This window comes from Equus asinus, chromosome 2 (assembly GCF_041296235.1).
Source record: "Equus asinus isolate D_3611 breed Donkey chromosome 2, EquAss-T2T_v2, whole genome shotgun sequence".
NCBI lineage: Eukaryota > Metazoa > Chordata > Mammalia > Perissodactyla > Equidae > Equus > Equus asinus.
The window spans coordinates 9758345-9828889 of NC_091791.1; the positions used below are offsets into that span (position 1 = coordinate 9758345).

General features: G+C 47.7%; 3 protein-coding genes across 7 annotated transcripts; all 3 read right to left on the reverse strand.

Annotated features, from left to right (window-relative positions):
* Nucleotides 1-16024: 16024 nt before the first annotated feature.
* On the reverse strand, nucleotides 16025-37948 carry BUB3 (BUB3 mitotic checkpoint protein). Of its 4 annotated transcripts, none has more exons than XM_070481462.1 (8): nucleotides 37721-37860; nucleotides 37104-37298; nucleotides 36466-36535; nucleotides 34330-34481; nucleotides 31650-31808; nucleotides 29704-29881; nucleotides 29223-29439; nucleotides 16025-16308 (listed from the first exon to the last, which is right to left on the reverse strand). In XM_070481462.1, exons 2-8 carry the CDS (start codon nucleotides 37296-37298, stop codon nucleotides 16257-16259), a joined length of 1023 nt encoding a protein of 340 aa, XP_070337563.1. In that variant the 5' UTR covers nucleotides 37721-37860; the 3' UTR covers nucleotides 16025-16256. The 4 variants fall into 4 exon arrangements, with proteins under 4 accessions (XP_070337563.1, XP_014722720.1, XP_014722719.1 ...); XM_014867234.3 differs by lacking the exon at nucleotides 16025-16308 and adding an exon at nucleotides 23593-25920; XM_014867233.3 differs by lacking the exon at nucleotides 16025-16308 and adding an exon at nucleotides 26664-27009 and having other exon boundaries at nucleotides 37721-37948.
* A 3521-nt stretch (nucleotides 37949-41469) lies between these two features.
* Nucleotides 41470-49942, reverse strand: HMX2 (H6 family homeobox 2). Of its 2 annotated transcripts, XM_070481473.1 has the most exons (3): nucleotides 49790-49942; nucleotides 43506-43774; nucleotides 41470-42604 (listed from the first exon to the last, which is right to left on the reverse strand). In XM_070481473.1, exons 2-3 carry the CDS (start codon nucleotides 43771-43773, stop codon nucleotides 42051-42053), a joined length of 822 nt encoding a protein of 273 aa, XP_070337574.1. In that variant the 5' UTR covers nucleotide 43774; nucleotides 49790-49942; the 3' UTR covers nucleotides 41470-42050. The 2 variants fall into 2 exon arrangements, with proteins under 2 accessions (XP_070337574.1, XP_014722710.1); XM_014867224.3 differs by lacking the exon at nucleotides 49790-49942 and having other exon boundaries at nucleotides 41476-42604; nucleotides 43506-44120.
* A 2752-nt stretch (nucleotides 49943-52694) lies between these two features.
* Nucleotides 52695-56156, reverse strand: HMX3 (H6 family homeobox 3). The gene is made up of 2 exons (XM_014867225.3): nucleotides 55484-56156; nucleotides 52695-54858 (listed from the first exon to the last, which is right to left on the reverse strand). The coding sequence occupies exons 1-2, from the start codon at nucleotides 55881-55883 to the stop codon at nucleotides 54182-54184; spliced, it is 1077 nt and encodes a 358-aa protein (XP_014722711.1). The 5' UTR covers nucleotides 55884-56156; the 3' UTR covers nucleotides 52695-54181.
* Nucleotides 56157-70545: the final 14389 nt, after the last annotated feature.

Below are 70545 nucleotides of genomic sequence, written 5' to 3' on the forward strand. Positions count from 1 at the left end.
TTCAGGAGGAGACTCGCAAAAAATACAGCCTCCTGTTTGATTTCAGGGAGTTTCATGGTCCCCTGAAGGACAAGCACAGTGTCCTTGGAAATGCCTGGAAATCAAGTTAAGAACTGTTAAAAGATGGAATGTAAAGGCACAATGCCATTAAAATATTTTTTGTTATTTTGTGAGATTTCAAACCACAGTAATATGAATACATTGAAATAGAAAGGCTTTGTTGAAATATTAAGACTTTTTAACAAATAAGCCAGAGGATCTGTGCATTATTTTATTCTGCTCTAACATGAATATTTCATAAATTACATGCAATTATTAACAACATCAACACTAGCAAATTAATTACTGTCAATTCATATTAATAAAATTGCATTTTGTAATAAATAAAGTTAGTTTACCGCGCCCCATCAGTCTCAGAGGTATTCACATTTGTCAATTGTCCTCTACTTCAGGCTAAAACAAAAGTAATCAAATAACTAATTATTGTACTAAATGCAGCACCGCTTACACGTCAATGAAAACTCACATTATTTATAACCCTTAGGACTGAATATTCAAATCTGTGTGGATTCCTATGCTAAGAGGAACTTTCCAGCCCTCCCCTGAGCCTCCACCCTCGGCCCCCTGAGGAACAGCACAAGGGCCGCCTGAACCGCAGTGAAGACGTGTCGGCAAGTACAGGGTCAGTGGGGGCTGCAGTGAACAGGACTCAAGCGAGCTTTGCAGAAGGGTCCCCATCATCAGCGGCCAGTTGCTCCGTTCCTTGAATTCAGTGCCACACAGGCTTCCTCTACAATTTTTCATTCTTACAAGTAAAAAATTCCTTCTCCTTCAATAAAGGCTCCATGGTTGTAACTTGAGATTACTACACGGATTCAGTCTCCAGGTGTCCGTTTCAAAGCCTGGGGTAGTCGGCTGTCCAGAGAAAAATCCAAATGACAGCAATAAAAAGGACCTGTGGAGCCCCGCAGAGTCAAAGTACAAGTTCCTGATTTCATCTGAGGCTCATTCTTAACAATTCATTGCATTAGTAGTTCCATTTTACAGGTGGAAAAACTGAGGCTTCATGAAGTCAGGAAGGAAGAAGGGCAGCCAAGCCTAGAACCAGCCGTGCTGATCTTGCCTCCGGAGAGATGTCCTTCGAACATCCCCGAAGCTCCCTCAAGGTAGAACAAACAACTGGAAGCTGTGTCAGGACAGGAGCTGGCTTCCTCCCTAGGGATGCTTAGGCCTGGCGGGGCAGATCAGAGACCTGAGATTTGGCCAATCCCACATGGGCCAGAGGGCTCCTATACTCTCAGTACTTAACCGTCAGTTAAAAAATACGTCAATACAAATGGCCAACAGGGAAATGAAAAGATGTTCAATATCACTATTCATGAAGGAAATGCAAATCAAAACCACAATGAGCTATCATCTCACACCTGTTAGAATGGCTGTCATCAAATAGACAAGAGATAACAAATGTTGGCGAGGATGTCGAGAAAAGAGAACCCTCAGGCACTGTTGGTGGGAATGCAAACTGGTGCAGCCACTATGGAAAACAGTATGGAGATTCCTCAAAAACTTAAAAATAGAACTACCATATGATCCAGCTATCCCACTTCTGGGTATACATCCAAAGAAAATGCAATCGGGATCTCAAAGAGATACGTGTGGTCCCAGGTTCACTGCAGCACTATTCACAGTAGTTAAGATATGGAGGCAACCTAGGTGTCCATCTGTGGATGAATGGATAAACATGTGGTACAAATATACAATGGAATATTATTCAGCTATGAGAAAGGATATCCTGCCATTTGCAACAACATGGATGGACCTTGAGGGCATTATGCTAAGTGAAATAAGTCAGATGGAGAAAGACAAATACTGCATGATCTCACTCATATGTGAAAGCTAAAAAAGCCAGACTCATAGAAACAGAGAGTGGAATGCTGGTTAGTATGGCCTGCGGGGTGGGGGAAACAGGGAGATGGTGGTCAAAGGGCACGACCTTCCAGTTACAAGATGAGTAAGTTCTGGAGACCTAATGTACAGCATGGCGACTATAGTTAACAAAACTGTATTGTATACTTGAAAGTTGCTAAGAGAGTAGATCTTAAGTGTTCTCGCCACAAAAAAGAAATGGTGATTACGTGACAGGATGGAGGCGTTAGCTAACACTAGAGTGGTAATCATTCACAACATAAAAGTGTATCAAATCAACACGTTGTACACCTTAAACACACACAATGTTATATGTCAACTATATCTCAAGGAAGCTGGAAAAAATAAAAAGTTAAATTAAAAAATGTGTCAAGACCCATTTTCCCCCAAGGGGGAAATTCTTTTCTAAGATATGTATGATGTTTATAAATGTTAGAAATACGTCCAAATATTCACAGATAGGCTTCATCCACAGAGTTTCTGCCTTAAGGCGGTACCATCAGAATGTGCCTTAGAGCCTGTATTCGTTTTCTGCGGCTGCTGTAACTAATTACCACAAACTTGGTGGCTTCAAACAGCAGAAATTTATTCTCTCACAGCTGTGGAGCCCGGAAATCCCAAATCAAGGTGTTGGCAGGGCCGTATTCCCTGCAAAGGGGGAGGATCCTTCTGTGCCTCTTTTAGCTCCTGGTGGCCCCAGGCATCCTTGGCTGCGGCAGCATCACTCCAATCTCTGCCTGTGCCTTCCCAGGGCCAACTTCCCTCTGAGTGTCTCTGTGTCCAAAGTTCCCTCTTCTTATAAGGACACCAGTTACATTGGATTAGGGCCCACCCTCAGCCAGTATGACCTCATCTTAACTTGATTACCTCTGCAAAGACCCTACTTCCGAGCAAGGTCACTTTCACAGGTTCTGGGTGGACATGAATTTCCAACCCAGTGTGGAGTGCACTTCTTATTACGACACAGGCGTATTTGGCCCCATAGGACACAGGCGCTGGCCTGTGCCAGCAGCATGGCCCTCGCAGGTTCCCAGGCCTGGCACCAGAGCATACAAGGAGCATGAGACAAACACATTCCCAGACTCCATCCTGGCAGTTCTGATTCAGGGGGTCAGGGAGGGGCCCAGGGATCTATGTTTAAGAGCTGCCCACGTGATTCTCATGCGTAGCAACCAGGTCAGAATCTCTCGTGTAGAAAAGCCAACAAAGGTGATGATAACGACAGTAGCTAACAACTCGGGGAGCTTTCCCTGGGTGCCATGCTGAGCTGAGTGCTCCTGTGCCCACTCCATCCTCACACCAGCACTCCGGGAGAGGACTCGTCCACCAAGTGCACACAATTGACAGGGTGCAGGGAGGTCTGGGACTCGCCCAAGGCCACATGCTGCCAAGTGGGAAGCCTGGGCTGGAAGCTTGTGCTTGGCCACGTCACCATGCCCACAATCACAGGACACGCAGCAAGGACCAAGAACCGTCATAGGGAGTCATGGTGCCAAGGGAGTTCAGAAGAGAGGACCCCATCCGCAGCACCGCTCCCACTCCAGATGGGCCTGTGGGGGTGGGGCTCCTAAAGTGATTCCACCCACTCCAGTCCCTGCTCACGTAGCACCTCCAGGGGAGCCACCATACTAGTACCGAATAATCTGGGAAGATGAGAAGAGGAGTGCCCAAGAGAGAGCCCGGCGCGGTGTCTGTGGCCACAGCAGAGCATGGGCCCACCAGCCTAGTGGGGAGGGAGAGGGCCCTCCCACCAGCGCAGTCACCAAAGGCATGTCTGAGACGAGCCACAACAGACAAATGGGACCGGCACGTAGTGGGTGCTCCATAAATGCTTGATGAATAGATGAGTGAGAGTGTGAATGAATTAATGGCAGAGGAAGTAAGAAAGGAAAGGATGCTAGGCAGAGAAAGCTATATAAACACAGGCACAAGGACTGGAGAGCTGGGGAGGAGCCAGGGGCACAGTGGCTAGAAGGTAGCATTCACACATCTAAGCCAACAGGAGGAGGTAAGACAGTAATGACAGCAGCAGCTCACACAACTGAACAGTTAGTCCCAAGCTCTGTGCGAAGCACTTTACATGTGTGATCTCATTTTAGCCTGTGAGGTATATTATTATGATGCCCCTCTTACAGATGAGGAAACTGAAGCTCAGAGAAGTTAAGCGACTTGCCCAAGATCACAGAGCTTGTAAATGTTAGATCCAGGACTCAGACCCTTATCCGTCTGACTCCGGGGCCCACCCTCTAGCCCATGCTGGGATGCAGAGTTCACACTGTTCTGTGGTTGACAGGGAGCTCCTGCTGGGTGCTGAGCCGAGGAGGGGCGGGCCTGGAGCTGCATGCCTAAGGGGGATCCATCAGGAAGCCGTGCATGAGACCCCTCAGCCATCCCAAGGGGAAAAGTGAAGTAACCAACACAAATATCCGGAAACAAAATTACCCCGAACAGCAGTTTCTTAAAATAAAAACTCCAGATGGGAGGTTTTTATTGCAAGCTGATTACACACGTGAGAAAGACTCATCATCTTGGTAAACATTCCCCAATCCCGAAACCTGAGAAATCAGCCCACATCACACAGGCTCTTTCCATTTATCTTAAAAGGACAGTCATTGTTTTCAGCACACTGCCATTGATTTCAGACATACAAACAAAACAAAAAAGAGTCTTCAGTCACCCTCGAGAAAAGGAAAACATTGGGACATCGGTCAGAAGGCCCCGGGACTCAACCCCACCAAAGAGAAATGATGCTGGGCTGAAGGATGCTGGCTTCACTGGCACGTGAAAAGCCTGTCCTGCCTGGACACGCACTGGGCACCGTCCCTCTGCTCTCCCAGACAGGAGTTTAGTAGACACAAGACAGGCCATTGACAAGCCAGGGGACTGGGGACACTGGACCCATGGGAACCAACATCATTACCAAGGTGTGTGGTAGAGTAGATGAGAGCCACAAAACACACACATAGACACACAAGTCTCAAATCTAGCCTGCTTTGAAACGACCCTCCACACATGATCTCTCCACTAATTGATGTGAAGACCTTTCAAGTTTCGAAACACTTTGGAGACCATCTGCTGAACCCGTGCATTTTCCAGAGGAGGGAGCTAAGGCTCAAAGAGGGTGTCTTGCCCAAACCACACAGCTAAGCAGGGGCAGACAGAGTCCGCCCTAAAACGCAAGCCCCTGATTCCCAGTCGAAGGCTCCCTTTTTCTTTTCCACCCCATTCTGCTGCTGCTTCCTGAGAAATGTTTCCTCTTCAGAAACAAAACCCAAAAAAGCAGAAGCAGACACACACATGCACACACACACGCTATTCTTAAAGTTGGTAAAAGTCACTGAATCCCAGAAACCAAAGTCCAACATGACATTGTCCTTAATGAAGGATGGTCTCCTCATATTTTTCTCTCTTCAAATTTGCTTTTTAACAACAGGAAGAGTTAAGTAGAGTGACTGTATTAATTCTGAATTTCTTGCTTTTTAATAGTTGGTGTCATCATCTTTATGTCATTCAAATTTCGTTGCTTTGCATCTAATGGAAGCATTGCACAAAAAAAGGTAATTTGACATCCGAAGGAGGAGTGAGGGAAGAGCAGAGAAAAGAGGGGACATATTACTTAACTTTGTGATGATAATTACCTGAACACAAAGACACTTATAAGAACATTCTACGCTGGATATCAGCCAGAAAAATTAAACCTATGTTGCCGCTTCAATACATCTGAATACTAGGAATTGGCAGAAAAACATCCATTCTATGAATAATAGCCTCTGCTGTCCCAGAGGACAGCAGCACATGAATTTAAAAAAAAAAGAAAAAAAAGAAAAAAAAAGAAAAATAGTCTCGAGCTTTTTCCAAAATGGTGCTAATGCGCCACTGAAACTTAATTTTATAATTTACTGGCAGTCAAGATGGCAGGAAATAAAATAATTTGCCATATTCTGCACAACAAACCCTGCTTTTCCTGGGAAGGGGTAATTATCCCCATGGAAAAAAAAAAAAGAAAAAATACGCCATCTCATATTAGGCTAAAGTCTCATCAAGAAGAGAAAAAGTGCCTCATTACACGTAATTACCAGGGAATTAGAAACATCATTTAACTAAATGAGCGAATAATGCTCAGGATATTGAAGAAACTTGCCTGCACTTCTGCAAAGCACTCTAAGTCCCATTACAAAAATTGCCCCTCTTTAATGGAATAATTTTAGGCCTTGTCTGCCTTGCTTTAAAAATAAAGAGCCTCCGAGAGGCAGAAAGAGGCTGAAACTGCCATAAACAACTGTTGAAAGGGACTGCAGAGAAGGCGCTGTCTCTCCTGGAGACCAAGACTCAGAATGACTCATAATCTACTGTAATCAGGAAAATTAAACCTGAGGACTCGGAAAAAGGATTACCCCCTTTTTAATTGTACTTCCTCAAGACTGCAATGGACTTGTGAGTATGAATCAGGGATAACAGATGAAAGATTTTCAGGTTCTAGGCCAGCTTCCCTGCTCCAATACAAAAGCAGTTACAGCCATTCCATGTTCTCTTAAAGAAATAAAATTACAACATACCTGCAGATTGAGGTTTATTGTGGCTTAATGCAGTGATTTTTCTAGCCCCTCAAAAGCCTCCGGGCTTGGGTTGGGATCCCCTCCTCCCTTTTCCCTTCACTTTTGATATTTGTCAAGATTCAGCATCAAAGCAGTGACTTTAATATAAACAGCCCATCGTCTTGCAACAATAACCTTCATCCACACACGGAACCCGAAGAAGAAAGTATATTTTCCTGGTTGCTTCATCTGAGTTTCTTGACTTTAAAGCAAGTAACATCAGAAAGGAATTGGTATTGGTCAGATTCTTAGCAAATGGCCAAAGAAGGAACTAAGGGCCCACTTTAAAGAAGAAACCAGAGTCAGGAAGGGGCCTGCAGTACCATCCTGAGGGCCCTGCCCTGAGACGCAACCTCAAGTGAGGACCAGGCCGGTCCCCCAGGACTGGCACAGCCAGAGCAACGAAAAGTGCCCTTCATTCCCTTTGCGTGGACTTTCAGCCATTGTCAGCTGCAACCCCCCATTTGAGCAGCGAGCAAGCTAAAACCAGTCCAAGGCCACAGAGCTCCCCTCGGGTCCCTGGTTGCCGACTCCAGATTCTTACATAGAAATCACAGTCGGCCCTCAGGAGGGCAGGAATGACGTTCCTTCTGACCGTACCAGGTCTGTGTTCTCTGTCCCCTTGGAGGTTCCATGGTCCGAATGCCTTCCTTCCTGGTGCAGCACTTATGAATAGTGGTACAAAAATGACAAAGTGCCAGCACTCTGGGTGTGCTCATCACAAGCACCTGCCCTTGGGAAGCTCGGAGATGGTGGGCAAGGAAGACAGGGGTGCCAGGGTGAGAAAGACCCGAGCCTGATCTCTTCTTCTGCCTCCCTGGGCCCCTTGGACATGTCCCTCTGAACCACTTTCTAGGGCCCTGTACCCAAGAAATCAAAAGATAATGAAAGGCAATTGGTTGGTTTCCTCAGGGATGAGAAGAGCTCCATAAAGATAAAACTCTGGAAAAAGACCACTTTGGGGGTGATAAAGGGCAAAGTGCCTTGGCTTTTTAAGTCCCCTCATTTAACTCCAAGATGGAACTGGGAAGTTTCCAGATGAGAGAAAATGAAAGAGAAGTTGGCCTCCTATCCCATACTCATGGAACAAAGTAAAAGGACAGAGTAGAGCCAGCCATGGCCTATTCCATTTAAGGAAGATGAGTCAGGTTAACTGATATACCCACTAAGATCCCACAACTAATAAGGTGGACCCAACCAGTACATAGATCCACATGCTTCCAAAACCCATTCCGGGGGCCATAAAACACTATCCTCTCCAATAAGAACTAGCAAGGAGTGTTAATACCACTCACCATGGTATAGCACTTCAAAATGTTTTTCAAAGTGCTTTCACATCTGTTATCTCCAATGAGGTAAATCAGGAAGGCAAATCTCCATTTCACACCAGAAGAAGAATTGATTTAGACAAAGTCATTCTGCCACCAGCAGCCAAGACAAGCGACACTTTCAGCTGAGCTGGTGATCAGATTAATAGTGGTGCTAAAACTAAGTCTGAGAGAGGATCCATCTGGCCTAAGATTTGCAAACACAACCCCTTGGTTCATTTCATCAAACAGAATTAATTTTCTCAATGTAGGCAATACCAGGAGACTGTAAATATTTGAACCACTACTTTTATTTTTCTAATTGTTTCCAATCAGATCGTCTATCTTGTGCCATTAGCAAAGCAAAAATGTTTAAGTCACATGAGCTAGCTAGTCAAGATGACACAATAAGCTCACATTTTGATCACCCCTCTGCTGCAAACACCACAGCAATGATAGCTAAATTATAAGAGAAAACGAAAAAAGACAGATTCGGACTCTAAAACAAGAAATCAACATTTCCATGGACTTGGGTAGCTGATCTCAGGAGCTTAAAAGCAGGAAGAAACAGCAGTCAGCTTAATTTCTGCTGGGTAATAGGGGACTACCAGACAGAAGGAGGGGGTACAAAGAGAAAAATCAACAGCAACGACAAAGGACCAAAATTAAAAACCTCCACTCAAGACTCAACGCGGATAATCCTGTCACAAAGTATATCAAACCACCACATTGCACGCTTTAAATACCTTATAATTTTTTCAATTATACCTCTATAAAGCTGAGGGGAGGGTGCAGAATAAGCCTAAAAAGTAAAATTACAAGTCAGCCACCAAAATCAAAATTAAAACATGTATTAATTCCAGATGAAGTTAATTTTACAGCTCTATCAATCAAAGAGTTTACTTATGTTTAAAATATTCAGAGGTAAATAAGAGCATAAATTCATTTAAAGCAATTCAAGAAATCATGTATCAAAAATAGACAAATATAAAACAAGAAGAGGTATATATAAAAAATAGAAATCCCAGAAATAAAAAGAACTTACTAGGTGGAATAAATTCTGGACTGGACACAAAGAGAATTAGTAAATTGGAAGAGAGTTTGAGGAACTCACCCAGAACACAGCATGGAGAGAAAACAAAATTAAAATATGAAAGAGCAATTAAGAGACACGGAGGAAGAATGATCAGATTCAAAATTTATCAAGCAGGAGTGCCAGAACAAGGGATGAAGGGAATATTGGGCAAACAACATTCTGAAATATAGATGCTGAAAATCCTCAAGAATTGAAGATTGGTACTACATTTTGGGTACCAAGCAGGGATATATAAAAATAAATCCACATCTCTACACATCACAGTGAGACTATAGAACATAAAGGATAAAGAAACAATAGTTTCCAGAAGGTGATGGTTAATTTTACGTGTCAACTTGGCTGGGCCACAGTGTGCAGATATTTGGTCAAACTTTACTCTGGATGTTTCTGTGAAGGTGTTTCTGGATGAGATTTACATTTAAATCGGTGGACTTTGAGTAAAGCAGATTGCCCTGCCTGGTGTGTGTGGGCCTCATCCAGCCCAGGTCTGAAGAGAACAACAGTTGACTTCCCCCAAGTAAGAGTGGATTCTGCCACAGACTGCCTTCAGATTGCATGTGCGACAGCAGCTCTTTCTGGTTTGCCAGCAGCCTGCCTTTGGATTCAAACTGCAACTCTTCCCTGACTCTCCAGCCTGCCACCATCCTCTATCAGATTTTGGACTCACCAAGGTTTCACAAATGCATAAGCCAATTCCTTAAAGTAAAACACACACGCGCACACACACACACACATACACACCTTATCCGTTCTGTTTCTCTGCAGAATCCTGACTAATACACAGAAGAAAAAAAACAGATATTTTATAAAGGAACAATAGTAAGACTCACAGTAAGACTCTCAACTGGAAGTACAGATGCCACAAAAAGAAAGTATACTGAGGGACAATTAACTGCCAACTTAGAATTTTATATCCAGCTACACTATCCTTCAAGAGTAAGGACAAAATACATTATCAGGAATACAAAGACATACTCAGATTCTCACTGGACGGAAAAAGTACTAAAGGATATATTTCAGGAGGAAGAAAATTTAACCAAAAGAGAAAAAGAAAACTGGGCAAAGATAAAAAAATGTTAATATGTGTAATTAATCAATGAAATATAAAAAGAAAATAATTTGATATTTTAAAATTGAGTAAAAACTAAAACTATAAACGTCAATTATAAGCTAGCAGAAGGGATAGTGTTCAGTGAGTAGCTAACATGTGAGAGACCACATGTTGTTGGGAAGAGGCTAAAAATACTGAAGAACTGTAGAGTTTGACAGAAAATTTTATAGTTAATTATGAGTGTTAAAACTTTAAGGGTAGCTATCAGTCTATAGTTTTCCAGCTAGAAGTGAGATGGGGGATGGATTGATGAAAAACTTTATTAATCAAAGAGCAGGGGAAGAGGAAAGAGAAAACAAAAGCATTGTAAATAAAAATACTCAAATAAATAAGGTAGCAGGAACTGTAGAAATAAACTCATATATATCAGTGATCATAAAAAAATCTAAATGGTTTAAATTCATCAATTAAAAGACCGAAATTATTAGATTGCACTTGCACTTTTAATCCAGCTATATGACACTTAAAACAGACATACATAAAACCCCCAAGAAAGGCTGAACATAATGGAATATAAGTATATAGCACATGCAAATGCTAACCAAAAATAGACCTCACAGGGTAATATTATATCAGATAATATAACACGTAAAGCTAAAGGTATACATAGGGATGAAGAGGCATACTTTGTAATAATCAAAGGGGAAAAAATCCACCTAGAAGATATAATAATCACAAACTTGTGTACACCTGAAAACAGCTTCAAAATAATGTAATTCACAAAATATATAAAAATATATTGAGCCAAAAGCAAAAAAATTATACAAAGCCAAAACAGAATTACAAGCAGAAACTGACAAATCAACATAGTGGGAGAGCTTAATACATCAGAAAACTGATAATGCAGTTCAAAATTTAATAAGAACGTAACAGATTTGAACAACAAAATTAACAACCTAATAAACATAAAAATTGAACCCTGTACCTGACAAATAGAGAAAATTCTTTGCAGATGCATATGAGTCATTTATATAAACTATTTGTGTTACAATGGAAAACTTAACAAATCACAAAAACTGGTATCATTCAGACCACTCTCTGACTACACCATCATTAAGTTATAAATCAACAATTAAAAAGTAGCCCGCAAGTCTGGAATTTTAAATACGCATCTCAATAATTCATGAGTAAAAGAGGAAATCTCAGTGGAAATTATAAAGTATGTGGAACCAAACAACTATGAAATAACTCAGATCAAATCTGGTGAGACACAGAGAAGAATGTACTTAAAAGTACATGTAAGGCTTTATATGTATTTATTTTAAAATGAGAAAGACTGAGAATTAGAGAGTTTTGCATTCCACCCAAGAAGCAAGAAAGAAAACCAAAGAGCCATACTGATCAATAAAAGCCACAAATAACCAACATTAGGAATAATAAAGCAAATAGTAAAGATTTTTTTTAAATCATAAGAGAATACTATGAATGATAAATTTGAAAACTTACACGAAATGAATAATGTTTTAAAACACATATGTAGAAATTACCAAAACTGACCCAAAAGAAATAGAAAACCTGAATAAATCAAACTGAATTGCTAATCAAGTCTCCCCATTGGACACTTAAAACCTACAAGGTCCAGATGAGTTTCTACGCAGCTTTTACCAAACCTTCAAGAACATATATAAACCTTGTTTTAAATTGTTTCAAAGACCAGAACAATAGAGAAAGCTGCCCAATTTGTTTCACAAGGCAAACATAACTGGATACTACAACTGGACAGGGTTCGTACAAGAAAGAAATGACAGAACACACAGTAGCAGCACTGAGTTGGGGAGCCACAGCACGGACCAGGAAGGGCATTGACACCCACTTTTCTCCCACGAGCAGCTGGTGCACCCCAATTCCAGGCGAGAGATGTTATGTTCCTACCAGGTTCAGGAAAACTTCAAGTAGAAATCCAGCAAAAATTAGAAAGGTCCTTTTCTTCCTCCTGTATTCCAGAAGCCATATTTTGCTTGCTCTGGGGCACGACTGGGTGAATTCAGGAAAATGTGAAATCAGTCAAACCCTAGTCATAAAGACACTCCCTCCGGTCTAGTGCACACCCAGAGGGACTTCTTTTATGCAACAGCTAGTGTTTATTCAGACTGTGTGCTGGGCACTACGCTAAGACTTGTGTGTGTGTGTGTGTGTGTATGTTTGTGGTAAATCATCCATAAAATTTACTTTTTTAACCATTTTTAAGTGCACAATTCAGAGGCATTAAGTACATTCCCACAGTTGTGCATCCATCACCACCATCTCCAGAACTTTTTCATCTTCCCAAAATGAAACTCAGTACCCTTTAAACAACTCCCAAATTCCTCCTCGCCCCAGCCTCTGGCGAATCATCATTCTACTCTCTGTTTCTATGAATTCGACTACTCTGGGTACCTCATGTCAATGGAATCGTACAGTAGTTGTCCTTTTGTGACTGGCTTAGTTCTCTTAGCATCATGTCTTCAAAGTTCATCCCTGTTGTAGCACGTGTCAGAATCTCCTTCCTTCCTGAGACCGAATGGTACCCCACTGTAGGGATACAGCACATTTTGTTCATCTATTCATCTGCAATGGACACTTGGGTTGCTTCCACCTTTCAGCTATTGTGACTAATGCTTCTATGAACACAGGTGTACAAATACCTCTTCGGGCCTCTGCTTTCCATTCTTTTGGGTCTATACCCAGAAGTTGGATTGCTGGATCGTATGGTAATTCGATATATTTAACGTTTTGAGGAACCAACATACTGTTTTCCATAGAGGCTGCCTCATTTTACTAGCATTCCAACTAACAGTGCCTAAGGGTTCCAATTTCTCCACATCCTTGCCACACTTGTTATTTTCTGGTTTTTTGATAATAGCCATCCTAATGAGTATGCAGTGGCATCTCATTGTGGCCAGAGGCACTTTACCACACTAAACAGCACTGCAGGCATCCTCGGGGTGGGAGGCGGGGGGGGGGGGGGGGGGGGGGGGGGGGGGGGGAAGGCGGGGTGAGATGGGGGGGGGCTTCTGTCCCCACATTAGCAGTTCAGAGTTTAGAATTCAACCTATGTTTTAAAGGAGACTGGGGAATAGTGTGGGGGTTAGGGGATATAGTTATAAAATGCACTGCCTGAAATTCAAAGTCCTTTTAGACTAGGAAGAGAATATTAGATTTAATGAGTCCTGTAAGTCTGCAGAATGACACTCCTATAGACCAAAAGAAAAAGGAACAGAAAAAATAATAGGAATTTGTGTTTATTTTTGTCTTTGTTGGTCAAAGACTACCTTCAAAAGGAATATTTATATATATTATATGTAATAGCCAATAATGTATAATATTAATATAGTATATAACTAATTAGCATGAACTGAGCTCTCACTATACGCCAGGCTCTGGGCTAGGCACTTTACATACATTTTCATTTAATCCTCCTAACAAATGCTTTTACAGAAGAGGTGGTTGAAGCCTGGGACCTAGGAAAGTTGCCCAGGATCATACAGCTAGTCACTCGCCAAGCTGTCTGGTTTGGAATTTTCCATTCCATAAGTCATAAGGTTTCAAGATTTTTTCCTACTGTTTCAATTGTCTTTTTTGTAAAACTTAAGTCCAAGCCCTGCTTTGCTCACCAAGCTACTCCCACGCTTCAGAAAATGGGAGCTCCTCTGAAGAGGGAGGATTTCTATCAGCCACGCTGCAGTTCTCACATGAACTCGTTGCTTCCCACTTACTGACAAAACCTTTTTCCAGTGAGAACATGTATAGCACGCACTCGATTGGTTCCGTTTGGATTGTCCCACACATTACATGCTAAAGGTACAGGACTGGACCGCCTTATGGACTCACAAGACAGTTGGGTAGGGTTTGTGCCTCCAAAAATAAAGCTCCCAATATTTAAATGTAATAGCATATATCTGGCAATCAATAGTCAAGTGATTTTTTAACTACGCTGCAGAACAGAAAAACAGCCTACAAATGAGCCTGTAGAACTGCATCCCAGAGACCCCAACAAAGTATGCAAGAAATGCAATAGAACGCACAGCCTAGATGCTGCTGCAAAAAATATCCCTAGACCAAATGTTGGGGTGGAAGCAAGATCTCCACATCTCAGGGACCCCATGGTCCCTGCTCCTCAATGTACATCTCTGCTCCCTTCTCCTCAACTTACTTACCTGCTTGCAAGTAGACCAGAAGTGGCTCCCCAAACCCCTAAATGTGTAGGACCCTCCATGCAGCTGCAGAGCCCACCACCAATTGGCTCAGTCTCTTTAGTGCCCCAGGAGTGAATTCTAGTTGATCCAACTCATCTTTCTTGAGCAGGACAACAAAAGTCCAAGGTAACTATCCTAGGTCCAACCAAAAGATCAGATGCCCTTGGGTCAAGTATCCATCTCAAGTCCCTTTAAATATGGGGTGGGGGTTGTATATAGAGTTCTGTGGCTTTGGGTACCATCCAAGTTAGGGACTTGGTCCAGGACTGAAAGAGCAACTCTGCAGAAGATATGTTGGGGAGGTGATAATTTGGGAGACTTTTTTTCTTTCTAACAATGATTATTATTACAATTATGCAATATATTTAAACTTTATATGCATCCACATGATGTTCATCCACTATACCACCAATATTTCTAGGCTTAAGAGAAAAATACCTTTTATATAAAAAGGAAGAAAGACAAAAATGTATGATAATTCGAAAGAAACTATTATCAGGGAAACTGGAAATGACTTGCAGGAACTCTGGAACTTGTTCTAATGTCTTTGCTCATTCATCTATCTCTGAAGGTTGAGAAAAGAGGGCTTATTTCTAAATGGCACTAATTCATGTCTCCTTCCTCTCAGCCTTAGGCCACTTTGCTGGCTTCTCTGCCTGCCCCAGCCCAGTGAAATACAAACTTCTTGAAGACAAAGATTACAGGTGCTTCATCTTTGACTAATAACAATAGTTATATGTCAATCATATCTCAATAGAGCTGGAAATAAACAACAGCAGGAATTAACATTGTGTACTGGTAATATACACATATTGTGCTAATCACTTTACACCCATTATCTCATCTAAACCTTAGAACTACCCTATAAAATAGGTACTGTTATTAATACCACTTAAAGACCAAGGCTCAGAAGTTAAATAACTACCCCAAATTCCATAGTGAGTTATAACACCTGCATTCAAATCCAAGAGGTCTGCTCCAGAGCCCACCCTCCTGAACCCAATGATATGTCCAAGACAGCTCATTCAGAAATGTTAGGATCAGGATGTGGGTGGATGGATGGATGGATGGGTGGATGGATGGATGGGTGAATGTATGTAAGGATGGACGGATGGATGGATAGATAGATAGACAGACAGACAGACAGACAGATAGATAGATAGATGGATGGATGTATAGATAGATAGGTGTGTGGGTGGATGAGTGTATGGGTGGAGGGAGGGAGAGATGGATAGATGGATGGATGGATGGATGGATGAAAATGTTAGGAAAACAAAAAGTGACCCACAAAGTGTGTACTTTGGTGGCCAGTGAGCTTAGCGGCATTAAGGCATGTATCTGAACGAGGTTAAAGGCATGGATTTGCTGTATTCCTGGTTTAGCTAAAACCTGGACCCCTAATAAAAAGTCCCCATGACTGATCCTAAAAGCATAAGGGTCATATGCGAGGGAGAGAGGGAGGAAGGGATGAGGGACAGAAATAAGCGTGTAGTGAGTGTCAGTTCTGCTTTAGGAGCTTTCACAAATCTGAATTTGTCTGGATCAGCACAAACTCACCTTCACAAATGGGAGTAGGTCAGAAGGGTCATCTTCATATAAAAAAGACACCTCATTATGTGTCCGAGACCACAGAAGCAAGTCAGAAAGGTTTTAGCACCTTCGTCCATCTCTAAACACTGGCCCTTAATGACAACTTTAAAAGCAAAAGGCTTTAAAAGAAAGCCCTTTTGAAAAAAGATTTCACACTTGCTTCTAATTCTCCTGCTCCTTGTGTCAGTCTAGGTTCAGTCAGGGGAGCAGAGATACCACGAGGTCACAGAATAGGGCTTTATTACAGGAATCCAACTGTACACAGTTATGGGAGGAGCTGGGGGAGGGGCGTGAAGGTCTGGAAGGGGTGCTGGAGGATCAGCAGTCAGTCACCAAGCAGTCCATCTGAGAGGGCAGGCATCTCCAGCCACCAACAGGACTGCCAAGGGAAGCTGGGGAGAGGCTTCTGAGTACCTGCCATCCTGGGGTCTGTGGCCATGCATCTCGTGGTGGGCCTTAGGCTCCAGCTGGGCACCAGGGCATCAGGGCCAAGAGTAGGGAGGAAATGCTGGATGCAGATCAGAACAGAGCAAAGACAAGCAGAAACCCATTAGGTACTTCTGCTGCCATCCATCACCACACCTGACAGCCAACAAACCTCGGAGAGTAATGGCCGTCCCAGTCTGTGTATATTCCTCTTTGGGCCAACTCTAACCTGGAACCACACAGGCAAGGGGATGCTGGGAAATGTAGTTCTCAGCTTAACCAAGGCAACCCAGCACAGTCCACTAGACACCCTCAATTAAATATAGAATACTTAAAGTTATTATTCACATCTTTGGGGAGACTACATTTTAATCATAATTACATGATAAATATTTCATGGAATATATCTTTGTCATATAATTAGGAATAAAAAATGTAATCTCAAAAAGATGCTAAATAATTCAAACGGCTGAGGACGTGATTAAAGCCATGACTGAAATATGGTCAGAAGGTAACTCAAGGTCTTCAAACATGAGCTCCCAAGAAATGTGTCACAACCAGGTGTTTAAAAATAAAGTGAATGGAAATGACCCAAAAGAAAAAATTTTGTATGGCTTTAAATGTGGGATGAAAACCTAAAGAATATATCCAGGTCATGTTACAATCTGGCAAGAAATAGTTTATGAAATCAATATCCAGTCTTCTCTGGCCATTGCTAAGTGGTGGCATTCATTTCCCTCAGTCATTCTGAAGATATCATCTTCCATTTTTCAAACCCCTTGAGGTTAGGCACTGCACTATGTTACTTCGAAAGGCCCTCACAGAACCCAGTCCAAGGATGATTGGCACTTTGGAACTATCTCTTGACAAATTTCAACCTAATTCCATATTTGCTGCATCCTACCTCCTATAAAGCACTATGCTTGGTGCTAAAGAGCTGTGAACCAGGGGGTTCCTGACCTCTAGAGGCTAATAAACGAGCACTAGAGACCACTCATGCACAAAATTTATTCTGAAATAGAAATAAATTGGACTTTGATAAGTGCTGTAACTGGAGTACAAAAAAAACATGCTTTGGGAATACGGAGAGAAGTGAGATTGGCATCACGTGGGGAATCAAGGAAGGCGTCGTACAGAAGCTGGGAGCAGGCCTTGAAGGCTAAGACTTAGAAAGAAGGGGGTGTGTATGTGTGAGAGAGAGAGAAAGACAGAGAGAGAGAAGCAGGGAGGGGGGAAGAGTATAGCCGAAGATAAATTGAGGAACTTGTTGGGGGGTAAACTGGGGTGTGACTTATCAATGGATCAACTCAAATATTCTCATACCTGTGGCTTCCATCATTATATTCTCAAACACAGTAAGAAACACTCTTATCAAGTTTTATATCCAGGGTTTAAAGAACTCATGCCCTATGGAGGAAATTGGAAACTCTTAGGTCAAGCAAACTCTTTTTCTTTTCTTTTTTCCTTTTCTATTTTTTTCAGTGAGGAAGATTGGCCCTGAACTAACATCTGTTGCCAATCTTCCTCTTTTTGCTTGAGGAAGATTGTTGCTGAGCTAACATTTGTGCCAATCTTCCTGTATTTTGTATGTGGGACACCGCCACAGCATGGCTTGACGAGCAGTGTGTAGGTCCGCAGGGCCACTGAAGTGGAGCACATGAACTTAACCACTGCACCACCGGGCTGGCCCCTCAAGCAAATTCTTTTTTTATTTTTTAAAGGTTGGCACCTGAGCTAACATCTGTTGCCAATCTTCTTTTTTTCTTCTTCCTCTTCTTCTCTCCAAAGTCCCCCAGTACATAGTTGTATATTCTAGTTGTAGGTCCTTCTGGTTGTGTGTGTGGGACACCATCTCAGCATGGCCTGATGAGCAGTGCCATGTCTGTGCCTAGGATCTGAACCGGCAAAACCCGGGGCCACTAAAGCGGAGTGCGCAAACTTAACCACTCGGCCTCAAGCAAACTCTTGTATCATGAAGTACATCCACTCTTCCAGGCAGTCATTCATGTAGGATGCATATATTTATTAAGCACCTACTCTGGTCCAGGCACTATAGGGAAAATGAAAATCAAGACAGTCCCTGCCCTGAATGAACTCATTACCTAGCACAGAGTCTGGAGCTGGGATGGGTCGATAAACATTAAAGGAAGGAAGGAAGAAAGGGAGGGAGGAAGGGAAGAAGAAAGGCAGGCGGTAAGGCAGGAAGGCAATAATACATGTCATCATCAACCATAAGACAGAGAAACAAAATGGTATAGTGGGTGAAGTGCTCAGGCTCCAGAGTTAAGCTGGGTATGAGTCCTGGTCCTACGGGTACTAGCTGTGTGACCTGGAGGATGTCACTTAACCTCTTGCGGCTTTGGTTTCCTCATCTGTAAAACAGGAAATGGGGTTCATAATATCACCCTCATGGTTTGTTGTGAGAGGGAACACTATATAAGGAAAAAATGATCCAGCGTCCTCTAGGAGGGCTGACAAAGTCATTTAAGAACTCTCAGCAGGACGACGTAGAACACTTCAGTTTTTCTTACTCCAAACCTTCATCTACTGAAATACTTAAGAAACATAACAAGTCCAGACTTGTAGAAGCTGAGAACCTCTGTGTTTCAAAGGCAAAGGGCCAGCAGGTCAGGCCACAGCGGCCTGGAGAGGAGCCTCAGGGAGCCTTTCAGAAAAAGCTGGAGCCTTAGGTCCACGCACCCCGGGGCACCCAGTCAAGTGGGGGACTCGGGCCTCCTGACGAGCCCGAAGCTGTTCCTGCTACTCCACATTCTCCCCAGGAGTCTTATTTCAGGGTGGACATTTTGTTTCAACAACAAGTAAGTTCACAATACCTTCCCAACACTTCCTCTTCAAAATTACAAGTCTTGGGAAGTCTATACACCACCTAAATAGTCGCCTTACTAATGTGCACTTTTTAACATCCAGTGGTGCCCCAAACACTTGCCTTCCGAAACTACAGAGGCATGTTTTTCTAAACGTGAGCTGGGCCCAGAAGCGGGGATGAGAGCATCTCCTAAGTTACCGCCTGGCAGAATCCCTCCACAACACATGTGTTTCAGTGTTTTAATGTACTGCAAGTAAAATGTGCTATTTCACTGTGCCCTCAAAAGGCCCAATCATTTCATAACACGTGCCAGATCAGATCCAATGCTTGGTCTTGTGGGCAGCAATGAGCTGATTTATCCATTGCCACCCACCACCGCCTGGACCAAAAGGCACAATGGAGTCTCAAGCATCTATTTCAAAACTCCACCAGCAAATGGCCACATTTTCCTAAGTCAGCTTTTGCACAAATGCCTTTTATTGTCTGCCTATTGATTAAAGGAAAGAAGAGAGAGAGAGGGGAAGAAGTGAGAGAGGAACAGAGGAAAAAAAGAAAGGAAAGACTGCATGCCCTGAATTACAGATCTGTGATTAGCTGTTAGCAGCGACGAAGGGAAGATCTTGAATGACGTGCCATCAGACCATTCAGCCTGGAGCACGGGCCTCTGATCTCTGACGGTTACGAGGCTATCATGAGAGACTCCTGATATTTTTCCCAGCAAGCAATGGGCAGTGATGGATGATTCCATTAGAAGAACGGCCATGACTCCATGTTTTCGATGAGGTGCTCAACACTCAATAAGAGGCCAGGCATCAAGAAGCTTTTGAGATCTCAGTTCTTGGGATGTCCAAGGAATTGGTATATCCCTCATTCAGCAAGTTCCAATATAGGTCAGAGGAGGCTTGTTTCAAACTGATTTCTTCAGTTTCCAATTCCCAACCTTTATCTGTATTTGTGGAGGGCTAATAAACGCAAAGATGAACCCTCTTCTCCTAAAGGTAATGACAAATCCACCCACAAATATTATAGGCTTAGACTCTGACACAGCTGTCACCCCTTCCAACATGTCCACTTCCCTCTCTTGCCAGGGTCTTCTCCTGAGTTACCAAAAGAGCAGAACTTTTTACAGGCATTTTTGTCCCTTTAATTTCAAATCTAAAATTAGATGCTCAAGGCAACAAGTATTAAAAACAACTTTCCCTAGGGGCCAGCCCAGTGCCATAGCAGTTAAGTTCATGTGCTCCACTTCAGCAGCCTGGGGTTCACCACTTTAGAACCCAGGTGCGCGGACCTACACACTGCTTATTAAGCCATGCTGTGGTAGGCGTCCCACATATAAAATAGAGGAAGATGGGCACAGATGACAGCTCAGGGCCAGTCTTCCTCAAAAAAATAATAACTTTCCCTAATCTTACTTTTCCTTCTCATCTGCTCCACTAAGAAGTTATAATCAGGGAGAAACCAGTTTAGAATAAAAAGACGAAATTGATCAGGAATGTTGGCAAGAGGAACAGGAATAATCCTCTCTTCTGGATTCCATTCATTTTGGATCAATAATGATAAGAAAATGCTTTCTGAAATTTTGAGTGGTGGCCAAATCAAAATTTTGCCTTGATAACCCGATTTAAATTTCAGGTTAGTCCTACTGTTTCCCAATTAATCCTAAGAGGCTAGTTTCTCTGCACGTTTCCACTGTTTGTCCCCAATCACTAGCTTAGAGGTCTTGGGCAAATCAAACTGTTTCACTGTTTTCAGCCAAAAAGCGTTTCTTCAGAAATATTAAGTGTGCCCAACCACAGTAATGCAGACAGCTACTCAAGTATTTCCAGGCAGAAGCTCTGTCCAACGTACAGATCAAATATTACTACAATTATCAACCATGTGTTAATATCCATTAAGAACTTCCCCATCAAGAGTTAAACATATTCCCTCTGCTCTCATTTGCTTTTTCTCCTAAGTCAAGACAATTTATCACAAATTCTCTGTCAGTGGAGTCCAAATAAATAAGATTTCTCTTACTCTTCAAGAGCTATAGACTTGAGTCAAAAACAAAACCTTGGATAATGATGGGCAGCACGAGCACAGGCCATTTTGAAATGGCTGCAAGGCAGAGGTGCAACATTTAACAATACAAGTCCAACATTTAACAATACAAGTTCTATTAACATAAGCACAGTAAGTGGAAAGCCAAGCCACAACCAAGCATCAAGCTCTCAGTGAAGAGTGCCCATTCTAGATTTCTGCTGGTAACTGAGGTCGCTGTTCACCTGATGAACGGCAACAAAGGGTGACGTGTTGAGAGCCTGACTGTTAACATACTTGTCCGCCACTTCCATGACCACCTTTAAGTCGGTCACATGGGGACAGCTGGGCTTCTCCTTAATGTCACCAGCAATCTTGATGAACTAACAGTGAACCCAGCAAGAGGGCTGCTTCTATATCCAAAGCTTGATGAAGGTGGACATTGCCACTGATCCAAGCAAGGATATTTCTTTAAATGGAGAATGCTAATCACTGACTGCGATGTTAAGTTGTGAAATAATGAAAGAATTGAAGGATTTTTGTGAGGCGATTCAATAAGAATGTTAGGTCTTACTGGCTGAGAAGATGTGTAATATAACCGAAGACAAATTGCCTGGGCTCTTTAAGAATACATGGCTGGTGCTAAGAAAATCTTCAAGAGCCAAGTATTTTGAGAATTATAAAGTGATGTTATAACAAGGTCAGGAGTCTAGGTACATAGGTTCTAAATTACTGCAATAGCCTATAACAGAGTCCTATAAAGGGGATGAAAGGTACTTCGTTACAACATTGGAAAAGCAAACTCAGGTGCTTCTGAGACCAGTGGGTATAATTTGTATGGCTTCTTCAGGTTTGCGTTAACTACACAAAGTTGGCTAGGATGGTCAGGGCTCAAAGAATATTTCTTCGGAATTTGGTTAACGAAATAAACCATTGGAAATGAACCTTCAATTACCTCAGTCTGACAGTCTACTGCATTAAAGCCCAGTAAAGCAAAGCATCTCTTTTTCCATTTCTCTATTCAAGCCAGGTGATTTGGAAAGTCGTACCACCAGCAGTGTATTCAAGCAAAACAAAATAAAACCAAAAGCTTTTCATTTAAAATAGTTCTAAAAGCTGGTTGCCAAATCATGAGTTACATTAAACGGGCAGGGTAACTCATGTCCTGTTGCCCCAATTCCCATTCTCTATAAGTCACCGTAGAGCCTAGTTTTTACCTTCAGATTTCTTTGCATCAGGACACAAAATACTTTCCAACTAAGAAGCCAATACCCCATGACAATCCCAGGACAAGTTCTGTGGGTATCCTTAGAAAATGAAAGCATCGTTGCAACACACCACTGATCAAGGGAAAAGTGCCTTTTGTACTCAACGGTCCAGTTGGTATTTGTGGCCACCAGGCTCGGCAGCTTTCATTTCTCTTAGAGCTAGTTCCAAAGCAACGTAGCCAGGTGCCATTTTTAAAGGAAACTGCTGTAACCAGTCCCAAGAGTTTAAACCAGTGCTTTCCCTAGTGAAAGATGGGCTACCCACAGACATTTCAAAGACTTAGGTGGGGAAGCCAAAGGAGAGAAGAACCATGAAAGGAGAGCTACGGTTTACTTCTTGGATGACAACACGGATGTTTTATTTTTAATACACCTAATCTATTGTGTACTCAGCTCGCTCACGTATTTTCCTAGGGGAAAGAAGTGTTACATGATGCCGTTTTCACCCCTGAGAGAGACAACCAGTCAGAGAACTGCCATGCCTTCTGTAATGGTGGCTGAGCTCATACTTCCAGAGAGAGGGGCGCTCAGCTCAGCCACTCCACTGCACAACCTTGGGGCTGCTTAGTTGTCTCCCTACAACTAGGAAGCGATCCTCTTAGTAGCTTTGTCCCTTTCCTTCTACATCTTATTAACCACACCTGACGTTGAACAGGGGTGGGTTCATGCCAGGATAGAAACAGCACACCATTTATGCAAACTTTAAAAAACATATATATGGATATTACCTGAATATAAAGGCATACATAGGTACAAAGTGTAGTGAGAATGGAAAATGGCAATGGGGTGAGAGAGGGGTACAATTGAGGTTTCAAGTACGTGCAAAGTTTTATTTTAAAACAAAGAGTTTAATATGCCAAAATAACGTTTTAAAATCTAGATGGTGGGTTTCTGGGTGATTCTCTGAGTTTTTCTGAATGTTTGAAATGGTTCAGAAATTTTTTTCTTGTTTTTTGGGGGTTTTTTTTATTTTATTTTTCCCTTTTCTCCCCAAAGCCCCCCAGTACATAGTTGTGTATTTTTAGTTGTGGGTCCGTCTAGTTGTGGCATGTGGGATAATGCCTCAGCATGGCTTGATGAGCAGTGCCATGTCCTTGCCCAGAATTCGAACCAGCGAAACCCCTGGCTGCTGAAGCCGCTGAAGCGGAGGGCGAGAACTTAACCACTCGGCCATGGGGCCAGCCCCAGAAATGTTTTTAAAAAGATAAACATACCGGCAAATTTAAGAACTAGAAATCCCATAGATATCTGAGATCTACATTAATTTATTAAAAAGAAAAAACCTGAAATCAGCTGACTAATAAGTGAGCAACGGATTAAATATTTTTCATGCAAAGAGAACAGGGATTTGCTGTCTACTGACTGTGTCAGGTGCACCCTAATAACCAATGTATATACTCATTTATAATTCCATGAGTTAGGTGTTATCTTCATTTTACAGATGAGGAAACTGCAGCTGAGAAGTTAACTTGGCCAGTGACGCAACGAATTCAGCACCGAAGTCAGGATTCAAAGCCAAGTTCAAAGGCTGGACTTGCCCAAGGCCTCACTCCTCTTGCCACCGTCACAGGATCTCCTGCTTCCAGGCGTCAGATGCTCCAGGGGGTGACCAGCCACCCATTACTTCAAAGAACACTTAGGATGCCCCTCCCAAAGTAAATGTCATGAAGCCACCTGGCCCGTACTGCATGTCACACCATCTCAAACAAAATCTTCAAATTTGTTCACCCAGGCATTTTCACATAAGGTGGTTAACAAAATTCAGAAAGAATGTGCAGAAAATTCTGAAGGATGGATAGACACCAAAATGTTATCTCCTATTATAGGATATAATTATATGACAGTGTAACTCACTTTCTGCATGTTGTCACCTACATTTTTCTACAATGAACATACTCCTCCTCTAATAGTTACTAAGTGCTTACTGAATAAATTAACCAAGCTAACGGTCACATGTCCAGTGCACTGGACACCGAGTGGCTCTATTCCAAAATTATATTGAAAATTATTTTGAAAAAGGGACCATCTCTATCACTCAACAATACCAAAGTGGCCCAATGTTCATGCGCCAGAGTATACATAAAGACGTGGTCCCTGGTCTTGAAAGAATCTAGGAGAGGATCAAGACGTGCACACATGAAAATGCTAAAATGCCAGGCAGTAACTGCCACAAGTACATAAGCAGGAGATGCTTCATCCAACTTTTGAGAAAGGGCACACTCATTTGTGAGCTGGAGCAAGGACAGAGGCCCTCATGGAAAACAGGATCTTGAATAAGACCTTGGACCTTGCAAAAGGATTCAAATTAAAACTGTACGAGCAATTTGGAAAAACAAAAAGCCTGAACAGACTGTGAAAATTGGGAACCAACATGGGCATCTGAGTATAAGTGAAGCAAATAGCCTGGCACTCTGATTAACAGAATCCCAGTAAACTCCAGGGGGGGAGGAGTTGGTGGGGGAGGCGATTACAGAGAGCAGAGGCTCAGGGTCAAAGAAATTTGGGGAAAACTGGGTTAAACGAAGTCACAGGCATTTCTTGTACTGCTTGAGTTCTCCAAGCTCTTAGATGCTAACGTGCATGGAGTCTCCTCCCACCAAGCAGATAGGCCTAGTCTTATTTGACCAGAATCCTTTTTTAACGGAAGATGTGCAAAGCACAACACTGTACAAAACCTCAAGTTGAACAGATACAGAAGGCAAAACAACGAAGTGCTTGAATGCCAACACAAACTGGGCAGTCTGGCCTTGGTCCTTCTAACAGGGCTGGATATCCCCGCCTGCCCGGAACAAAGGAGGACCTGCTAATACACCTTTAAGTTTCTACACAGTAGAACTCAGAACCAGATATTGCTGCCACCAGAACATTCCTATCCAAGTGTCGGAATTCCCAGCGGAGGGCAGCCCAACCCCCATTCTTCTGAGAGCACCTGGCCGATCAGCCGGTCCCTTCCTAGGGATCTGCAGGCCTTGGAAGACGCTCACCTTCTTACAAAGTGACTGAAGGGCTACCACGAGCAAGGGGGAGCTCTGGGGGATCCCAGGCATGGCAGGATAAAAAAAGTAAGAGTTTTTAGTCTTGTGTGTAGACAGCAGTTTTTTTTAAGTTAGAGGCGGCAAGGCACTTGTTATAAAATCAGTTCAAGGGGCCATAACCAGCATTTCTTAAAAAAAACTTTTAAAAAAAACAAGCAAGCAAGCAAACAGTACAAAGGGCAAGTAATGTTTTATAAAACTTTTCTCTGTTACACATACTGTATTGACCTGTGTTCTGGACTGCGATTCAAACGTATTTCTTATTTGGGTTACAGCTTAAAGGTTTGAAAGTCACTGCTCCAGAAGGTGGAGGATTTAGGGCCAAGACTGGAGGCTGCCACATTCCCCCGGATGGGCGGAGGGGCCCCTTTAAGGCGGTGGGACAGTAGCAGTAGAAACAAAAGATAAACAGAACAGACACTTAACAATAGAGAAGAGCATTTGGCTAAGGGAAACCAGTGAGAACGCCAAGGCCCTGGTCATCTGGGGAAGGCGGCCACAACCATAACAGGCACATCGTGACGGGAGCCGGTTAAGAGGTCCTAGGGGAGGCAGGGAGACAGGGTCAGGGTGAGACACATTTGGTTTCAAGCGACAAGAGGACATCCAGACGGAATTACAAAAAGAGCTCTCCTACACCACGACCTAAAAAACAGGTCCCCAACATTTCTTTAATTTAGTCACCTTTTACGACACCATATTAATTCTCTTTCAGTTAAACAATGTTTTAAATTTATGTTCTGTCCTCAACCAAGTGGTTATGACTTTAAAAAGCACATAATCACACTAAAGAACCAATACCATCAGTTAGTCTCTGGCTATTACATTATTTACCATCCCAAGGGCTTCACTGTGATTTAGCATTTGATGGATAAGGACAGGCGGGCCTGTCATTTGGCTCTGTGCGCGCCCGATGACTGCATCAGCACAGGGAGGGGGAGCCGCACGAGCCCGCCTGCACTAGCACTACCCGGAGAGAGCCGTGCCAAAGGGCGCCCGTCAGCTGCCGCTCAGGCTGTGCCCATCCTGAGAGGCGGCACAGCTGGCTCAAGGGCCCTGCTGATCCAGCAAGAGGGCACGAGGGAAATGGCAGAACTCCAACAGATCACTTTATCCAGGGCTGAATCCCCAGCGTACAGCAGAATAGACGTAATGGAACGAGGCAGTGTGGACCTAAGGGTAAAACATCATCCCCACCAAGCCCTGGATGAAGGGACTGTTGCTTTACAGAAGCCTTTTTATGAAGTAAATTACATTAATTACTGACATTTAAAAACATGCAACATTTAAGGGTTCTGAATCTCTGATTTATTAGACAGCACGGAAATAACAAGCTGAGATTATTTTACAAAAAGAGCTCAAGCTGCTCATAAACAGCAACTGGGCTTGCTGGAGGAGAAAACAATTCTTCACACTACTGCACAAGGACACAAGACTCGCCATCCTACACAGAGTCAGCACGAAAGGGCACAGAGACAAGGATTTTTAAGACAGAAAACAGAGAAATCCACAGACTAAATAACATGTCCACAATGACTATAACACACCCCTGAGGGGATAAGCACGTATTTGTAGGAAGCAAAACAAAGCTTTCCACAGAGAAACCACTTTGACGAGATGATTAGGTGGACCTGCAATGAAGAAAATACATTTCAAAAGACGGGTTCAGACTTACACTCAGTTTTCACCTTAAAAATAAGACCCTTCTCTGTATTAAAGAATTTTTCTTAAATACACCACAGATAAAATAAATTTCAGTAAAGGTCCAAGTCCCATTCAGAAACATACATTTGCAAAAATATAAACAAAAAACACAAAGTTTGACAACAAAAATACTATTTGGAACCACCCAGAATAGGCCAAGCTAAGTTCGTGTTCTGCTTCAGGGCATTACATTGAAATGAATCTCATTCTCACTGTAATTTTTTTCTTTTTAACCTTAATCACCAGCGGCTGGGCAACTGAAATGGACATGAGAACTATATAAATGTCAGAGAAATATGTAAACCTCATTAATGTTTCCAAAAATTCATTTAGAGATAGAAACAGGTCCAAATAGATGCCTGTCTAAATGTACTGCAATTACGTTACAATTATTTTTCCAAATACACAGATATGCTCTGTCTTTTCTCAGCTCATTACTAACTCAAACAATTTGCCCTTCTGGGATCAATTGTTTGCTAATAAATAATTGTTTACAGTCACAAAATGATGTTAGGAGGTTTTCTTATTAGTTTTCCTTCTGCACCCTAATAAGATTGAAAACTAGCTGATTCCCAAGAGTCTAACCTTAACCTCGCTTTGTTTAACAGCCCAGGAAATGATGAACCATCTGCTTCAGAAAATAATGGACGGCCGAGAGGAAATATTGTTTAATTGTAGATTAACCTCCTCATGAGGCAGTCTGAAGCAGCTTTAGAATTAGCAACTATAACCAGCAAAAGAAACAAATGGCTCAAGAGCCTTTTCCTCTACCGTTTAAGGTCCAGAAAGAAGGCAAAGGGATTTTTATTACCTACATTTATTTACAACATTTATTTCTACAGTGGAAACAAAAATCATCAAGGTCAAAACTGACTCTCAGAAGTGCAGTCACTGCCCTCCACTTTTGTTTGCCCAAGTACCTTTAATGCAGCAAACCATCAAACCATCTCATGCACTTAAGAAAGTGTTCGTTTTAAAAAAAAAAATCAACAAAAACCTCTTTTCCATTATTTTCAGGTTCTTATATTATTTAAATTAATATTTTTCCCTGGTTTCTTTGTTAATAGTAATAAATCCACCATTGGGGAGTACGAATTGTTTTATTATCATCAACATGGCACTTAAGTAAATGAAATCTTGTCAAGTACATGGTGACCTACAAGTTCAAAAGAAAAAAGAACAGCATGAGATCAAAATGGCCGGCCAGGACAGGAGACACAAAAGTGAGAGATTAAATGCAAACACAGCCCTTTATCCAACAGGCTTCACATACTAAGTCTTTTCTAAAGTCAAACCGGTAAAGGCATACATGCTATTCAATATTTAATACTCTGCCCTCTCAGGGACTCCCCCAATTTAGCAAGGGCACTATAGCATTTTAATTCAGGACAGGACAGGAATCTGAAAACAGTCAGTTACTCTGTAAATATTTACTGAGGAATTCCTTCAAGCGCCTGGGTAGAGAAGGACAAGGAACGGGACAAAGACACTTGGCGTGGGTATTTAACGCTTTAACAAGTGCCTGGACGTCAGCTGCCCCTTGAGCCTCGCGCAAGTAATTAAGGACAGAGCTTTGCCCTGTGGTACCAAAAAATGAAATGGTTCCTCTCTGTCAAGTTACAACCAAGAGCCAAAGACATCTATGAAAATTTCAAAACTAAGGAAATTTGCTATTCCAGGCAAGGCCATATTACTCTGCGTTTCCAATAAGACCCGAAGGTCATTCGCTTTGTGTAAATATTAAAGAAACAACCTCTGTGGAGAGGAAAGATTTTTGGCAGTTCAAATTCTTAAATATCTTAAATAGAATTTGCTAAAATAAATTATTCTTGAATTCCTCAACTTAATTTTGAAGCAATGAGCTAGTAATAACTCCAGAGATTCAAATAATAGTGCCTATTCAAGAAGAATGAGAGTTTGACATTCTTCTCTACAAAACAACTAGGCACAATTTTATCCATCAGACGTCTATCAACCTACGGATATTGAAAGCTTGGGAGAACAAGATAAAATCAATTCCAACCCTACAGTCAGCTGTAATATCAGGCAGGCATCAACAACGCTATTCATGAATTTAGAAAATTAATAAATCCTGGGTTGAATGCAAGAAAAGGCTCAAACACAGGTGAAGCATACTCACTTGGGTTTTGTTTCTGCATCTGTCACTTGGCGAATGAAGATACCATCTTCTGGATGTTCTGTATCATCCATTTCATACATATATGATGATGCTATTGCAAGTGTAGTCCCATCATTACTGAAGGCAAGTGATGCGATGCTGGTGGGGTACCGATGGAACTGACACAGTCGCTTTTTGTTAAATGGATCCCAAATATTTACGAATCCATCAGAACCACCTGCAAGTCATTTCAAAAGACTTAAAATGGTTCTTAAAAGCACATACATAAATAACCATTATCTTAACAGTTAATCTTTAAGGTCATATAGAAGTTACACTTTGCCCAAGGAGCACTGTACCAGATTTTTTTCCCCTAAATACCATAAAAAGCAAGCACAAGTTTTTAAAAAATTTTGCCTAAGCATAAACATCTAGTGTTCAATTAAGAGCAAAAATAATGTTGTCTTAGTAATTAAATACAGGTTAGCATGCCATACTTTACCTGTGGCAAATGTATTGTGGATGTTGTGGAAGGAAATGGCATTGACCGGGTAAATCTGCTCAATATTGTTTTCTTTTAGTCTGTGACACTTGAAGGCGTACTTCTTCTTTTGCACCTCGGGGCTTGGGTCCAGGTACTCAACTGCCACTCGGCCTTCAATAGAGCTTAATACATAACCCTGCCACGAGGGAACCAGAGAAGGACAAAAATGGTGACTCTAGCTTCCAAAAGCAAGGCACTAATTCTGAAATTCAATCCACACTAAAGAAAGATAATTATTTCAGAAAAGAAAAGATGCAGAGCCAGGCACTATTTAACTAAGGGTTTGAGCTGTACTAACACAGCTATGATCATTCCAAAAGCTTAAAAACACTAATACCTGTGTGATTTAAAAAAAAAAAAAAAGGCTGTCATCACTTGCTTTCTTCACTGTACCAGTGCCTTGCACACTGCAATCAAAAATGTCCAGTTATTTTGTCAAACCTAAACGAGCATTTTAAAGTGTTTCAGTATTATTTACTTATTGTCCTGCCCAGAAGGAGACTCAGATTTGTTCCATCAGCTGGAATGTATTTTTCTTTGCTCTATACCTCTGCATCTCCAACAACTCTAAGAACCAGTGTGTCTCCTTCACTGGGGCTATCCATAATCTAAACCAACTGGAAAGCCAGCTCTCCCGCTCAGTCTCTCCGCCTCTTGCACTTAACTACAGCAAGTTGAGTTTACACACAAACAACAGATTTTCAGCAAGGTTCAAAAGTGGTTTACAATTTCAAACCTCTTCTCACTTTTCTTTGAAATGACACTATGTCAAAGAAAGTACGGGATAACAGAAATATGAAATCTATATTTTATTTAATTTTTTAAATTCTTCAAGGTATAAAAAAGATTCCTGAAAAACTACTTATGTATTTCTTACAAATACATAAGTATACAACTACTTTATATTTCTTACAAAGAAAAATAAAAAACCAAGAAAACCTTACTTTTAAACTTCCATTGTGAACTGGAAATAGTGACAGAAGATTTTAGATATAAGACATAAAAATAATATTTATAAATGCAAGGAAATTTTAATCATGTATTTAAATCTCTGAAGTTTCACATAACTGCAATTCCTTCTCTTCAGTGGAAATTTATAATTTCCTGAGAAAAAGAACTGTGACCACCTTTTGAGGTGCTAGCCTTCTGAGATAAAGGGCCAGAAGAACTGACAGAATTGCTTCAAGCTCCACAGTCTGACTGAAGGACAGCCACGAGATTCCAAAGATATCTGCTGTTTTTAATGACTTTTCCTCTTGCAAAATTCCTGTAGCAGCTAACCACGCCACCAACTCCCCTTCGAACTTTCAGGATTTGGGGGGAGCAGCTCACTAATAAACAGGGTAACGGCCTTTAACAATGTTGATGGAAGGGTGACCGGCCCGTACACCGCGAGTTAGTCCTGACAGGAGGGGCGTTGCCTCTCTAACTTCAGTGGCGTTCTTTAAAAAAAGAAAAAGCCAAGTTCTGCTGTCAGGTTGGGGAAAGAACTCTATTAGTATTAGGGTTACAAAGAGGCAAAAAAAAGAGAACAGCAAATTCCATAATCCTAAATATCCAGATTTAAATTTTAATTCACTGGTTACTAAACTGAAACATCTGAAAAGCTCTTGGATCAGTGGACACCTGCCAAGCCTCCTGGACCGGGATCAACAAGGAATCAGAAGACCTCTATTCAAACTGGCAGATGACTTGACCACTCTGAACATCCGGGTCTTCTCTAAAACTGGGTTATTAACACACTACCTTTTAACAAAAGGCTGTCAAAAATAAACCTAACAGCAAATTCTAAATCACTACTCAAAAAGAGAGAGGAAAAAAAGCAAAGCTTTAAAAGGCAGTGACCAAAATCATGATTATATAAGACCATGCTTTCAAATTCCAAAGGGGTGGGGGGTCAGTACCTGCTTGTTCGGAAATGCCCGTATGCAGCGGGTCTGGTACTTGAGGCTGGACTCCCGGCGCTGCTGCACGTAGCCCATGTTCCGTAGGTCCCACACCAACACTCTGCGGCCCGCAGTGCCCACGATCAGCCGGTCTCCAGACACAGAGAGGGTGTACACCTTCAAGAAGGAGTAAAACTTCCAAAAATCATCTATTGCCTGAAAATGGCATTCTGCCCCAAAATAAAGTCCACTAAACATAAAACCACAAAAATTTAGCTGATCAGGTTCCCAAATACAAGTACCAAACTTTAAATATTATAGTTACACAAACCAAGTAATTTACAAAAAAGAATAAACCAAAGTAACACTTAACCAAGTATCATGTAATGTACATTCAATTACTTCTGCAAAAAACACTCAAAGACTTAATTTTCTTTGTTACTAAAACAAATTAAATAATTAAACAATTTTTCCAGTCTTCTTATTTAGTGACAATATAAAGGTGTAAAAAATACTCAAAAAGGAGACAACAAAGCCATAAAACAATTCAAGATACCTTTCAATGGGCTCGTGGCTTTTCATAAAACAATCATATTCAAAGTTACTTTTCTACAATCACCTTTTGGAAAATTTCATTTTGTAACTCCAAAAATCTTGACTTTCCCAGCTGCCACACTGAATAAATAAATAGGCTTTTCCAGGAAGAGTGAAGGAGCCATCACTAATTAGCTACTTAGTTGGTTTTGATGGCATACAAACTCAAAATTAAAAGACAAGGATAGTGGTCTGGCATATGACAAAACAAATTCTTGTGCCTTGATGTCACACTAAACACTCAAGACAGAGTTCATCCTTAGGGAAAATTTAAAAAGTGTTTTTTCCCCTAAAAGCATCTATTTTTTCCCTCTTAATGCCTTTTCTTCAATATTAAAACAACTTCCATAAAAAATCCCTTTATAATAAATCACAGAACTTGCTGCAAGCAAGCATTTAAAGTCGTTTATTTTCAAATATGTTATTTGGGGACCAAACAGAGAAAGCCATTCACAAAAATGATGGCAAAATGTATTTTCCTGATCATGTTAAATCATTTCTTTTTTTAACCTAGACTTCAGATACACAGTTGCTCTGATTACTACTTTCAATTAATAAGCAACTCTAACTTAATCTAATATTTTAAAACCCGAAGAATTGCTACAAAAAATGAAAAGGCCCCAGGACCTGGTAAGATATCTCTTTAACATTCAGTAATTAAACCATATGGTTAGTAATCACTATCATGTTAACTATATACCACCAGCCAAAAAACCTAAGTTAGGTTTAACAATGTAATGACCCAACAGTCTCTACCACCTGGCCTTAAAATTCAACAAAGAATTTGACCAAGGGAAAAATAAGGAACTAAAAAGATTCAAAACAGATTTAACATAGGCGTAAGAAAAATACAAGATTTACTGTAATTTATTCAGAAAACAAAATGCCTGCAGAAAAACAGAAACTAACCTAAGACATGAAACACCAAACTTAGAAAACACAGAATCCAGATAGAAATAGATTTATAATAGTACAATCAGGTTGGGAATTTTATCTTAAATCTTTACTATACAGGTGACACACAAGCTTCTAATAGTGCTTTCTATCTCCAATGATCATAAATCAAGTGAAACCACTGTCATGCTACTGACTAGGTATATACATTTATCAAAGAAAGTACTAAAAAAAGTGACATAATGAACCTTGCTGAACCAATAAGCAGCTTGATTCAGTGTGGCTGTCCATTATATGATATTCTGTCAGCAATTTATCACGGCTCTTAACATGTTACATACGACCATAAATCAAAACTAGAAACAATGCAATTATTTTATTCTGAACAAAGGTCTTGCCAGGAGTAGATTCGACTGTGATGTGACAAAAATAATGGCTCTTTGGGTGCACTACAGTATATAATGACGGCTAACAGGAACTGAATAGTATATTTACACTGAGGAAACAGACTCAAGTGAAGGGTACCTTTAAACTGCTAAAACAATCAATCTTCAAAATTAACTACCACCTGATAAAGTCTGATAAGGATACAGCAAGAATGCTCAATTACACTTTCATTGTAAAGATCAAAAGGTTAAAATAATACGGCTTCCGTTCTAAGAAGCTTTGTTCACTAGAGCCTTCAAACTACATCCGTCAATATTAAAAATAAATAAATAAATAAATGGTAAAAGCCAGGGAATATAGGACACCGTTCTCACTAAACTTGAAATGATAACCCATTTCACCCTCTTAACAGTAAACTCAAACGAAACCTCAGGTCGTAAGTGAAAATGAATGATGCTCCATCCTACTTTCTGGTTTGGGCACATCAAACCCAATTTAAGGCAATCCAACAGTCTTTGCTAAATGACTTCTCTGAAAATGCAGTGAGTCGCTTTTCAGTCTTGGGACTGAAAGCATTAGCCATTCACAGAAGTGAGTTTATTTAAGCTAGTGCTCTCCAGTACAAATATGACAACTGACAGAAAAAAGTGGATCAACATACCAAAATTAATTTTCCTTTCATCAAAATATTTCTATGTAGCTGGGTGTGTAAAACAGACTGGTCAACTCTTCACTTCTATATTTATTACCATATTCATCAAACATGTACCAAGTCAAATCGCCCCAAGGACGACAAATCCTATTATGAATATAAAGGGCCTACCTTTTCGGGCTGAGAGAAGGTCCCAGCATTACAAGGAGTTCTGGGATCCCATAATTTGACTGTCTGATCCCAACTCCCAGTAACCATCACATTCACTTCTGGACAGTATTCAACACATCGGATAGGGGCGTCATGGGTTCCAACAAGATTTTCTAAAGGAAAAAAAAAACCCACGTAGGTTTACTACCTCTGCTAAACAAGGATTGCTCAAGTGAACAAGAGAAGGAAACATCCATTCAACTGTAACGAATCCATTTCTACCAACTCCACAGAAAAGTCTGCATACAGAAAAATTTCTCCATGACTACAAAGAGTCATCCATTCCTCTGTTCACCTTACAGTGCATAATTTGATGCGCTGGCATGGTACATATCAAACGCTGACTTGAATTCCAGATTACATTAAAATGGTAGCATTAAAATCTGTTATTTTCTTCACTACACTCTAGATTCCTTAAAATTAGAAAGTTTGTTTAACTCTGCATAGTCATGCATCACACAATGACATTTCAGTCAATGACAGATCTCATATAGGACGGTGGTCCCCTAAGATTAACACCATACAGCCTAGGCATGTAGTAGGCTATACCACCTGTGTTTGTGTAAGTACACTCTATGATGCTCCCACAACAGATAAAATTGCCTAACAACGCATTTCTCAGAATGCGTCCACGCATGAGTGCAGTTCTGACTGTATCTAGTGCAGGATATGACACAGGGTAGGTGCTCAAGAAATACCTGTGGAAGGAACAAATGAACGGAGAACTCTGGTCTTCTGCATCTGGATAAAACTTATCACATTAAGCCAATGCTTATAAGAAACTTATTTAAGTGGTAACAGGATTATCTGAGAGCCGGCAACAGGAAGGCAAGGAGTCTTATGATTACTCCACTTGGTTTTCATCATGGGTCAAATTTCCAATACATACACAATTTCTTTCCTCTCAATTTCAACTTTTTACGCTCATTCCTTCATTCAACTAACATCTACTAAATGTCTTCCATGTGTCAGAACATATGCCACATGCTAATGAGACAGCAAAGAACAATATGTGGTCCTAATTTTCAAACAGAAAGACTACATGTTTAAAAACATGTCACTTAAATAAGAAAGAAAAGCATCTCATGAGGTTAGGCAATGACCTTCAGAGAGTAAACAGCTAACTCCCTTCATTTCGGTCTCCAAGATCTTAAGTTTGCTTTTCAGTGTTTTTTTTCTCCTAAGTTTTCAAACAAATAGGACCTAAACCTGCAAACTAACTTACTGTGTAGCGTCAGCTGCCAGCCAACAATAGCAAACACCTGCAGTTCTAAGCTACAGGCCAAAGTCACTTTGTAATTGGGTGCTTATTTTTTTTGACAAAATATTGTGCCCTCCCTCTCACTGTCCAACTCCTCTTCATCTAGTCATCTCTCTGTGCCTTGCCATCTGCTTCAAGTACTTCTATGTCTAATGTACGCACACACCAAAAACAGCTCTGCTAGAGAGCTCTGTGCATTTAGATTCCATTCCAATCTCTGCTCTGCTCCAAAGTCACCGTAAAAACTTGAGTAAGTCATTTCACACCTAGACCTTCTAAGAAATGAACTAAAAGAAAATGTGTCATCTTGTTATTCATTCAACAAACGCCAAGTGAAGCATATTCTATCCTAAATAATTATACAAGCAGGACTAATACAGCACATGGACACGATTGGTTATTTTATAATGCTAGATTCTTAAAAATCTATCTTGCTGTAGTCTAAACTTCAGTAGCTTCTGAAAAGAGAACTCAAACATCAGCACTGTCCTCAAAAGTCCTAATGAAAAGTGGACCACTACAAGAACCAGTCCTCTTCTGAGGACAAGGTGAAGGTCAAATACTGAAGTGTCACTTCATGTAAACCCCTGGGATGGAGATCATTATGGGCTTTACTGAAAAAACACATGCATAATATTTTGTGATCAGTAACTTAACGGTTATCATTTAAACAAAAAAATCTTAAATTCAAACCACTTCTATTTGTATCCAAGCAACTTAGGAACTAAGCAACTCAGGAACTACTCTATCTAAATAAACATTTATACTCTCATATGCTAGCTGAGAAAACAATAAACTGGTAAAAAAAAAAAAAAAAAAAAACCTGGCCATATTACCTTGATCAGTGTTCAAATCATGCATTTTCAGTTGATGGTCTAATCCCCCACTCCAGGCATGCGTTGGATCCTACAAAATAAAGTTTCAAGTTATTTAAAACTTACAGAGCTTTACAAAGTGTTTCAGAATTCCTGTTTCTGCAGCCAACTGTCCAGTTTACACTCAAGATGTACACTGGGCTCAAGCACTCACTGTAAACAAAAACAGCAGAAAAAATAAAGCAAGTGGTCAGAAAAACTACTATGTCAGTAAATTAAGGAAGCACTATTCACCACATAGCCTGAGAGTAAAGAGGCATTCCTACTTCCTAGTGGAAAAAGAAAAAAGTCTTCCCTTTAATGAGACAGCCAAATTTTACTGTCTTGTTACAAATTTCAAATACAACTGTCCTATGTCCTGAAACTCTGCAAGATTACTCCACTAGACTCCACTTGAAAGGGGAGACCGAGTTTCCGACGTCTGCATGTCCCCAGAGCTAAAAAAAACGGTACCTGGCTCAAGGCAAGCGTTCAGGAAACGCCAAAGAGCTGTCCAAACAACTCCACCGACAGAAGCCTCTACCCAATACTCGAAAAGGGACACTATTCAGAGGAGACCGTAACACCAACGAGGGCGGCGGCGGAAAGAGGACACCTACGTAGAACGCGCAGTCCAGGACGGCGCCGGTGTGCTGGTACTTGAGCCGCATGGAGTTGGCCGGCACATCGTAGAGGCGCACCGACGTGTCCCAGGAGGAGACCAGCAGGAACTGGGAGGTGTTGGGGCTGAACTTCACCGAGGAGATGCCGTCCTCGGGGGGCTGGTTCAGCTTGAACTCGTTAGAACCGGTCATCTACGGAACAAGCGCCCAGAGTCCCCAAGGGGCCGGGGGCTGGGCTGGCTGACGGCCGACCAGCTGGGGGCCCCATCCCAGAGGGACCCAGAGCACGTCGGCGACTAGGCCTCTGCGCCTGCGCACAGGCTGCGCGCCAGCCCCGTCGGGACTCTGCCCCAACCCCCGCCCCTCCTAAGCGCCCCAACCGGCCGGGCCGGCGCCGCCGCACCCCAAACCCCAGCCCCCAGCCCGGCCCGCCGCATCCCTCCCGGCCGCGGGCTCCTGCACTCGGCCCTCCCCGGGGCCTGCCGCCCCTATACTCCGATAATAAAAGAAAAGCGATGGGAGCGAGGCGGGTTCCCTGCAGGCGGCTCCGCCAGCTCTGGGCCCGGGGATCCCCGAAGAGTGCTCCTCTGCGCCCCGATGCCTCTCCCCGCTACCTTGGACTCCCCTCAGAAGCAACTTTGCCGCCGCTCGCCGCCGCCACCTCCTTGCTTCCCTTCAAGCACTCGCAGCCTGGGCGAAGAAGGCGGAGAGGAAGCTCCAGCGTATGCCTGCCATTGGCTGATTTCAAAAGCCAACGTCTCCCCCTAGGCAGCCGATTGGTCCGCTCGGAGGCCCGGCGTCGGTCAACGCAGTCATCCTGTTCCGGCTCAAAGGCAAACCGCGGGTTTTCCGATCACGTGGTCTCGTTTCACCACCAGGCGGAGGCGCCCGCGCTCCTGCTGGACGAGTGAAAACTACAACCCCCAAGGAGCATCGCGCCAAGGCTGCGCTCACGCCCTCCCCAGGCTTGTGCGGCACGCTGGAAGATGAAGTCTCCCTGGGGTCGAAGCCCTGCCTGTTCTCTGGATAGCAGGCGGGAGAGATGCTCTTTCCAGTTGGACCCGTGGCCCCTCCTCATCTCAGTTAGTCTCTCGGACACAACAACCCCATTTTGATCAATACATCTATGGAGCTAAATTATTCTCCCTTTCACTGGAAGTGCAAATGCCTATGAAGTTAACCAAAAATTGAAGTGGAGAGGAAATATCTGCTCTAACCAATTGTATTATTTTGCTCTGGTTTTTTCTTATTTTCCTAGAGTTTCCACCGAGGAACCAGGGGCTCATATTTCCCATTGTCTTAAAATCTCTTGATCGCACAGAAACTCATCCTTATTTATACTATGCTTTATCTCTCCATTCTATCTTTTCGAAAACATTTATTGAGTGCTTTCTGCCAGGCCTGGAGAGAGACTCTGGGAAGATGCATTAATCAGACCACTCCCTGCTCTGGAGGAACTCCCTGTCCGGAAAAGTGGACAGACTGGAAAACAAATAATTACGATGTATTAAAGCTCAAAAGCTTCTTTTAGACATATTTTTAAGTAGGATACCAAAATGACAGTTACAAACTTCTCCCCCACCATGCCCCCACTCCACCAGCTCCTTAGAGTTGAGGCTCAGTTTGCTCCATTTTCTGTTTCTAGAATCCTTCAGAAATAGGAGAATCAAGAAGGTTGCTTCTGTAATGAGAAATGATTTGATCCCCATGGAGGAAAAGCAATACTTGATCTATAACTAGAATGCTGTAACTTAGTTACTCTTGACCAGCAAAAACCCACTAAAATTTTTCATTTTAATCCATGCTGTAACCTCTTTTTCACTGCCTTTTGTGAAAAAAAAAACTCATTTTATTACGCGATTTCATATGAAGTGGGAGGAAACTTGGGTTAAAGTGTTTAACTTTTAAGGTACATTAACAGAGGAAAAAGTGTTGTTGGTCTTTATGCATTCACATACCCTGACTCAGGTGCACTTCCTTTTATGATTCTTGACATAATAAACACACACAACAACCACCCTTCTGTTTGCTGTATCAATGATATTACTGCCCTCCCCCCTCACCAATCCTCATACTTGGTTCTCTATCTTTTCTCTTTTGAAAACTTAATGGCTAAGTTCAGAATTTAAAAATGCAGTGCCTTGCCTCCATTCTAACTTTGGCTAAATATTTTATCTCCAAATAATTTTATTTGGTTCCCTCTCCCAGTTGTTTATTTAATTCTATTAGTGTTTCGAGATTCTGAACATGAATTATCCACTAATAAAATCTAAGTGTATTTCATTATCCAGTGTGTGTATGATTCAGGCCCCTCTGGGCATGCAGTTGCAGCTGGACTCGATATGAGTTTTAAGAAACGTCAATCTTTTAAATCCAGTTTAGAGCCTGAAAGGAGGCTGATGATTTTGCTGATTATTCAAATGAATTGATAGTCTTGAGATAGGAAATCTGACAACAATGGAGTCTTGAACATTTTAAATCCAAAGGCACAGTCGTGTTTGTGTGTGTCTGTGTGTGTGCATTCGTTTGTGTTAATACTTAGTTACCTGCAAGAGAGGGGAGTTCCTAGAAACTAATGACACTGTTGGATCACTTTTGACTGCTAATTGCTGGATTGGTAAAAAGAGTGAAACATCCACTATGTGACAAACTAGAAAAAGGTCATCCCTAAAATCTTAAGGGCAAAATACTCTGCCATTAAGTGCCTACAGTGGCTAGAAAAAACCACTTCCTATAAGAGAAGTAAGCTGAAGGAGGCTATAGTGACCCTATACTGTTAAAACCATCATCTGTGGAAAAAAATGTAACCTATTGAAACGCTAACAAAAATGGTATAGATGGAATACTCCTATACAAGTAGTTCCTTAAAAGCAGTTTGGTTATTTCTGCATGCAATATTCAAATAGCAACTTTAGAGAAAAAGAATTTAAAGTGGGTCACCTGGAAAGAGAGAAATTCATTGAAATAAAATATGTGTACCAAATAAGTCAGAAGAAAATGGATCCAGTGTCACTTTTGTTTTCTCTCTCTGAGTATCCAATACTTAGCCTAATTCTCAGCAAGTACCAGAGCCCAGTAAATATTTATTGAATTGAACTCAGTTGAAATGAAATAAATGCAATTGAACCAACTTAGTATTGGCAAATATGTTCTTGGGTAACATCCTTCTGACATCAGCTTGAAACAGACAATGATTTTTATTAAATTTAATGTGAGAAGAAAAGATGACCTCCAATGGACAATAGACCAGGCATTTTAGAAGACTGAAGGTCAATTGGCGGCTTACAGATATCCCGTATATTTTCACGAAATGCAGATAATTTCGATGCCTTTCTGCTCAAAGAGATAAGACTATCATGCAAACAGTTTCCCTTCTACAAGATGAGATCTGATCTCCGCGCCGAAGACTCCTGGCACCTTCGCAACGGCTAAGCGGGGCCCCGGGGCCAGAGGCAGAACTAGGGAGCTCACCCCACGTGACACCAAACCACTGGCCTACTCCGGCTTCCTTTTCCGACGTTTTACAAGGAACAGGTGGCTGCGATCTAACCTTTCGAAAGTCTGCTATTTGCATGACCCTCGCGCGGCCATTCTGTCGGTGCCGCGCCCCTCCAGCCCCGGCGCGGCGGCAGGTGCTGGGGCACGCAAGTCCGTGGGCGCCCTGGCCGCGCGCCACGGTTCCATTCAGCGTGAGCGGCCACGTGCTTGGCAGCGATCCGGCTATTTAGTCACGCACAAAACTATAAACAACTAGAAGAAAGTGTGGAGAGGCGCCTTTGCCTCTGGCGCTTTCTTTGCCTAGTCTCCAACCTCAGATCCCTCCTCAGCCGAAGTGCCGCTTCCGCGCCCCGTCCCCGCGCCGCACAACTGTCCTCTGACCCGGGAACCGTATGCAGCTGCAAGCCTGTCGCGCTAGTGGGGTACGAGCAAAGCGGGCTCTTTACCGGGTCCAGGCAGTGCCGTCCCACGTGCCCTGCGCCCTCGGAGAGAAGGCGAGTGTCACGGGTTGGGCGACGTCGCACGGCTCCCTACTGCAACCAAGCCCAAGGCGCTCCCAGTGCTAGGAAGATGCTCATTCCCGGGAGGCAACTGTATCAGCAGCGAGGTCTGCCTCCTCGCCTTTGCCCCTCTCTGCGCGGACTCCGGAGCTGCATTTCGGCTGGGGCGCTCCTCGGCCCGCTTCAAGACTACTAGAGAGTGGACGGAGGCGCAGCGCCAAGGTCCCGAGTTTTGACCCCTGACCCCGGCCCCACCCTCCACGTGGGGCGAGCCAGACCTCAGTGACTCACGCTGGCAATCCCTCCGCCGAAAAGCCAGAAAACCTTCCGCGCGCTAGCACCCCAGGCAACCAATCACCAAAGTTAGCAACGATGCTTAAAATGTTTTATTTTTTCTCTTTAAAAATATTTACAGATCTAAAATCTCCCCCTTTCGTCCCTACCCATCCTCGGGACGAGAGAAACGAAAACAGGTGTTGAGATAATTGCCTAAAGCCCCCGAGGGCTAGCGTGGCCGGCCGTGTGTGCATGTACATATATACAGGTGTATATATGGGGAGAGGAGTGTACTTGGTTTTGTTGGTGTTTTTCTGGATTTTTTCCTACCAATCAATGTCGATCTGGCCGAAACTCCCTTTCCCACCACCACCACCCGAGAACATCCCCTCCGAATGGTTTTCAAAGCGTATTGGTTTGCTTTGGGTAGAAAGCAGACGATCTGGCTTGAGGAATGCCGTTAAATACCCGAAACAATCAAAACAAAAAGTAGGGCAGAGGCCATAAATAAGAGATAATGAATACACATGGTGTATTTCTTAATAGTTTCTGGAAACACGCTGCGTTGCTCCGGAGCCCTGCCAAGGGGCAGCCTGCGCCAGGCTTGCAGGCAGCCGGAGACGGGCCAGGGCGGCCGGGGAGCAGGCGGGCGGCGCGGGCCGGCGGGCCGTCAGTAGTCGAGCTTGTTGTAGAGGTTGTAGAGAGGTAAGGCCGAGAGGTTGCTGCCCGGGTAGTAGAGCGGCGCGGGGAAGGCGAGCGAGCGCGGCACCGGCACGCGCAGCAGCGAGCTGTCCCGGAACACCAGTGGCATTCCCACCAGAGTCTGCGCCGACGCGTGCGCCATGTTGGCCGCCTCCAGCTCTGCCGAGAGCTGCCGCTTCCACTTGTTGCGGCGATTCTGGAACCAAGTCTTGACCTGGGTCTCGGTGAGCTGCAGGCTGGAGGCGAGGCAGGCGCGCTCCGAGCTGCTCAGGTAGCGCTTCATGTCGAAGGTGGACTCGAGCTGGTACACCTGGCTGCGCGAGAAGACCGTGCGCGTCTTCTTCTTGGCGGTGCCCGCCTGCCGCTCGGCTCCGCCGTCCCGCGGCCGCTCGGGCCCCGGCGACGGCGAGCCCGCGGGCAGGAGCCTCTCTTTCTCTTCCTTAAAGTCCGGGTGCGAAGGAGAGAGGAAAGGCGTGCGCTCCGAGCTCGCCGGCCCCGCACTTCCGCTGTTCTTGGGAGTACCTGGAGAAGGAACACAGACGGGAAGGCCATGGAGTTGGGAGCCTCAGAGACCCCCAGCTCTGGCGGGGACCGGGGGCTTGGTAGGCGGCTGCAGCCTTAGTCCCATCTTCCTTGGTCCCAACCCCTTCCTCTTCTCTCTCTCGCGGGCACCCAAAGCCCAGCAACCCGGCCTTTAGAAAGCAACAGGAGAGGGACCCAGCCACTTGAGTCTGGGGTCTCTGTGCTCCCAGCTTCGTGAAAGGACTTGTGGCAACAGGGGGAGGAAGTCTGGAGGGAGAACATTAGCATCATTTTGAAAGGTGATTTTGCCTTGTAATAACTGAGCTGGAAGAGTTCCCCGAGCTTTATAGGGTGGCATCATTTCACAGGCCGTTTGTTCGGAAATCACGCTAAGGACTAATGCGGGGCTCCCCTTCGTCAGATGTTGTAAAGAGGAACCATCTCTGAAAGGCACCATTGTCAATCATCTTGGAGTGCTAATCATTCCGAGGAGGAGGAGAGACACAGAGAGAGAGGAGAGAACAGACGCTGAAAGAGATTGCGGTAGAGACAGACGGACCGCTCAGACCCGACTTCCAGACGTGGTGTTCGGAAAGTAGCCGATGTGCAAAGGGGATAATGAGGGCAGAGCCGCGTGTGCGGCCGGCCCTGTGCCCAGCCCCCCGTGGTGCACTCTCCCTCCAACCCTACCTTCCCCAAGACCGCGGCGCGCGAGGTCTGTGTTCCCCGTCTCCTCTCGAACGCCCGCAGGGCCGAGCAGGCAGCGCCGCGCGCGCGTCCCCTCCCCTCGGCCCCGGGCGGCCGCGGCTCTGGCCAGAGGGAGCCCGGCGCGAGATCCCCGACACAGCTTCCCTCCCCTGAGAGCTTGCTCTCGGCCGGCGGGGCGGCGTGCGATCCTTACCCAGGCAAGGAAAGGGGATGGGGGGATGGTGCTTGGGGCCCGGCTCCTTGGGGCCGTGCGGGTCTGGGCAGAAGCAGGCGGGTGCCTTCCAGCCGTCGTCCGGCTCCTCCTCCTCCGAGGACACCGACAGGCTGCGCTTCCTGGAGGGCCACCCGGCGGGCTCCCGTGGCGCCTCCGAGGGGCCCCCGCCCAGGATGGACTGAATGGTGAAGCTGGAGACGCCGCCGGCCGCCGGACACCCCTTGCCCGCATCTTCCTTGCTGCCCATCCTGGGTTCATAAGAAATCGGAGGAAACCAAGAACTCCCTTTAGAGACGATCTGAGTGGAACGTGGTGCAGGCAGGAAGGCGGGGGGAGGGGCGGGGAGGGGAGCCACGGGGAGGGGGCGACGAAGCTGGTGAGGCGTCCCCTCCGCGCGGGGGACACGCGGGCTCGGGACGGCTGCGCGGGGGCCCCTGCCCGCCCAGCTCTGGGTGCGCCCGCCCAGTCCCGGCGCGAATGCCCCTTCCTTGCCGGCCAGCTCGCCCGGTCTCCGGCTGCGCGGAGGTGGCGCGGCCTCATTTGCATAGAGGTTACCCGAACGCGGCCAATCGCAGCGCCGCCGAGCGGCCCCGGAAATTTTCAAAAAGCCCAGGGCCGGCACGCAGCGCCTGTGAGCCCTGGGGCGCGCAGAGCCCTGCGGGCATCTGATGTGTCCAAGCGAGGAAGCTAGGACCGAAAACAGCACAGATTCCAGCCCGGGTTCCAGGCCTCTGTGGCGGCTCTGACCGCTCGGACCCCGGCCGGCTCCAGGGCTAGGGACTGCGCGGGGCTCCGAGCTGGAAAAGTCCGACGCCAGCCTCAGGCGACCGCTCCTCGCATCCTTGGAGGGGCTCTCACAGGCTGCTCCACGACCCTCCCTCAGCCTCCCACCCCTTCTCGTCCGGGCGGGCAAGCAGGGCTGGCACCACGCCCCCCACCTCCCCCCACCACCACCGTTGCGCCCCGTGCGGGAGGAGGAGGATTTAGGAGCACGCACCTCTGAACTATTCTCAGTGCTATTCCTGGGAGTTTAGCTGGGAGGCCCAGGAGCAGACAACTTCCGCCCTTCCTCGCCTACAGACCCCACCCCTGTCACAGGCCCAGAGGGGCTGCCTGATCTTGGAGGGTAAAGGGGAAGCCCTAGAGCTTGTTTCAAGAGATCCTGGTTCAAGCCCAGCACCGCCGTTCACACGCTGCATGAACTCGGACAATTCCAGTCCCTATCGGAGCCTCACTGCCCTCCTAGGCGAAGTAAACTCGTTAGCGTCTGCCCCTTCTCCTGTTTTGAAGGTCGCTTTAGGCAGGAACGGAAGAGCCCCCGAAAACCTAGCAGCACTAGGAGCTCACAGTAGGTCCTCTGTAAACCTTCGCTGAATAGGCCATGGCCCGCCCTCCTGTTTTGTAATTCTCCTTATTTGGCAAATTTTGAGTGGTCACGGAATTGCTGCGGAAATAAAAGGGCTTTGCTCCTGGGAACGGGAGACGGAGGTGAGAACGGGGACAAGGTTTTAGGATCGGGCAAAGTCGAGTCAAATCTCGGCTGGGTGAGCTTGGACAGGACACTTAAACTTTCCCAGCCTCGGTCTCCTCATTCCTAAAATTAGGGTAAGCAATGCCTACCCGCAGAAGCTGTGTAGAGTCAAAGTGCCCAACTCCGACCCTGGCACACGGTAGGCGCTCAGTAAACTCTCGTTCCTCCCTTGTCCTCGCGGCTCCTTCTGAGTCCTGGCTCTCGCCCCTTTAAATCCCAGATCAGCTGTTACCGGATCTAGAATCAGCCTGGAGCAGACTAAACGGCTCGGGGACACAGTTGTCTACACAAGCTTCGAGGAAACGAAGGTGAGGCAAGGCCCCAAGGCGCTCAGGCAACCCCACCCCCTGGGTCCGGGACCGCTCCGTCAAAAGATCCCGGAAGCCCTGCCCCTAGGGTGCCCCCCAAGTGCAGCCAAGGGTGAGAGGAGACTCTGGAATCAGTCCTCACAGATGTCCAGACGCTGCACCATGACGATGCAGTTCCCTCCTCGCCCGCGCCGCGCCCGGGTTATTGAGTAAAGCGCTTATAATATCATTAGCCGCGGTGAGTTACCGACTGCAGCTCTACCCGTGGCAGAACCTCTCCCTACTTAACTCCTCGAAGGGCTCGTTAATGGGCTAATTGATTAGGAGTCGGCGGCGCAGCCGGGGCTGGGGCAGGCGAAGGGCGGGGGCCAGGGGCTGTGCGCCACGGCCCGGGAGGCCGGCGAGGGGCAGGTGCCGGCCTCCATCACCGAATTAACCTCTTCAGGGCTCGGCGACGGGGTCGAGACACATTACAAATGGTCAGCTTTAATCATGGTGTCAGCTCATTAACCCGGAAGGACCCGGCGCTGAAATACAATTTGTGCGTCCTCCTCTGCGCGGCCGCGGCACAGACTCCCGTGCCACGTAGCAGCCGGTCCCGCTCGCTCCCGCACGGTCCGGGGGTAGAAGGAAGGTTGCTGGAAAGGAACACCCGACTCTCTCACCGGCCTGCGGCCTCTCCGCTTACCGCAAGCACCCTGACCGGGCGCTGTCTCCCGGACCGTGGCCAGGTGGCCCTGCGGAAAATTGGCCAACCCGGCAAGCAGAGCCCGCCACTCGTTGGGGAAGAAAGAGGAGCTGGGGGAGAGGGGTTGAACACTTCTGAGCTAGTGAATACTTGGTGCCAGCAACCAGGAACACGCTGGGAGCATCCCATCATTCTTCAGTTTAATCCTCACAGCAAACCTGCGGTGTAGATCTTTACCTCCAGTGTACAGGCGGGGAAACTGAGGCTCAAGACAAAAAAAAGTGACTAGCCCAAGCAGAGTAAGCTATATTGAAACTCAAGGTCGTTCCACTGCCAAAATCAGGCCCTTGGGAGGGGCGAGGGTCAGAGCAGGCATGGGTACTGAGCTTGGGGAATGGCTGCAGGGAAGACGGTGAGGACCCTCCCCCCATCTCAGGACGGCCGGGGCGGATGTGAGAGTGCGGTCAGGGGCGAACAGGGTTGGTCTCTGCCAGGGCAGGGACGGTGGGGGCGGCGGCAGGGCCTTTGGGGTGGGCCTTGGAGAAGCAGCTCCCAGGCCTCAGAGCGGCGAGGAACTGGGGGGCGGACCCGTGCAGCCTGGCATGAGGATTCTAAGCTAGGAAACTATGCAGCTTCCAGACCCCACAACTTTCCCCCGACTCTGCCCCGAGCTAGTTTGGGAAGTCAAAAGGAGCCATCCGCCTCGTACTCCGCCTGCTCGCCGCACCCCCTCACACTGACCGTCTAGTCTACTCAGAGGTGTGCTACAACCGAGTCCTGTGCAGCATCTTCCTCTCCCACACCCTGCACATTGTCAGACGCGCACGCTTTAAGCCGCGTGCACTACACTTGCATAAACACTTACGCACTCACACACATTCAGTCAGAAAATGTCCACTGAGCTCCGACTAGTGTGCGCGTCACACACACACACTGTACACTCAACTAGGGAAGTGATGGTGGGCGCAGGGCGGAGGCAGGGAGGTGGTGGCGGAGACGGGGAGACTCCTGGCTCTGCAGCCCGATGGACTCTCCCCCAGGCTGTCCCCCGCTCTCCTCAACTGGTCACCTGCGGGGTCTGCCGCCCCTGGTGCACCGACAGCAGTTACACCGCTGGGGCCAGAGGGCCAAGAAACGATCTTCCCGCTGTCCCTTTGGGACATCTGAGAGTCACTAAGACCTCATCGAGAGCGCAGAGGCCCAGACGCCCTCTTCTGGGCCCAGTGCAGCTGCAAAACACACTCCCAGGAACCCTCAGCTCCAGGAAGCACCACCCGAGACACCCGGTCTCTCTCCCCTCAAGTGCGGCAATCCTTCAACTCAGGACCACCTCCCGCCCCACCCTCCCAGTCTCGAGATAGCTCCGCCCCTCCCTACTCCATTCAGGTTAACAGCCACTACCCTGGAGAATGGCCTCTCCTCATTTTGAGGATGTCTTCCCCCACTAGGAATTAGTCATAACCTGGTTCCAAAGAATGATAAACTTTCCCAGACTGAAAGGACGCTTAAAGTTTAGGTCTCGAGATGATGCCACTGCTCAATATTAAAGCGGCCCAGAGCAAACTTGCGAGGAGCCTAATAAAAATTGATCCTCTCTGCTCTGCGGCAGTTGCGAAATAGGCTGGCTGAGCCGGGTAATAGCGGAAGAAGGCTCCCTCCGAAATGACAGATGAAGTCATAAACAAGTTTGATCTTGGAATCAAGCTTCGATAAATATTAAACACAGTCTGCACCCCCCCCTTTACGCGAGTGGATTATGATATATGGCGCGTCCAAACTTTAAAATAAGGAAATACCAGAGAAAATGATCTCAATAAATTTTCTAAGTATAAACGTTGATTATGTTTCGATTTTCATTCAAGGGCCTCTGCTGTTCGTTCTTTGGTGCAAATGACATCTCGCAATAGGCTTTTGGGGAAAAGGGCTCCCTATTTGAAAAAGAGAGCCCCAGAGGTGTACAATTTATGTAATCTGCGGCTGGAAAATGAATTGTGTAATTTACTGGAAAACAGAAAGTCATGAAGATTGGATCAGCATAGCCGAGTCCCGACAACCCCCCACCCCCCATCCATCAAGTTCCAATTAACAGCCTAACCAGAGAGCTTTAATGGGTTTCCAATCTAGTGGCCTGATAGACTCATCAATTCCTCTGGGAGAAATTAAGAAAATCGACCGCCCCTTGGCGACGCAGTGTCATTCCTTTCTGCAACTATATGTCAAATTAAAAACACAATTAAAATTTAAACTGTTTCAATCAAAGGGTGCCCTGCAACCTATGTTTCACTTAATAGAACTTTGATGAAAATCTGATGCGTGCACTCCATCACCAAGGGGGGCCAGGGCGGCGAGAGAGCTCACGAAAGAAGGGGATTCTTTCTATTCCTTTAAAACATTAGCGCTTGGGTGAGGCACACCAGGTGACCCCACCTCGCCTCTCCTGACTAAGTGATGGGCGCAGTGAGCTCTCCGCGCTCGCTCCCTCGCTCACTTTGCAGCTCTCCCCCAGCTCTTTTTCCTCTCCGTCCACTGCAACCAGAAGGGATCCTTTTGGAACCCCGGCGACCCAGATTTTGGGCAGTTTCGCCCCAGAGACGCATCACCTGGAGCAGGAAGGAGCCAAGGAAGAGACCTGGGCGAATATAACCAGTGTGCACCGTCTGGGAACTCCCGAAGGAGGCAGACAGCCTCCGGCTATCCCGTGCTGACGTCTCCGAAACTGCCCCGACACTCGAATGAAGTTCTACGGGACCCTGAAGGCAGAAGAATGGGAAGAAATCCAGGCGGATAAATGGACCCCCGTAAGAGCTAGGGCAGCGCTGCCATCTGAGAGCCGATTTCCCAGAAGCTTCGGCTCCCCACGGATAAGCCTTCAGGGTACTTCCGCAGGAAGGGCACACCCTGGGATAAGAGCAGCCCAAATCTCAACTCAAGATCCCAATCCGAAGCACCAGGCAGGGCTCCAAAGTACAGCCAATCTAGTTCTCTTCGTGGCCCTTTCCTTTCTTTTGCCGCCCACCCGACCCCGCCGCTGTTTGTAGGTCAAGGGGTCAGCATCTACCGTGCACACCCAGACGGGCGCACGTGCACACTTCCAGATGCGTGAACCCAGAGGCACGGCTCGCTCGCACTCGGAAGCCAGGGAGGGCCTGCAGGCAGGGCTGAGGGGCGGGCTGAGAGTAGGGGGAAGCCTGGAGGAGGAGCCTCGCGGACCGCCTCTTCGGGGCCACTTGTACGTGCCGGGGCGGGCGGTGTCCCCTGGGCCTGCCTGGCTGCGCTTTGGACCCCAAATCGGGGATTTCGATGGGGCTCACGTTTCTTGCACCTTGACCCTGTCGCGGTGACCCTGTCGCGGTGACCCAGTAGAGGGGACTTTTCCTAGTCCAAGTTTGTATCGCAAAGGGGAAGAGGCCCCCTAGATGGGCCACTGGGCCGCCAGGCGTGGCCAACCGCGAGAAGTGGGGCAAAATGGAGACTTGGAGGCAGGCAGGGCCGCGGCCAGCGAAGTCTGTGCCCGGCAGGGCCCCTCGAGGGAAGTTCGGGTGCCTGCGCGCACAGAGAGGAGGAAGCAGGAGCGCGTGGCCGGGGCTCTGGCAGCCCAACACTTCGAGGCCTGGCCAAAGCTCCCGAAGAGGCTGCACAGTCTTCCGGGTCCCCACTGCTTGGATCCCGACTCCCATCGCCCTGACCCTAGCTGGTGCAGCGTGCGCCCCCAGAAAAGAAAGTAAATCCCACTGACCTTCTCGCCTCCTCCTCTTTCTCCCGGCTCTACCCTCCAGCGCAGGCTCTTGGAGCGAGGAGAGGAGAGCGCTCTGGGGTTCTCGCGACGTAGCCTTAGGCTCTGGATACCCAGAGCCTGCCAAGGGGACGTCCCGGCTCAGAATGAGCCCCCAGTGGCGGAGGGGGGGGCAGTTTATATCTGTCTTGCTGTTGTTTGATGTACACACACCCACTGTATTTACTACCAAATAAAAGAAATACATCTGTGTTGCCAACAGAAACAGCTCAGCTCGCGCACTGGCTCTGCCGTCTCCGAGGGTGCGGAGGCGATTGCGGGTGCTCAGAGCCCTGCCCTGTGGGGAGTGAGGTCTGGGCCCACTAGGAGAGTCGGGGTCCGCGGTGGGGTGTTGGCGGGCTCCGTAGTTTGTCCCAGGTGACTAAAGAGGAGGGAGCACAAGGCATCCCTGCCTGAAGGATTTCAGGCTTCATGCAGCAGAGTTAGGAGCGCCACCTCGCTCCCTGCCCAATCCTTTCCAGGGGATTCTTCTCAGCTTGCCTGAGCCTAGGGCCCTCAGAGAAAACCAGCTGCCCAGGGTCACCTCGAACAAGGTGTGCCTGACTGTGTCTGAGCATTAGTGATCTCTGTGGCACTAAACACATATGTGGGTGAGTGTACTGGGAGCCCCTGGAAACTGGTGTCTGTTAGGAAGTCTAAAGTGTGTGTGTTTGGGTGATGCAGAAAGGATGTAGAGGGGAAGATGATGTCATTTGCACTAACTTGGAGATTAACTGAGGGTCAGACAGAGATGGCTCTGAAATTAGGGTGGGTGGAGAGAAGGCTGGGTTCCAGGCTCTGAAAGTGAGAGGATAAAATTGGGGATGTTGGTTCAGTGTCCTAGGGTGGGGCAAACGGGCTGCCCTGGCTTCCCACAATGGAATGTCCTGGAGGAATTATACAGAGGCACCCTCACTCCCCCAGGTAACCCCCTCTGGTGAGTGGTTCCAGTAGCTCCCAGCAATCCCTGCAGAGGCAGCAGGGAGGGCTGCTATTCCGTGTGGGGCAAGAAGATGAGCCCAGCCAACTCTGGGGATGTGACAGTCCCATTCAGCGCTTCGTGGCCTGTCCTGACACAAAGGCCTCAGAAAGACTTGCAGTGAGCCTAGGATGCTTCGTGGGCGGAGAGATGCTCGGAGTCCCCACTCTCTGGCTCAACTCTTGCACTGTGAGAAATACCACGACCCCGACCCGACAGGAGGGAAGCGGACGTTTCCCGCCGGAGCCGGCTTCTAGGCTCACACAGCAGCCAGTCCCAGGCGGCGTAGGCGCCGCCCTCCTCCCCCAGAGCGCGCACTGTGGCTCCTGGGAGGGACCTGCCGACCCAGAGCAGCCGGGCTCCCCAACAGGAGGGAAGGGCAGGCTGCGGGAAGCAGGACAAAGAATAAACTGTGCTTGTGGAGAACCAGTTATTTCTCGACTTTGTAAAGACCGGGTCAGTCAAGAACCGTTTTCTAGAATCCAACACAAATAAAGAAGTATATTCTTGGCGTTTGATAACATCGTGTTCTGGCTGTAAAATCTAAGGACGTGTTTGCTATTGCAACATTATTTTTAATGAGCTGTTACTGGCCTGTCCCGCAGTTAGTATTGCCAACAGTAAAAGGCATCACTGTATTTGCAGGTAACACAAGAAGCAACATTTTGACCCTGAATTTCTGTTTACTTTTCATTGACGACACATGCCCTCGTTTTTATTCCAAACCAGAGGGAAATAAAGGGAGATCTGTCTTCACTGAAGTCCAGGCTAAAATTTTCCCCAAAATACGCAAGCTAGTTTATTTGGGGGCAGTTTCTCATCAACAGAAAACGATAGTCGACGTTTCAGCCATAGTGGAATCAATTGTGTCGATTGGGTTTGAGGACGCCAGCAAAGCACTGGGAGAGGGAATGCAGCGTGTGCAGGCGCTCCCCAGCGGACGCGCCCCGCGGCGTGCTCTTCGGCATCGTCACCCGCTCCGGGTTCCTCAACTGCCCCTCCCGGTTCCCCAGCTTCAAACGTTCGCTGTCAGGAGTTGGCCGTGCAGACCCGGTGCTCTCAGGGGGCCGCCGCGCGGGGCTGGCGAGGGGTGCCCAAGCACCTGCTGTCGTGCGGACCTGCGCTCCCGAGCCGCTCCCGCGCGCCGCGTCTCCGCAGGCCGCCCAGCCAGAGCGCGGTGGCTCGGCGCCCAGCGGGTGCGTGGGAACGGCTAGCTTTGCGCTTCCAGGAGTGCACTGGGACAGGGGCGGGGAACCCAGAGACGCCACCCTTGAGGTATTGAGCACAGGGGACAGAAAAGGACCTGGCCGGGAGGAGACAAGGTCCTCTCAATTGCTCTTGCCGCAGTTGGGTGGTCTCTGTTCCCCGGCACTCGACACACCAGCACAGCGCCCACACCCGAGACGCCCCGGGAGCCACAGTTCCTCAAGGCCTGCGGAGGCCTCCCTGTTCTGCAGCTGGGCTGGTTGGCCTCCCTTGGGGGTGCCCTCTCGTGGCCTGGCCTCTCCCAGCTGGACTTCACGATCCGCCTCTGGACGCAGCTAAACTCTCAGTTCACGCCCTTCTTTCCTCCCCCCACCCCACAAGCATCCAGGCCCGCTGATGTCCTGTCCCGAAGCTCGCGCTCCGGAGGAACTGAGGCCTGGGAACGGAATGCGAGGCGGCAGCCCTGCGTTCGGAAGCAGCAGCTGTCTCTGAGCTCTCGGCTGCCGCTTCGCTCCGTTTCGAAATCTAGATAAGCCTAGGTCCTCGCCGCTTCCGCCCCGCATTCTTCCCTGCTCGCAGGGCGTTTCGAGCTGCGTTAAGGTTATGGGAAGAGAGCGGCCCTGGTGGCGAACAAAGCCGCCTCTGTCTCCGCCGCCTGCCGCATGACAGGCCTGTGTGTCCAGGTCAGACTCCGCGAGCGCAGAGGCAGCCAGAGAGCGAGGCAGAAAAGAGTTTCGGAGACACCTGCTCTGGGGAAAACCGTCCCAAGTTACACACTCTGGCAACACCAAACGCTTCGCTTTTCTTTTCTTTTTAATTAATTCAATTTCACGACAACATTAAGTGTAACAATATTTTGTGGGGCTTTTTTTCTCTCTCTCTTTTTCTTAAAAAGGGGCTGAACCCGGGCAGAGGTTAGGGAGGCTGGGGGTGGGGACGACAAACTATCGCAGAACAACAGGTGTAGCCGACAGAAAGAAAACAGAAAACTGGGTGCCAGAGCGAGGAGCCCTGCGGAGTTGAAGGCGAAGTTACAAGAAATCTGTACATTTATCAAATAAGTTAAAATTCTCCTAAATTGATTGTCCTTCACTTAAAGCGCTCCAGTATGCGTATCTTTCTCCTCTGAGCATTGCTATCTACCCTTGTTTCCTTCCTTCCCCTCTTTCTCCTTCTTAATTTTCTCCTCCTAAAGGAATGACCGGGATTACACAGTGAAAACGCCTGCTTCTCTCGGTGGAGGTAGAAGCAGGGCTCTCAATTTTGTACAATATTGCACAGGTCAAAAGTACCACAGTTACTGCAGAACAAAAAGGTAGGGGCAGATGATAAAAGATACAGGTTGGGTTTTTTAAATATTGAAATCTCTCTTGCAAAACAGTAACACCAGTAATGTTAATAATTTACCAACCAATGGAATTCCCAAAATAAAGGCTACTAATAAATAAGACCACTCACGCCAGGCCAGATGTGGAGCCGTTTCAATAATCTTTTGGCTGTCTTGTCTTTTCCCTTTAAACACTTAATTAGGGAATTCTTCGGCCACAAATAGAGATGAAGAGGTCAATTGCGACAGACCTCTGCCGGAGAGAAAAGCGGTCTGAGTCGGGATTCTTATAAGAGGCTGATCAGACTCTGAAAACTGGGGAGGGGAACGGATTGGGAGTGGAGAGGAAGAACCACACCCAGAAACCCAGAAATAAAAGTACTACAATGTGAATTTTCTCCCTTTCTCTCAACTTCTGAAAATAGTTCTATAGAAAATGAATAAACCAGAGGGGTTCAGGCTTTTGCGCTTATTTTCCTTTTATAAAAATAAAACCCAAAAAGCCAGAGCGCAATGCAAATTTGGGAGAGGGTTGCACATTTTACAAAAGCTTGCAGCCGAAATATTTGACCCGGGAATTTTGTCTTTTTCCTGCTCTCTCTTAATATAAACCAAAACCAAAAGTAAGAGGGGAAGCGCCTCAAATCCATTAGGGGTGAATTGCACGAAAATGCATTGCAAATACTTACAAAACGCTACCGACTGGGGGAGGGGAGGCCGGGGCAGTGCGCCGAAGCCCCGGTTCCCGAAGGCCGCTGGACGTCTCGGCGCCCTCGGCCCGGACCAGTCTCCTCCGGAGTTTGGGAAGGGGGCCGGGCGCTCCCTTCCCCTCCCCTCTCAGGCCTCAGACCGGCCGTAGCAGCGGCACGGACGAGACCACCGGGTGCGAGTAATAGACGGGGTGCGGGAAGGTGAGCAGCGGCTGGCTGACGGGCACCGGGGCCCCCGCGGCCGCGGCCGCTGCGCCCTCGGCCGCCGAGTTCTCGTGGTAGAGGATGGGCACCCGCACGATGCGCTGCGCCGCGGCGTGGCTCAGGTTGGCCGCCTCCAGCTCCGCCGCCAGCTGCCGCTTCCACTTGTTGCGGCGGTTCTGAAACCAGATCTTGACCTGCGTCTCGGTGAGGTGCAGCGACGCGGCCAGGCCGGCGCGCTCCGAGCTGCTCAGGTAGCGCTTCATGTCGAAGGTGGACTCGAGCTGGAAGACCTGGCTGCGGGAGAAGACCGTGCGCGTCTTCTTCTTGCGGCACGCGGGCTTCTTCTCTGGGCTCTCGGCGCCCTTCTTCCAGTCCTCGGCGCCCGGCGTCGCCGCCGCCGCCGCTCCTACGTTCGCCCCGGCCGCGCCCGGCGTCGCCTCGCCCTCCTTTTTGCCTTCCTCCGAGTCGCTCTCCTCCAGAATGATCTCGTCCGGGCTCTTGGAGTCCAGCTCCTTGTGGTCGGGGTCGGCCTTGAGCAGCGGCTCCGGGGAGTCGCGGTCGGTGCCCGAGGCAGGGGAGGAGTCTCGCAGGAGCGCCTTCTCCGAGGCTGGGGAGAGACAGACAGACGGACGCACACACACGCACACGGACATCGCCTTCAGCAAGGCCTGGCGCCTGGGCGAGGCAGGCTCGAGCCATACCGGCCTCCTGGCCCGGGCCTCGAGGCCTCACCGTTCTCGCTGACCTCCTCCTTCCCAGCTGGTCTAGAATAGGGGCGCCGCGTCCTGGGATCCCCCTCCTCCCGAGGACGGGCGACAGAGCCCCGGATGGTGGCTGCACCGCCGCCTCCTTTCTTTCCCTCAGCTCCCTGGCCAGGGGCCCGGGAAGAGATTCGCCTCTGGCTTGGGCCCGCCCGGGTCACTCACTTCATCCAGGCCATGTCCCCAGTCCCAGCCGCCAGAAGCCTCCCCATTCGTGCTCCAGGCCACTTTTCCCGGGAAGCGCCACGCCCGGGGCTCCAACTCCACTTCTTTTCTCACCAAGTGGGATTGGATTCCCGGGGAGCGCAACCCAGCGCGCGCGGCAGGAGATGCAAGCCAGGGCCGGAGGAAGTTAGCCAAACAACGGGTTGGAGGATGCAGGGGTCCCAGGTCTGCGGTGGGAGGTAGCAAGGGGCGGGGATGGGACAGGCGCGCGGGGAGGACAACGAAAGTTCAAAGAAAGGTCGGTACCTTCGGGTCTCGGGAGGTGGCCGCCGGCGGGGGTAAGGGTGTAAGGGTACCACCAGGCCGGGGAGCGCTCCAGGTAGTGCGCGGGCAGGGCAAACCTCTGCGCCGGGATCTCAAAGCGGGGGAAAGCCAGGTCGCCCACCTGCGAGAACGCGAAGCCCGCGGCACCTTCCAGGGCCCCCTTGGCCGCAGCGGCAGCAGCGGCGGCGGCGGCGGCGGCGGCCGAGGCCGGCGCGAAGAGCGTCCGTGGGGGTGGCTGAGGCTTAGGGGGCGGCCGGTGGTGGTCTCCGTTGAGCAGGTTCTTGATGGAGAACGGGGACTCCTTGGGCGCAGGAGGCGGGGGTGGCGGCGGCGGGAGCTGCGCGCTAGCGGTGCCAGGGGCGTCCGGCCCGGGCTCCGGCATGGTCCCCTCTCCTCGGGGTCCCTGGGAGGGAGGGAGCGGGACAGGAGGGCGGCCGGGCGAGCAGACGGGCGGCCGGAAATCAGACCATAAAGAGAACTCAACTACGGGGCGCAAAGTCGGGGGCCGCCCCGGGCGCAAATCCAGCGGCGGGAGGGCGGGGTGAGGACCTGGCTGGGGCGGGCTCGCATGGGGGAGGGGTCCTGAGGGGCGGGGAGCGGCCCTGCCGCGGCACCGAGGGAGCGAGGCGGCTCGGCGGCGGCGTGGAGCTCTCGGGGAGGAGGCGGCGAGAGCAGTCCCCGGCTTGGGGCTGCGTCAATCCGGCGCCGGATGCTAATGATGAAATCAAAATGTCATCCAAGTTAAATGCGGGGAGTATACGGCGATTGGGCGCGTACAATGGCAAATAGGATTAGGCAGGCGAAGGCGCAGCGGAGCCCAGGCCCCGCAGCCGCCTCCGCCACCGCCCCCTCCTCGCCTTTCCTCGGATTTTGGCGCTTTGGCTTCGGGCTATAAGAGCCCGCCTGTTATTGGCTTTATATAGTCCAATTAGGCAGCAAATGAGGACAAGCCTATTAGCACAAAAGGATATTGGCTCCTGCTAAAGAGGCGCTTGGAGCGCTCCGGCGAGCGCAGGAGGCGAGCGAGGGACGCGGAGCCGGCGGCGCCCCCGGCCGGAGCGCAATGACAGCCGCGGCGCCCGGAGCCCGCGCCTCCCTCTCCCCCCTGCAGCTCCGGGACCCGCTTCCAGCCGCCTGGCCTGGGGGAGGGGGAAGGGGCGGGCCAGGCCCGCCCGGGTCACCTCGGGGTTATCCGTGCTCGCAGCTGCCGCTCCCCCGCCCCCAGGGGCTTGGCAGGGGCCCGCTGCCCCCACGCAACTGGAGAGCCACGCAGCGCCGGCCTAGGAGGCAGGACGCGACCTCTGGCCCGCGGCGAACTCAAGACTTTCTTACTCTTTGGGGTCCGGCGGCCTCAGCATTTTCCCCAAAGCCTGCTAAGGGTGCGGCCACGAAATGGGAGTTTTGGGTTCCCTACCCTCGTCTGGTCAATAGGAAGGGAATCCGGGTGTAAGTCCTTGCACTGCATCAGCAGGGTCAGGAATCCGCGTGGCCTTGGACTTTGGCCTTGGGAAACCGAAGAGTGAGCCTTCCCGCGGGAGCTGGAGTGAGTGTGCGTCTCTGCGCACCCGCGTGTGTGCGCGGAACGAGCTGACGCCCGCGCGTCACTCGGCTGGGCGGCTGGGGCCGCCGAGTCCCGGCACCGACGGCTACGCTCCAAAGGGCCCTCCTCTCCTCTGGCCGCCGGGGCCCAAGGCTTGCGAATCAACTCAGGGCCGGCGGCCCCGAAGACAGCACTTTCTCCCGGGAAGTGTCTCCGGCCGGCGTTTGGAGCTGTCTAAAGCTTTAACGAGGGCAATGCGAACCGAAGGCACAGCAGTGTACCTTCCTCGGCCGTGGCCGTGGCAGCGGCACCTGCAGCACGTCCTGACGGCCGCTAAGTCCCTAGAGAACCCTGTTGGGCCTCTGAGAGCCAGCTGGGCAGAAGGTCACTCGACTTCATAGACTTTAAGAACAACTTCCAGGTTGCATGAGAAGCCCGTAAGATAGGCATTTAAGACTCTAGATTTAAGCATCCAAAACATCAGAATTGCTCGTGGGATCCCTTCCTGAGGGCCAGCTCCCTGGTCAGAGAAAGTTGGCCAAGTGGCCATCACTCCCTTCCACCTCCTGTGAGTTTCTGTACACCTGAGGTCTTTCTGTGGCCCCTTCGCTGCCCCATCCCCTTCCTTTTCTTTAGATCAGCCCTCGCCTAACTCAAGTCCGCCCCCCATGGGCAGGTGCGACCGTTTTGGTTCCCCAGTTGAGAAGTGGACATGTTTTATTTTCCCATCTGGGGCTTCAGACCCTTCCCCACCAAATTTCGATAGGCACATTTAATGCTTCTTTTAGTAAACATTGATCTATAGCAGTAAACCCTATTTTTGCTTTGGGAATCTGGAAGATTTGTAAATGGTCCTTCTGTAAACAATTACTATTCTCATTATTAGTTCTCCCTTGAGTTTGTACAGGGCTTTCCTGGAATGCAAAATGTTATATTATCCAAAATCTGAGTTGAAACCAATCACAGCCCTGAGACTCAAGCAAGGTGGGTGTCACACTCAGGTTTTATAGTTGGAAACGGGCTCCCGGAGAGGAGGCGACCAGGCCAAGGTCACCCAACCGATGCTGACACCCAGAAGTCATTTTCTCCGCAGCTGCGGAAAAAGCTCTATGTGCGTGATGTCTATACAGATTCGGTGGGCACTGCCCACCCTCGCCGGCCACGTGGCCGAGGGTGTGGCGGAGAGGCCCCTGCGCGTGTGCGGGCGTGTTGGGGGAGCTTTCCAGTACGAGGCCGACGCGTGCAAACTTGGCCAAAGTTCTGACGCGTGGAAGCCACCTTTAGACTGAGACAAGCAGAAAAGTTCATCTCCCGGGAAAAAGAAGCGCGTGGCAGACGGTCGCCGAAAACTTCTGGCTGGGGAAGGGTGCTCTTGGCTGATAGCAATTCGGGGACTAGACCCAGATGGCAAGGGGTCCGGGCTGGCAGGGGAAGAGTCCGGGACAGCCTCGCCTGCACCCTGCGCCGCCCCTACCCGAGCCTCACTCTCTCTTCTTGTCCCCGATTCTCCCGGTGTCTCCCCTCCGAGGGGATGCGCAGGTGCACTGGTGTGTATGTGCACGCGTTTTGACCAGAAAGAGGAGTTTCTCGGGCGTCAGCACCGCAGCCCATCCTCTGAGTTTCGGGGGTGCTGGGCTTGAACAGCCAGTTGCACAAATTAAATCTTTCGAGCAAGCTCATGGATATGGGGCCGGGAGCGCCGACACAGCCCTTCACTCGCCCTCTGGCGAGGGGTGTCGCCTGCGCTTACCTGCGCTCTGGACTCCATTCAAAGTCAGGCAAACAGCGCCCTCTATGGGACGTCCTCAACCAAACCGCTGGCTCCGCGGCGGGAGACATCACAGCCCCGGCGCAAAACATTTAAAAGCCGTCCCGATCTTACTCTTCTGGCCACGGTTAGAGAACCTTTTTGTCTGGATTCCAGAAGAAACAGTGAAATCGCCTGGAGATCTCTGCTGATCTTTACCTGGCCACCATAGGAACTGATCTCGCCTGCCTCTCACCCTCTTCCCCTCCTATCCTGCCCCTCTTTTAGGGCCCACTTGGTTTCCACTTGCAACTGATCCCCGAGGTGCCCATCCTGTCTGCAGGCTAGATGTGAGCTCCTGGAAAGCACAGGGCTGTGGCGCTGTCTTATGCGTCTTCCCAGGACTCCTCGCACAGTGGGCCAACCAGTGGTGCTCAGCAACCGCGTGTGTTAATGCCTGAGTGAATGAATGAGTTCACAGTTCTCATTGCAGAGGATTTGCCTGGTCGATTAGGGGCCTTCAGATAGCCTGTTTATGCCCAAAAGCAGCTTTTAAAAAGTTTAATAAGAAGCTGAGGTCTTTTGATGATGCATTATACAAAACCTAAAGAAGCCCCAGCGAGGGGACCTCTGGAGGACCCCTTCACAGGCTGATCCAAGCAGGATGGGCTGTGCAGAGCTCAGGGGCACACGGAGCAAAGAGGCAGGGGGCCTGGAGAACACCAGTGATTAACACCCAATTTTTACACAAGAGAATGAGGCCTGGCAGAAGTGGGCTGAGAATGGGCCTCACGCCTCCCCACCCACCACCACACACACACACACACACACACACACACACACGCATATGCGCACATACAAGTCAGTAAGTAGTGAGTGCCCCAGGGGAGGAGGCATTTCCGTATTCTCCAAAACTTTTTCTGCCTCCCTCCGTAGGGCCTTCCTTGGAACAGCTTCCTGGGATAGCCCACCTGCTTATCCACAGGGTGGGAGAGACTGTTTAGGCTTTTAGCCAAGGCTGCGGAGCTCTCAGACAGGGAGGCCCCCCTAATTAACATAGCCAGTGTTTGCACTGCTTCTGGGGGGTCACATTCTACTGCCTGACTCTCTTGAGCTGCAGGTCCTTCATTTGTAGGCAGAATGGGCGAAAGCCTGGAGCTGCGGCACAGGAGAAGCTCTGCCCCAGGCTACATGTGCTCTGGCTTTCTTTCCTGGAAAGTTCTCTCTCATCTCTTCCAATGCTGCCTCCTCCAGAGTCTCCTCCCTTTGGCTAATGACTGTGACTGAGAAAATGCACAGCCCTCGGAGATGGGTCATAGCCATGCTGTCCTTGATCACATATGCATCCGGAGTCACATACAATGTCCTTAGACTGGTGAATGTCTAGCCCTTTCCTGAGGGTAAGGGCGATAATTATAGAGGTAACATTAGCTAAGAGTCACCAAGTCTTCATTATATTCCAGGCACTATAACCTGGTGAGGTTGGTATCGTTAGTACACGTGAGGAAACTGAAGCACAGAGAGTGTGACGAAGAGGAGGTGGAGAGAGTCCTAAAAGACCTTTAGCCTCAGAGGGTTGTTATAAGGACCATGCAGACGCGATGTAAGTGTTGGCTCTTGTTGCTGTTATTTCTCATTTACTCTTCAGGATGAGCCCAGAATGGGCCAGAAATCCACGCTTGTAGGTTTTCCCTGAGAAAGCTAGCACAGTCTCACCAGGGAGGGATGCCCCAGGAATTGCTCCCTTGTCTCAAGGAGCACTTCCTCCACTATCAAGGAGCAAGCCAGCTCTCCCACACCCCCTTTCTCTTCCTGGTTCTCATCTCCTTACTAAAGTCTTTCTCCCCAAACCAAGAATCTTTCACGTGTAGTTATGTGCAGATTGCTCTCTATCTTCTGAGTTCTCATTAGGGGAAAATAAGTTGAGGTTTTTGCGTTTTGCTCCATCAAATCTTACTGTTTAGAAGGGTCTGTATAGTTTGTGGGCTCTGGCTGATAATTTGCTGTGAGCTTTGACAAGACACTGAACTTCTCTGTGTCCCAGCCTCATCATCTGAAGAATAGAGTGCGTCCAAATGACCCCATTATGAAAGCGAGGCAGGGTGCCCTTCCTGTCTGGGAAGAAGATTCTCATTGTGGAAAAGGCTGGTCCAGACAAGGTCCCTGACTCCATCCTTGGGCCCCACCCTCCCTGCTCTGGCCCTCGGAGAACTGCTGTGCTCTCCACACCACGACTCAGGGAGGCTGCTACCCCTGAAGTTGTGCGAGGACCCCCCCCATTGTGGACACCGACACTCTTCTTCAGTTTCTCTTACATTGCTGAGACAAGCTGGGGTTTCCAAAATAAATCTTGTTAAATATCAAGAATATTGCTAGAATGTATTTAACAAATATGCCAGATTCTGTTCTAAGGCAGTGGGATGCCTCAGTGAACAAAGTAAAGATCCCTGCCCTCCCGGAGCTTACATTCTAGTAGAGGAGCAGGTCAATTATAAAGTGTGTTGAGGGTAAGTGTTATGGGAAAAACTTAAAAGGGAGCAGGAACACTGGGTGGGTAAGGGTGCTGTAGCATTAAATCAGGTGAGGCTGCATTAAGACGGCAAGGTTCAAGCAAACACTCCTGGGAGGTGGGTGTTAGGATGAGCGTTCCAGGCAGAAGGAAGTGCTTGAGCAAAGGGCTCAAGGCAGGAGAGTGCCTGGGGTGTTCAAGGAACTGCAAGGAGGTGTGACCAAGGGGAACACAGTAGGCGAGGTGGGGGAAGTCAGAGTTGCCCAGCACATGGGACTCTGGAGGCCCTGGTAGGAATTTTGTCTTTACTCTGAGTGCAGTGGAAGACCACTATAAAGTTGTGGAATTTTTTAAATCAGCTTTTTTGGGGATGATGCACTGTGCAAAAGAATGTTCACATTCTGAGAGAGTGGTTAGATAAACTTTGACAAACATATATACCTGCGTGAGTACCACCCCATAAGATATATAACATTTCCATCCCCAGAAAGTCCGCTCATGGCCTTTTGCAGTCAGTTCCCCCAAGCCCCACCCCAAGAGACCACTGATTTGATTTCACCGTTAGACGTTAGCGTTTCTGGTTCTAGACATTCATATAAGTAACACCATCTTGTATGTACTCTTTCTGAGTCTGGCTTCTTTGACTCAGTATGTCTGTGCCTTTCATCTAGTATTTCTATGTCATAGTATTCCTGTGACAGGGTTGTAGCAGAAGAGTGGCACAATCTGGCTTAGATTTAAAAATTAATTTGAGTCATCAAGTTCCAAAGGGATTCTTATCCTAAAAAACCCACATCCCAGGAATGGATAAAGAAAATGTGGTATGTCTGTACAATGGAATATTATTCAACAATGAAAAGAAATGCAAGCCCCATGGAGCTGGTCCAGTGACACATCTGGGGCTCCCTTAATTCTTCCCTCTCAGTTCCTGTTTCTGCTGGTGGCTGGGCAGGGAGCGAGGGACACAAGGACCATTGGCTCAGCCTCCTTTGTGTGAGAAACTCTCTCCCAACACCACAAGGGGCAGCTTTGCCCTATCAGCCCTCAGTGGGGTCATGCCACCTGCCTCCAAGCTGAGCCCCTTGACAGCAAACCCATCCCCATGGCCCACGTGGGGCTGTTATCCTGGATGCCCCTCTTCCAGCTCTGATGTGCTTTGATTCCGTGCTCCTCATTTCAGTGTCTGAGGAATGACCCATTCTCGCTGAATCATTCGTTCTCTTCTGCCATGTGAGGGTGGCACCGTCAGGACAATCGATGGTCACATAGTATAAAGTCATGCCTGGGCCAGCATCAGGCCTGGCTCTGGAAGTACAAGACTAAACCAGTCACAGCCCTGTCCTTTCTGTGCTCGAGGACTAGCGAGGGAGACAGAAGGGAGCAAAGAATGGCAATGCACTGTGAGAGGCAGAGTGCCTCCAGCACAGGGATTTGGATCACAGAGAAGGAAGCCGCTAATTCAGTCTGGTGGTGTGGTGTGGTCCATGGAGGCTTCCTGGAGGAGGTGATCAGCTAAAGCCTTGATAAGTATGTTGTTAGAGAAGAGCAAAGAGGCAGAAGAAACAGTCAAGGCCTGGCATAGAGGTTGGGAAAGGGCTTTGCATGGTGGGGAGGGTGCACAGAAGGCTGGGAGGGGAAGCCGGAGCCTGGGCAAAGAGGCTGTTCCCTCACGTGGGCCCTTGACTCCCTGCGTCCAAATCAACAGGACTCTGCCAAACCCACCAAATCACTTCACGGTGGTGGTGCAGGTTGCGTGGGAGGGGATCGTGGACTCAGGAATCTGCAATTTCTGCCAACTGCAATAAGCAGACTTCTGGCTTGATCCCTGTATTAATTCCTAAGATCACTGTAACAAGGGACACAGACTGCGGGGGTTAAAACCACAGAAATTTACTCTTTCACAGTTCTGAAGGGCAGAAGTCCAAAATGAAGGAGTCAGCAGGGCCACGCTCCCTCCGAGGCTCTAGGGAACAATGCCCCTCTCCCAGCTTCTGGTGGCATCTGGCAATCCTTGGCATTCCTGGCCTGTAGCTTCATCTCGCCAATTTCTGCCTCTGTCTTCACACGGCCTTCTTCCCTACATGTGTGTCCCTGTGTCTTCACATGACCTTTTTATGAGGATACCAGCCACTGGATTTAGGGCCCACTTTAATCCAATAAGATCTAATCTTAACTTGATTCACATCTTACATCTTAATTTACATCTTCAAAGAGCTTATTTCCAAATAAGGTCACAGGTATTGGGAGTTAAGACTTCCACATATCTTTCTGGGGGACCCAGTTCAGCTCACGAGCCCCCAGCGATCCTTGCTTCCTGGTATTCACAGCTGCCTTGAATGTGAGCTGGACCTAGTAACTTGCTTCGGGCCAGTAGAATACTGCAAGGATGATGGATGTCACTTCCCTGACTGGCTTAAAAAGTTAGCAACATCTGTCTTGCTTGCTGACTCTTGCTATTCCTTCTCAGCTTGCATGCTTTGATGAACCAAGCGGGGCCTCTTGAAGACCTAGACAATGGGGAGCCATGGAGGCATTTTCAACAGGAAGCAAGAGGATCTGATCAGATTTAAGTTCTAGAAAGGACACTTGAATAAGTCGAAGGATTTGTCTGAGGAGGGAGGGACGGAAAGCTGGCAAGTTCAAGATCAAGGTGCTGGCAGATTTGGCATCTGATGAGGACCCTCTGCCTGGTTTGCAGGTGGCTGCCTTCTTGCTGTGTCCTCACATGGCAGAGAGAGGACTCACAACTCACCTTGCATGGGCACTAGCCCCATCATGAGGGCCCCATTCTCATGACCTAATCGCCTCCCCCAAGACTCATCTCGAAATACGATCACACTGGGGGTTAGGGCTTCAGTATATGAATTTGGCGGGGTGGGGACACAACTCAGTCCATAGCAATCAGGAAGCCAGGTTCCAGGTGGGTTCAGAGCTGAGGGCCCTACAGGAGACCCTGGTGCCCCCAGAACTGCCCGGCCTTCCCAACCAGGCCTCAAATATGTTCAACACTGAGAAAAGCACTTTCCCACCCAAACTCCCACATCTTGCTCATGACTCTGGGATTAGGGAGATTTATTATTCCCTTTCAGAAAATAAAACAAAAATGCTAAGTCTCAGGGAAATTAATCGACTTGCCTTCCTCTTCCTCATCCAATTTGCCAAAGCTTTATCCTCCCTGACAACTTGGCTCAAACTCATTTATCAGAAGTTAGCGCCAGGCCCTCAGCTGCTGAGAGTCGCTCCAGACTGAGCCAAAGGCTTCACGCAGGCCTCAGAGTTCTTCTGCGATGTCATGAAAGAAAATTCTCTCCTCCTGTTGTAGGTTACCGTGGGCCTGACAGGAATAGGAATTCGGTTGGGAAGTGGGGAGCAGTATAGACTGAGTGGTTTAGAATCACGCAGAACTCAGCCACTTAGAGGCTATGTGAAGTTTGGCAAGCTGTTTGCCTCTCTCAGGTTTCCATCTCCTCGTCTGAATGACAGCAATGACGCTGCCCTTTCTGAGGGGTTGCAAGGCCGAGATGAGGTCACGTGTGTGGCACACTCAGCACAGTGTCTGGCTAGTACATGCCCAGTAAATGGTAACTGCTCAAAGGTTGGGGGTGGACAGGGGACAGAAGGGAGGTGACAGTGTGTCTTAGTCCATTTGGGCTGCTATAACAAAAATCCCACGGACCGGGGGGGCTTAAACAGCAAACATTCATATCTCACGGTTCTGGAGGCTGGAAGTTCTAGATCAGGGCGCCAGCATGGTTGGATTCTAGTGAGACCCTCTGCCTGGTTGCAAACTTCTCACGGTGTCCTCAGACGGTGGAAAGAAGGAAAGAGAGCTCTCTGGGGTCCCTTTTATAAGGGCAGTAATCCCACCCATGACCGCCCTGCTCTTACGACCTAGTCACCTCCCAAAGGCCCCACCTCCAGATACTATCACAGTAGGGGGTTAGGGCTTTGACATATGAATTTGGGGGGACACAAACATTCACTCCGTAACAAAAGGGAAGCACTGGAAGCCTGGATTGGGTCAGTCCTGGTTGCAACTGACCTCCTGCATGGCTTGGCCTAGTCATTTCGTCTCCCTAGAGCTCAACTCTCCTTGTTTCCTCATCCATAAGGTAAAGGGTCACCCTGGATAGATCCAGCTCGAAAGTGCCCTGATTGTGTTGACTCTGTCCTCTTCTTGTCTCCTGAGAAATGCTTGTAGGTTAGACAGAGTTGAAGGAGGAGAGCATGACCACTGTGAGTTCCTGACTGACCTTCCACAAGGCTGATTCTCTCAGGGACGCGGCCGGAAGGAAGTCATCCCAGGACATGAGTCTGCCCCAATCTTCTCTCTAACTAGGAGGTCCAAAAGCAGCGACAGCCCTGCAGACTTCCCTCTGACAGATGTGCGCATTTCCTAGAACTCGGAAAGGGCTGTAAGGATCGCTGAGATGGACTGACTACCCTGAAGCATGCAGGATCCCGAGATCTGTATGGTTTGCATGCTGACACTCCCTGGTGTGTCTGTTGTTTTTCGGGAACGTGGGGTGACTAGAGTGCTGAGACAGTGAATTCAATTTGGCAGGCATGCATTGAGCACATACCCCTTCAAAGGGCACAAGTTTGATGGAGGTGTGGTTTCTGCCTTCTGGGATCTTACCATCTAGGGCAGGAGGCAGATAGGGGCCACAAATAGCTATAAAGTCAAGTGGGAACAGGATAAGCACTGGCACAGAGATAGAGAGAAAGCACAGGTGAGACCTGAGAAGGTGGAGATGAATTCTGAAAAGAGTGCATTGGAAGGCAGCTCTCCTGGAAAGTCTCACGGTGAAGGGAGAAGGGAAAGATGGCATTTAAACCAGGTCTTCAAGACGGAGACGATTTCAACAAGCGTGGATGGGAGGGGGAGGAAGAGCATTCCAGGTAGAGAAAACAGCATGTGTGGAGGCCCAGAGACTTGCAGATGCAGCATGGGATTGACCCGTCTGCTGTGCATGGAGCATGGTGTGTGTGTGAGGAGGGGGCAGTGGGAGTGAGAGTAGGCTGTAAAGACGGATTGGGTACAAGTCATGAGAATCCTAATGCCAGACTAGGGAGCTTGGATATTCTCATGGTAAAGGGGAGCCTGAGAAGGTGTTGGAACAAGAGCATTGCAGGATCAGAGCTGTAGTTCATGGAGATAAATCTGCCATCTGAGTGAGGCTGGAGGGGAGCAGGGAGAGTCTGGTGTCTATGAGACCAGGCAGGAGGTGATGGCTACAGTTCAGGGGAGAGATTACAAAGATCTGAACCAGGAAAATGCCCTGGGGATGGAAGAAAGGGACAGGACTTGAGATTCACGGAGAATACAGAGCCACAGGACCTAGTAACTAATTAGACACAGGACTCAGGGAGAGGGAAGAGATTGCAACATTGAGGAGGATGCTCATAAATTTCGGAATTTCCACAATTCTAAGACAGTGCCAGTCTTAAAGTGAACCATCAATTTAAAAATTGCTTTTTAGGTAGACAAAGAAGCAAGAAATCACCGCAATAAATGTACACACTAATTGTTGTTCATATTTCCAATTTCAAAAGTGTTAAATATAAATGCATGGACACCTTAGAATTGAGGAAATAATACATAATTTGGGGAATATAAGAGGAAAATCTGGTTTAAGGATATGACAGATTACATTGCTATTCAAATAGTCAGCCCATCCATGGAGGGTTGTACTTCCCGCTCAGCCCTGGGCTTGCTTTGGCCTTGTGATGATGAGTGTACATGGCCATCTCTTGGCTTCAGGCTTAGCTCTCTGATTTGCTTAGGCCAGTGGGATGGTGGCAGGCATGTTGCAAGCAGAGGCTTGAAATGTACTTGTACAATGGTCCTTGTCCTTTTATGCCCAGAGATGAAGAGACTTTCCCTGGGGAGCTGCTGTCCTTTTAGGTTGGGCCCCAGAAGAAACAGCCCTGGGCCCAAACCCTGGTGAGGAGCCCAGTCCAGCTGGATACTCAGCTTGAAGCCAGAGTCACTCAACGAAACTGAGCCTAGATCAGCAACTCGCAGTAGTGACAATAAATGGCGGTTATTTTAAGCCACTGAGTTTGGGCTGGTTTGTCATGTGGCAAGCGCTGGCTGATACAGGCAGTCCTCACAATGAATCTGGGTTTAGATTTGTTGAGTAGAGAACGATCAGAATAAGAGAAAACAATAAGGTAGAGTGAACAGTGGTTTACCCAGAATATTCTAGGCCTGACGTATTCCAGTTAACAGTGTTTCTGGAGCTTCAAACATAATGCTGAACAAATGACCTGATAGTATGTTTCCATATGTGGGCATAAAAATCATAATTTCAAAACTTAAGCGCAGTGATATTCTGCCCAGACATACAAACCTCCTAAAACTGTAGTGACTTGTGATGTTCCTGTGTCCAGCTCTACTCTGTCCTTCTTTTGTCAACCAGACCACCATGGCATCACCACTTGGTGTCCACAGCCACCGTGAGTCACCCTGTGGGGCAGCACACACTCCAACAAGATCAATATTTATCGAGTTCTTTCTGAGCGCCAGGCTCCAGCCCATGCCCTCAGGAGACAGGAGTCACTAGGACAGACGAGGGCCCTGATCTTCTAGGGCTCACATTCTGGTGGGGACGACAAACTAGGAAATGAGAGAAACAAGATTTCAGACTTAAAAAGAAAAGAAAACAGGCTAATGGTATGATTTTTTTAATGGTTGGTCGACTGTGAGAAGTACTGCTATGGAACAATTCTCTTGTTTGGCAATTCTAGTGTTTAGTCTCCCACATAATTTATCTTCAGCTGTCGATCTAATGTCCAGATTGCCAAACCTAGAGATTCAGCCTAGTGATCAGGAAAGGCTTTAGCAAAAGAATGATGCCTTTCTCCCACTCTTTCATCCAAGTGTCCTGGGTATCTGGGTATCTACTCTAGGGCCACATTGTGCTGGGCACATGTTGAATGAATGTCATCTCATTCAATCTTCTTACATTTCTGAAAGATTACACTTGAGGAAGCAGAGGTTGACCAACCTGCCCAAGGACCCCAGGCTATAGGGGCGGGACTGAGATATGAACTCCAAGGCCAGCATTCTTGTCACAGGTCATTGCCACCTTCCCTTGTGTCCGTGGCCTTATGCTCCCACCTCCAGCATGAGATGGACCTCAAGTTGTTGAGATGCCTCCTTGCCTGAGAATTGCCCCTCCTCCCTTGCCATCCTCCATTCCTAGTAGCCACGTTTGTAACACATGACAGGGCCCTGTGATGGGAAGTGTTTGGACACCCTTCACTAGCGGCCTGCATGAAGAAGTGGAGAAAGAAGGTCTGGAAAAGAGAAGCAAGAAGTTGTCTGGTAGAGAGGAGCTGGCCCCATCTCTGATGACTTTCTTATCCCTGGTCGCACTCACTTCCTGAGGCCTGGTGGCATTTCTGTATTTGGGCTCTGTGTCTCCTTATACTAAATTCCCCTTTTCTGCTTAGGCTAGCTTGAGAACTTATGCTTCCCGATCTGTCAATCTGGAAAGAGTTTGAGTGATTCTTGCTAAAGTGTACATAACTAAAAATCTCCCTAAGGTATTTGTAGTGTGTGTGCCTACAGTCAGTCATGATGCTAAATGCTCAATAAACCTTGTCCACTTTAAGCCTGTGCTCTCAAACCCATGCTATACCATGTCCCTGGTAGAGAATATAGTAAGTATGAAGCTGTAAGCTTGGGATGTGCAACCTCAGCAGTTAGCCTGGAGTTAGAGGGTCCAGGAGAATCTGGGCTGATGGAATCAGCAAAAGGCTCCCTGGCCCATCGAATCCCCGCCACCGCCTCCTTGGCTGACCAAGCTGAGAGGCCAGAGGTGGCACAGGCACCTTATGACTTTTTTCTCCCTCAGCAAATCTTGGTCATGGCATTAGGATGTAGCCTCTATGCCCTCGTGTTGCACAGGAGTTTTTAATCCACAAAGGGAGCAGGCCAGCATGGGCACTCCAGGAAGCTGCGTGTGTGTATGGGGTGGGGGGACGTGTCCACGAGCCATGCGGGAGCCTCTCGCAGCAGGAGAAGCTGCAGGATTTGGCTGGGGAAGCATGCCGCTGCATCTCCCCGAGAGACCGTGAGGTCTGCACATCGGCGGTGGTGATGTGGCAGTGCCCATGACCTGGACGAGCTCCCCTTTTTTCCCTGGGGACAAGGGTGAGACAAAGTGCTAGAGTGAGCATCCCCTGTCCTGGGGTGAGCCCAGGCCCCCTGTGCTTCACCCACTGCTTCCATGACTTTCTCCTCCGGTCCACATCATAGCTCTGCTGGGTGACCTGCGCTCTGCATGAGGGAAGGGCGAAGATGAGATGTTCTGCAGGCACTGCCTGGGTTTGAGTCCTGTTCCTGCCACTTAGCAGCGGGATGAATGTGGACAAAGTGCCAACTGCTCTGTACCTCAATATCCCCATCTGTAAAATGGGGATCATGTGAGTATCTTTCTCCTGGAGCCGCTGAGAGGATCAAATGGGACGTGTGGAAGGTGCCTGCGTGGAAGGTTCCTGGTGCACACTCCATAAATGCCGGCTGTTGGTAACAGATGGGATGGGTGTTACAATTTTGTCTACAGGTGATGTCTCTGAAGCACTGAGGAGGCAGGAGGTCTGCCAGGGTCACTCAGTCAGACAGCAGCTGTCCCAGGTCGGGTCCCCCAAGCAGACCTTGAAGTCAGGATTGCTTGATTAAAGCAGGGACGGGGGTGGGGGTGGGGAAGGAAGCCAGACTAGGTGCAGCCTCAGGCCAAGTTCTGCAGTGCGTGGGCACCTTCTGATCCCACGGGGGAGCTCCACACTGTTGGTTATGCCTGAGCGTCCTTGTGAGAGGCAAGGATGCTGGCTGTCATGTTCCTGCTCCTCTGAGTGGTCTAGTCACGGCCGCCTGGTGGGGGGACACAAACCCCCAGGCACTTCCAGCAATCTGGGCATTTGGGTGAAGTGGCCCCGGTGGCCCCATGCGGTCCTCCAAACAAGGGTGGCAGATGCTTGCAGCTGGAAGCAGAAGCACCCAGGGCAGTGCTTGGCGGGGCGAGGTGGGTGTGTGCACAGGGTCCAGGGCGCTGGCTGGAGCACCTGTCCTATTCAGTGGTGGAAGCAGGACCCCAAACTGTCACTTCTGGGTTTACGTTCCCTCCGTCCCAGGCTCCTCCATCTCTTAAATGACTTAATGTGGCAAGACATGCCCCAAGACAGACGCGATCCTGCCATGTTGGCCCCTTGGGGGCTATCGCTGGCTCCCCCCATTT

Coding starts and splice junctions, on each gene's coding strand:
- HMX3 (XM_014867225.3), bottom strand. CDS start 55,883: ATGCCGGAGCCCGGGCCGGACGCCCCTGGCACCGCTAGCGCGCAGCTC. Junction 54,859..55,483: donor CCACCTCCCGAGACCCGAAG/GTACCGACCTTT, acceptor GTCTCTCCCCAG/CCTCGGAGAAGGCGCTCCTG.
- BUB3 (XM_070481462.1), bottom strand. CDS start 37,298: ATGACCGGTTCTAACGAGTTCAAGCTGAACCAGCCCCCCGAGGACGGC. Junction 36,536..37,103: donor TCCTGGACTGCGCGTTCTAC/GTAGGTGTCCTC, acceptor TTTATTTTGTAG/GATCCAACGCATGCCTGGAG. Junction 29,882..31,649: donor GGGCATTTCCGAACAAGCAG/GTACTGACCCCC, acceptor CCCTCGTGGCAG/GGTTATGTATTAAGCTCTAT.
- HMX2 (XM_070481473.1), bottom strand. CDS start 43,773: ATGGGCAGCAAGGAAGATGCGGGCAAGGGGTGTCCGGCGGCCGGCGGC. Junction 42,605..43,505: donor CATCCCCTTTCCTTGCCTGG/GTAAGGATCGCA, acceptor TTCCTTCTCCAG/GTACTCCCAAGAACAGCGGA.